At 42.7% G+C, this 71,247-nt stretch overlaps 2 protein-coding genes across 7 annotated transcripts; both read right to left on the bottom strand.

Annotated features, from left to right (window-relative positions):
• Positions 1-1,039: 1,039 nt before the first annotated feature.
• Positions 1,040-1,993, bottom strand: LOC132502879 (AP-3 complex subunit sigma-1-like). 5 transcript variants are annotated; one of them, XM_060119137.1, is made up of 2 exons: positions 1,649-1,993; positions 1,040-1,540 (listed from the first exon to the last, which is right to left on the bottom strand). In XM_060119137.1, the coding sequence occupies exons 1-2, from the start codon at positions 1,991-1,993 to the stop codon at positions 1,415-1,417; spliced, it is 471 nt and encodes a 156-aa protein (XP_059975120.1). In that variant the 3' UTR covers positions 1,040-1,414. The 5 variants fall into 5 exon arrangements, with proteins under 5 accessions (XP_059975120.1, XP_059975119.1, XP_059975121.1 ...); XM_060119136.1 differs by having other exon boundaries at positions 1,040-1,648; positions 1,721-1,993; XM_060119138.1 differs by having other exon boundaries at positions 1,721-1,993.
• A 49,677-nt stretch (positions 1,994-51,670) lies between these two features.
• SLC14A1 (solute carrier family 14 member 1 (Kidd blood group)) lies at positions 51,671-70,947 on the bottom strand. 2 transcript variants are annotated; one of them, XM_060118481.1, is made up of 9 exons: positions 70,828-70,947; positions 67,751-67,907; positions 66,542-66,731; positions 63,886-64,014; positions 61,956-62,148; positions 58,885-59,032; positions 58,545-58,679; positions 53,837-53,886; positions 51,671-51,844 (listed from the first exon to the last, which is right to left on the bottom strand). In XM_060118481.1, the coding sequence occupies exons 1-9, from the start codon at positions 70,945-70,947 to the stop codon at positions 51,671-51,673; spliced, it is 1,296 nt and encodes a 431-aa protein (XP_059974464.1). The 2 variants fall into 2 exon arrangements, with proteins under 2 accessions (XP_059974464.1, XP_059974465.1); XM_060118482.1 differs by lacking the exons at positions 66,542-66,731; positions 67,751-67,907 and having other exon boundaries at positions 70,828-70,844.
• Positions 70,948-71,247: the final 300 nt, after the last annotated feature.

The following is a 71,247-nucleotide window of genomic DNA, read 5'->3' as shown; positions in this document are numbered from 1 at the left end:
CTCTTCCTGGACTTTTGTTTGTTTGGGGAGTTTTTTTTTTTAAATTAGTGATTCAATTTCATTACTGGTAATTGTTCTGTTGATATTTCCTATTTCTTCCTGGTTCAGTCTTGGGAGATTGTAAGTTCTAGGAATTTGTCCATTTCTTCCAGGTTGTCCATTTTATTGGCATGTAGTTGTTTTTCATAGTCTCATGATTCTTTGTATTTCTGTGGTGTCAGTTGTAACTTCTCCTTTTTCATTTCTGATCTTATTGATTTGGGCCCTCTCTCTTTTTATCTTGATGAATCTGGCTAAAGGTTTATCAATTTTGTTTATCTTCTCAAAAATCAGCTCTTAGTGGGACTTCCCTGGTGGTGCAGTGGTTAAGACTGTGCACTCCCAATGCAGGGGACCCAGGTTCAATCCCTGGTCAGGGAACTAGAACCAACATGCATGCCACAACTAATAGTTCACATGCCACAACTAAGGAGCCTGCCTGCTGCAACTAAGACCTGGTGTAACCAAATAAATAAATAAATAAATAATATGTTTAAAAAATCAGCTCTTAGTTTTACTGATATTTTTGTTTTTTTAAAATCTCTATTCTATTTATTTCTGTTCTGATCCTTATGATTTCTTTCCTTCTACTAACTTTGGGTTTTGTTTGTTCTTTTTCTAGTTCCTTTAGTTTACCTTTATGTTGTTTATTTGATTTTTTTTTGTTTTCTGAGGTAGGCTTGTATCACTATAAAACTTCTCTCTTAGAACTGCTTTTGCTGAATCCCATAGATTTCTTTTTTAATATATAAATTTATTTATTTATGGCTGCATTGGGTCTTTTTTTTAACAGTGATAAAATATACTTTTATTTACTTGGTTGAGTCAGAGGGTCATAAAAAAAATTATTGCTAAAGTAGATACCAGGCAAACAGAATGGTGCTTTAGAAGTCCAGTTACCTTGGAGTTTATTTAAACTAAGAGAAAAAGGTCATAATGTTTTCATGTAATACATACTTCATTCTTTAAATAACAATTCTGACAAATAACAGAAAGAATTAAGGAATGCTGTATTTGTGATCCATACAAAACACCAACATTTTGGGTTATACATAATTTAAAGAAATGTCCCAAACACTTTTCAAAATACTGTAGTAGCCAATACATGGAGGCATGCCTTAGGTGGCCATAGGAATGCAGTTTAGAAAATAAAGAAAAAAATCACACTGTAACTACTCAATTTCTTCAAAATCACTGAGCAAGAAAAGCAACAATGAACTTCCATACTGATTTTACATAACTTCTATACAGTACCTTGACTTAAATCCAAGAACAAAAGTTAAGACTCTCCTCCTCTATTTTTAGTAAACAACTGCATGGTAAACTTAGATGACATTTCCCCTGGATTTTACCTGGGAGTGGCCTTTTAAATTTTTTATTTAAAAGAGGGAAGGTTTGGCACTTTTATACTGATGTCACCAATGTTAATATTTCTTGGGTTCTCAGGAAGATTCATATTCTTTACAGCTGATACAGCATGGGCTGGAGATCCCAAGCCAGCCTCAGATTTCTCCAGTTTATTTTGTGCATCAATTTGTGTAACAATCTCATTCATGTTGGTCTCCAATACCATTCCTCCCATCACCATTTCTGCAAGGATATTGTGAACCTCGTCTACATGGAAAATTAAATCCAGTTCACAGACGTTTTCAAAACACTTGTCTAATGTTTCCACAAATACTTGAATTAGATCTAAAATTCCAAGTTCACTTTCTGAAGAATCCACCCAGAAGACAAAATATAATGTTGCATAATGTCTATAAATCAGTTTGTTGTCAGATCCTCCAATTAATAATCCTCCTTCTAGGAAATTACAAACATTTTCATCTCTCTTAGATACCAAATGGAAAGTCTCCCTGATGGTTTGCTGTTGTGTATCTTCACTGTAGGGCTGGTAGAACTTGGAGAGCCATGGCTTCCCGTGGTGGTTAAAGATGAGGATCACCTTGATCATGGCTCAGCCGGGCCGACCAGGTGGGAACTGGGGGCCAGGGTGGGGGCGGGCACACGAGCCTCACCTCAGGATCTTGCTGGCGATCCTTCCCCACCCACCCCCTCCCACACACGCTGCATTGGGTCTTTGTTGCTGTGTGTGGGCTTTCTCTAATTGCACTGAGTGGGGGCTACTCTTTGCTGTGGTGTGTGGGCTTCTTATTGCAGTGGCTTCTTTTGTTGTGGAGCACAGGCTCCAGTAGTTGTGGCACGTGGACACAGTAGTTGTGGTACATGGGCTTCAGTAGTTGTGGCTTGCGGGCTCTAGAGCATAGGCTCAGTAGTTGTGGTGCACAGGCTTAGTTGCTCTGCGGCATGTGGGATCTTCCTGGACCAGGGCTGAAAACCTGTCCCCTGCATTGGCAGGCGGATTCTTAACCACTGAACCACCAGGGAAGTCCCTGAATCCCATAGATTTTTGGATTATTGTGTTTTCATTTCCATTTGTCTCTAGGTATTGTTAAAATATTGATTTCTTCAGTGATCCATTGGTTGTTCAGTAGCATATTGTTTAACTTCCACATGTTTCTGTTTTTTTGTAGTTTTCTTTTCCTTGTTAATTTCCAGTCTTTTGGTTGGAAAAGTTGATTGATATCATTTTAATTTTCTTAAGTTTAGGGTTTACTGAGACTTGTTTTGTGGCCTGTCATGTAATCTATCCTGGAGACTGTTCCATGTGCAGTGGAACATGGAAATGAAAGGAATATGTATTTTGCTGCTTTTCCATGGACTGTTCTATCATCTTTCATCTATCTATCTATCTATCTATCTATCTATCTATCAAGTCTATCTGGTCTAGTGTGTCATTTAAGGCCAGTGTTCTTATTGATTTTCTTTCTGGATGATCTATCCATTGATGTAAGTGGGGTGTTAAAGTCTCCTACTATTGCTGTGTTACCATCAATTTCTCCTTTTATGTCTGTTAATATTTGCTTTGTGTATTTAGGTGCTCCTATGTTGGGTACATATGTATTTATAATTGTTATATCTTCTTTTCAGATTGATCCCCTGATCAGTATGTAATGTCCTTCTTTGTCTCTTGTAATAGTCTTTGTTTTAAAGTCTGTTTTGTCACATATAAGAATTGCTAACCCTTTTTCTTTTGATTTCCATTTGCATGAAATACCTTTTTCCAGCCCCTCACTTTCAGTTGTATGTGTCTTTTAATCTGAAGTGAGTCTCTTATAGGCAGCATATATATAGGTCTTGTTTTTGTATCCATTCAGCCACTCTATGTCTTTTGATTGGAGCATTTAGTTCTTTTACATTTAAAGTAATTATTGATATTTATGTTCTTATTGTCACTTTGTTAATTTGTTTTTGATTATTTTTGTAGTTCTTTCATCTTCCTTTTTTCTTCTTCTGTTATCTTCCCTTGTGATTTGATGGCTATCTTTAGTGTTATGTTTGGATTCTTTTTGGGTTTTTTTCTGTGTGTATCTATTATAGATTTTTGTTTTGTGGTTACCATGACGTTTATATATAGCAATCTCTGTATATGTGTGATTGTTTTAAGTTGCTGATCTCTTAATTTCAATTGCATTTTAACAGCCCTGCATTTGTACTCTCTTGCTCTCATGATTACTGTTTTTGATGTCATGTTTTACATCTAATTGTTTTGTGTTTCAACTGTTTATTGTGGATAGAAGATTTTACTACTTTTTTCTTTTAACTTTTCTGCTAGCTTTGTGTGTGGATGATTTACTACCTTTACTGTATATTTGCCTTTACTGATGAGCTTTTTCCTTTTGCAATTTTCAAGTTTCTAATTGTGGGGTTTTTTCTTAGAGAAGTTCCTTTAACATATCTTGTTAAGCTGGTTTGGTGTTGCTAAATTCTTTTATCTTTTGCTTGTCTGTAAAACTTTTGAGCTCTCCCTCCAATCCAAATGAGAGCCTTGCTGTGTAGAGTATTCTTGGTTGTAGGTTTTTCCTTTCATCACTTTAAATATATTGTACCACTTCCTTCTTGCCTGCAGTTTCTGCTGAAAAGTCAGCTCATAGTTGTATGGGAGTTCCCTTGTATGTGACTTGTTGCTTTTCCCCTGCTGCTTTGAATATTCTTTCTTTATCTTTAATTTTTGCCATTTTAATTTACAGTGTGTCTTTGTGTGGTCCTCTTTGTGTTGATCCTCTTTGGGACTCTCTTTGCTTTCTGGATTTGGATGTCTCTTCCTTTCTCATATTAGGGAATTTTCCAGCTATTGTGTTTCCAAATATGTTCTCAGCACCTTTCTCTCTCTCTTCTCCTGGGATCCCTATAATGTGAATATTAATGTGCTAGAAGTTGTTCCAGACATCTCTTAAACTTTCCTTATTTCTTTCCAATTTTTTTTCTGTTCAACATCAGTGATTTCCACTACTCTGTCTTCCAGCTTGCTTGTGCATTTCTCTGTATCATTTAGTTTACTGCTGATTTCTTCTAGTGTAATTTTTATTTCAGTTATTGTATTCTTCATTTCTGTTTGGTTGTTCTATTTTCTAACTCTTTGTTAAAAACTTCTAACTTCTTACTCTGTGGTCCATTCTTCTCCTGAGTTCTTTGATCATCTTTACAATCATTACCCTGTACTCTTTCTTGGATAGATTGCCTATCTCTCCTTCACTTAGTTGTTCTTCTGTGGCTTTGTCTTGTTCTTTCATTTGGAACGTGTTCCTCTGTCACCTCATTTTGCCTAACTTGCTGTTTTTATTTTTATGTATCTGGAAGGTTGGTTATGTTTCCCAACCTTGTAGAAGTGGCCTTTTGTAGGGGACGTCTTATGCATCCCAGGAGTTCACTCCCTTCTCATCACCAGTTCTATATGCTCCCTATGTAGGCTGTGTGGGTCCTTTTTTTGTGGTGGGCTGACTACTGTGGGCAGTCTGGTAGGCTTAGTTAGCCCTCAGTCTATTTGATTCCATTTTCTTTTTCACTGTGAACAATGCTGCAACAAATGCCCTAGAATATATGTCCTTATGTACTAGTGATTTTATTTCTATAGGATGGATTTCCAGAAGTGGGATTGTTAGGTCAAAGAGCATAAGCGTTTTCAATTTCAGTGATAACACTAGATGGCTATCCAAAATTGTTGTGATACTTTACATTTCAACCAGCAATGTAGGAGAATACTGTTTCTCTATGTCCATATCAGGAGTAAGAGTTTCAGCTTTTGATTTTTTTGCTCATCAGAAAGGGATACAGTGATATTTAGTTATTATGTAACATTTATTTCCATGCCTGATAGTGAGTTTGAACATCTTATCACGTTGCTGGCCATTTGGATTTGCTCCTCTGTGGGTTTTTAAAATTAATTTGATTTGTCCACTTTTCTGTGATGACTGTCATTTTCTTACAACATTTGTGAGCTCTCTTTGCATATTTTAAATATTAATTTTATATCATCCACATTAGAAATATTTTTCCTTGGGCTATTGTTTACTATTGTTTTGTGGGATCTTTTACTGTTCAAATAGCTCTTTTTTTTTTTTTTTGCAATTTTCATGACCATATATATCTATTTTTTCTTTTATAGCTTCTATATCCTCAATCTTAGATAAGAATGTGTTCTTTGTCCTTATTCCATATATATTGTGTTTTAATCTGCTCAGGCTGCCACAACAAAATACCATAGACTGGATGGCTTAAACAACAGAAATTTATTTCTCATGGCTCTGGAAGCTAGGAAGTCCAAGATCAAGGTGCCAGCAAATTTAGTTTCTGGCTAGGGCTTTCTTCCTGGCTTGTAAACTTTATTATCCAATTAAAATTTTAATTATCTAATTAAATATTAATTATCCAATTAAAAAATAACCAGTGGTATTCAAAATGGAATTACATGAGCTTTATATATTGACTTTTAGAGAAGTGGTACTTTTATGAAATCAACCCTTTATTTATTTTATAGTTCCCTTCTTATTTCTTGTGCTTTCTTATGAAATGTACCTTTTAAAAACCTGTTAATCCTTAGATCCTCTGATATACTACTGCAGTCTCTTATCTGCAAAAATTCTTCTTATCCCTGCATCATAGAGACACCCTTATTATTATTATTATTATTATATTTTTTTGTTTTTGTTTTATTTTTATTTTTTTATTTTACAAATTTAATCAGTTATACATATACATATGTTCCCATATCCCCTCCCTTTTGCGTCTCCCTCTCACCCTCCCTATCCCACCCCTCCAGGCAGTCACAAAGAACCGAGCTGATCTCCCTGTGCTATGCGGCTGCTTCCCACTAGCTATCTACCTTACGTTTGGTAGTGTATATATGTCCATGCCGCTCTTTCACTTTGTCACAGCTTACCCTTCCCCCTCCCCATATCCTCAAGTCCATGCTCTAGTAGGTCTGTGTCTTTATTCCTGTCTTACTCCTAGGTTCTTGATGACATTTTTTTTCTTACATTCCATATATATGTGTCAGCATACAGTATTTGTCTTTCTCTTTCTGACTTACTTCACTCTGTATGACAGACTCTAGGTCCATCCACCTCATTACAAATAGCTCAATTTCATTTCTTTTTATGGTTGAGTAATATTCCATTGTGTATATGTGCCACATCTTCTTTACCCATTCATCCGATGATGGACACTTAGGTTGTTTCCATCTCCGGGCTATTGTAAATAGGGCTGCTATGAACATTTTGGTACATGTCTCTTTTTGAATTATGGTTTTCTCAGGGTATATGCCCAGTAGTGGGATTGCTGGGTCATATGGTAGTTCTATTTGTAGTTTTTTAAGGAACCTCCATACCGTTCTCCATAGTGGCTGTACCAATTCACATTCCCACCAGCAGTGCAAGAGTGTTCCCTTTTTTCCACACCCTCTCCAGCATTTATTGTTTCTAGATTTTTTGATGATGGCCATTCTGACTGGTGTGAGATGATATCTCATTGTAGTTTTGATTTGCATTTCTCTAATGAGTAAAGATGTTGAGCATCCTTTCATGTGTTTGTTGGCTGTCTGTATATCTTCTGTGGAGAAATGTCTATTTAGGTCTTCTGCCCATTTTTGGATTGGGTTGTTTGTTTTTTTGCTATTGAGCTGCATGAGCTGCTTATAAATTTTGGAGATTAATCCTTTGTCAGTTGCTTCATTTGCAAATATTTTCTCCCATTCTGAGGGTTGTCTTTTGGTCTTCTTTATGGTTTCCTTTGCTGTGCAAAAGCTTTGAAGTTTCATTAGGTCCCATGTGTTTATTTTTGTCTTTATTTCCATTTCTCTAGGAGGTGGGTCAAAAAGGATCTTGCTGTGATTTATGTCATAGAGTGTTCTGCCTATGTTTTCCTCTAGGAGTTTGATAGTGTCTGGCCTTACATTTAGGTCTTTAATCCATTTTGAGCTTATTTTTGTGTATGGTGTTAGGGAGTGATCTAATCTCATACTTTTACATGTCCCTGTCCAGTTTTCCCAGCACCACTTATTGAAGAGACTGTCCTTTCTCCACTGTACATTCCTGCCTCCTTTATCAAAGATAAGGTGACCATATGTCCGTGGGTTTATCTCTGGGCTTTCTATCCTGTTCCATTGATCTATCTTTCTGTTTTTGTGCCAGTACCATACTGTCTTGATTACTGTAGCTTTGTAGTATAGTCTGAAGTCAGGGAGCCTGATTCCTCCAGCTCCATTTTTCGTTCTCAAGATTGCTTTGGCTATTCGGGGTCTTTTGTGTTTCCATACAAATTGTGAAATTTTTTGTTCTAGTTCTGTGAAAAATGCCATTGGTAGTTTGATAGGGATTGCATTGAATCTGTAGATTGCTTTGGGTAGTAGAGTCATTTTCACAATGTTGATTCTTCCAATCCAAGAACATGGTACATCTCTCCATCTATTTGTATCATCTTTAATTTCTTTCATCAGTGTCTTATAATTTTCTGCATACAGGTCTTTTGTCTCCTTAGGTAGGTTTATTCCTAGATATTTTATTCTTTTTGTTGCAATGGTAAATGGGAGTGTTTCCTTGATTTCACTTTCAGATTTTTCATCATTAGTATATAGGAATGCCAGAGATTTCTGTGCATTAATTTTGTATCCTGCTACTTTACCAAATTCATTGATTAGCTCTAGTAGTTTTCTGGTAGCATCTTTAGGATTCTCTATGTATAGTATCATGTCATCTGCAAACAGTGACAGCTTTACTTCTTCTTTTCCAATTTGGATTCCTTTTATTTCCTTTTCTTCTCTGATTGCTGTGGCTAAAACTTCCAAAACTATGTTGAATAAGAGTGGTGAGAGTGGGCAACCTTGTCTTGTTCCTGATCTTAGTGGAAATGGTTTCAATTTTTCACCATTGAGGACGATGCTGGCTGTGGGTTTGTCATATATGGCCTTTATTATGTTGAGGAAAGTTCCCTCTATGCCTACTTTCTGGAGGGTTTTTATCATAAATGGGTGTTGAATTTTGTCAAAAGCTTTCTCTGCATCTATTGAGATGATCATATGGTTTTTCTCCTTCAGTTTGTTAATATGGTGTATTACGTTGATTGATTTGCGTATATTGAAGAATCCTTGCATTCCTGGAATAAACCCCACTTGATCATGGTGTATGATCCTTTTAATGTGCTGTTGGATTCTGTTTGCTAGTATTTTGTTGAGGATTTTTGCATCTATGTTCATCAGTGATATTGGCCTGTAGTTTTCTTTCTTTGTGACATCCTTGTCTGGTTTTGGTATCAAGGTGATGGTGGCCTCGTAGAATGAGTTTGGGAGTGTTCCTCCCTCTGCTATATTTTGGAAGAGTTTGAGAAGGATGGGTGTTAGCTCTTCTCTAAATGCTTGATAGAATTCGCCTGTGAAGCCATCTGGTCCTGGGCTTTTGTTTGTCGGAAGATTTTTGATCACAGTTTCAATTTCAGTGCTTGTGATTGGTCTGTTCATATTTTCTATTTCTTCCTGATTCAGTCTTGGCAGGTTGTGCATTTATAAGAATTTGTCCATTTCTTCCAGGTTGTCCATTTTATTGGCATAGAGTTGCTTATAGTAATCTCTCATGATCTTTTGTATTTCTGCAGTGTCAGTTGTTACTTCTCCTTTTTCATTTCTAATTCTATTGATTTGAGTCTTCTCCCTTTTTTTCTTGATGAGTCTGGCTAATGGTTTATCAATTTTGTTTATCTTCTCAAAGAACCAGCTTTTAGTTTTATTGATCTTAGCTATCGTTTCCTTCATTTCTTTTTCATTTATTTCTGATCTGATTTTTATGATTTCTTTCCTTCTGCTAACTTTGGGATGTTTTTGTTCTTCTTTCTCTAATTGCTTTAGGTGCAAGGTTAGGTTGTTTATTCGAGATGTTTCCTGTTTCTTAAGGTGGGATTGTATTGCCATAAACTTCCCTCTTAGAACTGCTTTTGTTGCATCCCATAGGTTTTGGGTCGTCGTGTCTCCATTGTCATTTGTTTCTAGGTATTTTTTAATTTCCGCTTTGATTTCTTCAGTGATCACTTCGTTATTAAGTAGTGTGTTGTTTAACCTCCATGTGTTTGTATGTTTTACAGCTCTTTTCCTGTAATTGATATCTAGTCTCATAGCATTGTGGTCAGAAAAGATACTTGATACAATTTCAATTTTCTTAAATTTACCAAGGCTTGATTTGTGACCCAAGATATGATCTATCCTGGAGAATGTTCCATGAGCACTTGAGAAAAATGTGTATTCTGTTGTTTTTGGATGGAATGTCCTATAAATATCAATTAAGTCCATCTTGTTTTATGTATCATTTAAAGCTTGTGTTTCCTTATTTATTTTCATTTTGGATGACCTGTCCATTGGTGAAAGTGGGGTGTTAAAGTCCCCTACTATGATTGTGTTACTGTCGATTTCTCCTTTTATGGCTGTTAATATTTCCCTTATGTATTGAGGTGCTCCTATGTTGGGTGCATAAATATTTACAATTGTTATATCTTCTTCTTGGATTGATCCCTTGATCATTATGTAGTGTCCTTCTTTGTCTCTTCTAGTAGTCTTTATTTTAAAGTCTATTTTGTCTGATATGAGAATTGCTACTCCAGCTTTCTTTTGGTTTCCATTTGCATGGAATATCTTTTTCCATCCCCTTACTTTCAGTCTGTATGTGTCTCTAGGTCTGAAGTGGGTCTCTTGTAGACAGCATATATATGGGTCTTGTTTTTGTATCCATTCAGCCAGTCTGTGTCTTTTGGTGGGAGCATTTAGTCCATTTACATTTAAGGTAATTATTGATATGTATGTTCCTAGTCCCATTTTCTTAATTGTTTTGGGTTCATTATTGTAGTTCTTCTCCTTCTGTTGTGTTTCTTGCCTAGAGAAGTTCCTTTAGCATTTGTTGTAAAGCTGGTTTGGTGGTGCTGAACTCTCTCAGCTTTTGCTTGTCTGTAAAGGTTTTAATTTCTCCATCAAATCTGAATGAGATCCTTGCTGGGTAGAGTAATCTTGGTTGCAGGTTTTTCTCCTTCATCACTTTAAGTATGTCCTGCCACTCCCTTCTGGCTTGTAGAGTTTCTGCTGAGAGATCAGCTGTTATCCTGATGGGGATTCCCTTGTGTGTTATTTGTTGTTTTTGCCTTGCTGCTTTTAATATGATTTCTTTGTGTTGAATTTTTGACAGTTTGATTAATATGTGTCTTGGTGTATTTCTCCTTGGATTTATTCTGTATGGGACTCTCTGTGCCTCCTGGACTTGATTAACTATTTCCTTTCCCATATTAGGGAAGTTTTCAACTATAATCTCTTCAAATATTTTCTCAGTCCCTTTCTTTTTCTCTTCTTCTTCTGGAACCCCTATAATTCGAATGTTGGTGCATTTCATGTTGTCCCAGAGGTCTCTGAGACTGTCCTCTGTTCTTTTCATTCTTTTTTCTTTATTTTGCTCTGCAGCAGTTATTTCCACTATTTTATCTTCCACCTCACTTATCCGTTCTTCTGCCTCAGTTATTCTGCTATTGATCCCATCTAGAGTATTTTTTATTTCATTTATTGTGTTTTTAATCGATGCTTGATTCATCTTTAGTTCTTCTAGGTCCTTGTTAACTGTTTCTTGCATTTTGTCTATTCTATTTCCAAGATTTTGGATCATCTTTACCATCATTATTCTGAATTCTTTTTCAGGTAGACTGCCTATTACCTCTTCATTTGTTAGGTCTGGTGGGTTTTTATCTTGCTCCTTCTCCTGCTGTGTGTTTTTCTGTCTTCTCATTTTGCTTATGTTACTGTGTTTGGGGTCTCCTTTTTGCAGGCTGCAGGTTCGTAGTTCCCGTTGTTTTTGGTGTCTGTCCCCAGTGGCTAAGGTTGGTTTAGTGGGTTGTGTAGGCTTCCTGGTGGAGGGGACTAGTGCCTGTGTTCTGGTGGATGAGGCTGGATCTTGTCTTTCTGGTGGGCAGGTCCACGTCTGGTGGTGTGTTTTGAGGTGTCTGCAGACTTTTTATGATTTTAGGCCACCTCTCTGCTAATGGGTGGCGTTGTGTTCCTGTCTTGCTAGTTGTTTGGCTTAGGGTGTCCAGCACTATAGCTTGCTGGTCGTTGAGTGAAGCTGGGTGCTGCTGTTGAGATGGAGATCTCTGGAAGATTTTCGCTGTTTGATATTGTGTGGAGCTGGGAGGTCTCTTGTGGACCAGTGTCCTGAAGTTGGCTCTCCCACCTCAGAGGCACAGCACTGACTCCTGGCTCCTCAATTTGGGATGATTTGTTGTCTATTCATGTATTCCACAGATGCAGGGTACATCAAGTTGATTGTGGAGCTTTAATCCGCTGCTTCTGAGGCTGCTGGGAGAGGCTTCCCTTTCTCTTCTTTGTTCTCACAGCTCCTGGGTCTCAGCTTTGGATTTGGCCCCACCTCTGCATGTAGGTCGCCGGAGGGCATCTGTTCTTCGCTCAGACAGGACAGGGTTAAAGGAGCAGCCTCTTTGGGGACTCTGGCTCACTCAGGCCAGGCGGTAGGGAGGGGGACGGAGTGCGGGGCGAGCCTGCAGCAGCAGAGGTCGTCGTGACGTTGCACGAGCCGGAGGCGTGCCGTGCGTTCTCCCAGGGAAGCCGCCCCTGGATCCCGGGACCCCGGCAGTGGCAGGCTGCACAGGCTCCCGGAAGGGCGGTGTGGACAGTGACCTGCGCTCGCACACAGGCTTCTTGGCGGCGGCAGCAGCAGCCCCAGAGTCCCACGCCCGTCTCTGGGCTCCGCGCTTTCAGCCGCGACTCGCGCCCGTCTCTGGAGCTCCTTTACGCGGCGCTCTTAATCCCCTCTCCTCGCGCACCAGGAAACCAAGAGGGAAGAAAAAGTCTCCTGCCTCTTCGGCAGCTCCAGAGTTTTCCCGGATTCCCTCCCGGCTAGCTGTGGCACATTAGCCCCCTTCAGGCTGAGTTCTCGCCGCCAGCCCCAGTCCTCTCCCTGCGCTCTGACCGAAGCCCGAGCCTCAGCTCCAGCGCCGCCCGCCCCGGCGGGGGAGCAGACAATCCTTTCGGGCTGGTGAGTGCCGCTCGGCACTGCTCCTCTGTGCGGGAATCTCTCCGCTTTGCCCTACCCAGGTATGTGGGGAGTTTCTTGCCTTTTGGGAGGTCTGGGGTCTTCTGCCAGCGTTCAGTAGGTGTTCTGTAGGAGTTGTTCCACGTGTAGCTGTATTTCTGGTGTATCCGTGGGGAGGAAGGTGATCTCCGCGTCTTACTCTTCCGCTATCTTACCCGGAAGTTTCCGATTTCCCCTGCAGTGCTCAGTTGGTTAAGGTCATTATCAGGGTTGGAACCCAGATCCATTTGGCTCCAAAAGCCATGCTCTTTCCTTCACAGCAGTGTGTTCCATTAGCCCGAGCCTGGGGCTGAGATACCTTTTTTCCTTTGTGCTTAGTCCAGTTTCACTCGCTTCTAGGGTGCTGCGTGCAGACGTCTCGTGCCCAGCGCCTCAAACCAGAGCTCGCAGTGTCGAGACACCCTTATTAAGAGATGGTATTGGTCTTATGGCTTGCATTTACCCATAGAATATGGTGGAAGTGACACACTGTGACTGCCAACCTTAAACTATAAGAGTCCTGTCAACTTCTGCTTTTGCTCCTTTGGGAGCCAGCTGCCATTTATAGGAGCTTGGGCTGGACCACAGAAGGGAAAGAGACCATGTAAACAGAGGAAGGCTTAGTCAGACCCCATCCTTGCCAGCTATTCCAGTTAGGGCACCGGGCATGTAAGTGAAGCTGTTTTAGATGTTCCCAGTCCAAGCCAATCTTTTAGCTAAACACAGACTCTTGAGTGACCCCAGCCAACTCCACAGAGAGCAGAAGAAGCTCCAGCTGAGCCCAGGCAACAAGCACAATCATAAGAAAATCTTAAACCTTGTTTTAAGACACTAACTTTTGGGTAGCTTATTATGAATCAATACATAACTGAAACACAGAAGACTGTCTGAATGTATATCACAGTTAAAAACATACTTACACACACAATGAAACAGACCCTTGGTACTACCATCTTGCTTAGCAATAAACATTATTAAGTAGTTACTTAATGCTCCTTGATCACATCCTCCTCCTTTCCTGCAAGAGATAGCCACAGTCCTGAATTTTCAGTTAATCCTTCCCTTGTTTTTGATTTTACCACCTATGTATGCACTCGAAAGTAAGATTTAGTTTTGATGTTTATATAAATGGAATTATACAGTATATATGCTTTGTCACTTTTTTTGCTTAATATTTTGTTTTTAAGATTTATCCAAATGGATGTATTAGCTGTAGTTCATTCATTTTCAGTGCTGTATTACATTCTGTTGGTAACATTTGGATTGTTCTAATATTTTGCTCCCATGCTATGAATATTTGTTTTAAATTATATTTCAATTTTTTAAATTTAGCTGTTGTTTTTATCAAGGTAAAAATATTGATAAATTTTATCAATTTTAAACATGCACATAGTTTAAAGGGTAAATAGATACACAAAGTTTTTTATAAAAAAGAGTGGTTTTTTCCTTTCCAGGTCCACCTTACCTTTTTTCTTAATCCTCAGAACCATCCACTTTCAAATTTTAACTGATTATTTTGTTCATTTTCTCCACAGGTCTAAATAACATGCATAGAGTGCTACTTGATTTTTGGAGAATTTAGTTCTTTTTCATGTGAACCCTCTCATCCCAACGCATGTCTTGTGTTCCCATTCCTCATCCTTCCACATCTTGTAATTTTTTCTAGATGAATATTATAATGACATAAGTACTTTCACAGTTGTTTATGTTGCCTTTCTTGTACTTTTTGTGTTCTGTATGGTTAAGATTATTTTTTCCTTTTTGTGTGCTTCATTTTTTATGTATTTGTCACTAATTGAAACCAAACCCACCCTGGCCCCCTTGGTGAATATCTGATCTCCATGTATTCAACCACATTCTTGTTCCAAAAATCCCATTATCTGGACAATATCTTTCCAGTTGTCTTCTGTCCTGCTCTAACTGGGACTGGTTGCTTGCCTAGCTGGGTCTACACCTGTTGTCTTGATAGCTTCCCTCCAGTTACCTAGCAGTTTCCCTTGACTTTTTGCCTGGGTCCCATGTCTTCTCTTTCTCCCATCAATCAATTCTTTGTGCTCTTGGCTCATATTTCTCAGCAATTATTGCAGAAAGGGTACACAAAGGGTAAATTATTTTTAGATTTTTGCATGTAAAATATCTTTGTTTTACTTTCACACTTAGTTAACATGACTTAAAAAAAGAGAATTTTAGGTTGAAGTCCTTTTCTTTCATAATTTTGAGGGAATTTCTCCATTGTCTTTAGCTTTTAGCTGAGAATCCCGATGGCATTCTGATTGTTATTACTTTGTAAGTAACTCGTTTCCCACCACCCCACCCGCACCCCAAGTATCTTCTCTTTGCCTTCAGTGTCTTGAATTTTGTGTCTTATTGTGGCTCTATTACCATGTATTACTCTGGGTGTTTGGTAGGCCCATTCAGTCTAGAAAATATGTTCTTCACTTCTGGGAAATTTTCTTGACTCTTTTCATTGATAATTTTCTGTTTATCAGAATAAACTGGAATTCCTTTCCATGGATATCAGCTTCCTAAACTCATCTTCTAATTTTATTATCTTTCTCTGCTGTTTTCCATCTTTGTCATTTTGCTTTACTTTCTGGAAGAGTTCTTCAACAATATCTTCCAAACTTAATATTCAAAATTTCAATTCTACAGTTATATTTTTAATACCCAGAAACATTTTATTGTTCCCCCCAAATTACTTTTTGTAGTTTCCTGTTCTTATTTCATGATTACTCTAACTTTAAAAAACCTCTTGGGACTTCCCTGGTAGCCCAGTGGGTAAGATTTTGTGCTCCCAATGCAGGGGACCCAGGTTTGATCTGTGGTTGGGGAACAGATCCCACATGCATGTCTCAACTAAAAGCCTGCATGCCACAACTAAGAAGCCCACATACTGCAACTAAAGATCCCACATGCCACAACAAAGATCCCATGTGCCGCAACTAAGACCCAGTGCAGCCGAAATAAATAAATAAATGTTAAAAAAAATTAAAAAATCTCTCTGAGGTTATCAATGATAGCATTATGTTTCAAGTGTTTTCCTCCCTGCATATCTTTCTGTTTCTTCCACATTGCTTTTTAAGGAAATCTGTTTGTTTTAGTCTGTCTTTCATAATAGATGATTTCCTTAAAAATCTAGTGATGCTTGGTTGTCTGCTGGATTAAAAAGGGAATTTAAAGCCCCACTGTGTGGGTGGGACTTGCTAACTTTGGTTTTCACTATAGGATAATATGAGTGGACTGTTGCACTGCCAGTGTCTTTAGATATGTCCTCTTGGGTTGAGGATATTCTTCAGAAAAATATCCTGTGGTCTCTTTCTTGGCAGTATAGGCCTGTATCCTAGTTTTCTTAATTCAGTGCTTCTCAACTTTTTTTAAGTCACAACATACATAATTTTCTATCATAAACTGGTGAAAAATCAATGAAGCTGTTGTACCTGGAGTGACTGCTCTGGGGGCTGTAGCTGCCCAGACCCCCTGTGGCCATTCCATGTGCCTATGAGCTTATTAAGAATTCTTTCTCTCTCTTTTTCAAAAAATGTATTTCCCCCCCTGCCCCGACTCCATCTAGAGCCAAGGCCCAAGCAGGCACATAACTGTCCTGGCTCATCCAGGAGGGTGTCATCCTTTTATGCAGGCATGTCTAATATGACCCCCCGACCCTGCTTTTCCCCCAGGCTTTCATTCCCCTCTTCCCCTCGACCCCCATGTGCCTTAGGCCCAAGGGATTGGCAGATATCTGGTAAACACCAGCTCCAGTGTTTTCTTAACCCTCTGTATATGCTTTTTCTAATCCTTCTAGTCTCTTGGGGATTCTCTTCCTTTCCTACCAGCTCGGATGCACCTTTTAAAAATCCACCCTTTTAATGATATGCTGTATGGAGATATTTTGCTGAGTATCTTGCTGGCCATGTGGCTGGAAAAAGAATTACTGACCACTGGTTGACATTGAGGTTTGGAGATGACAGGCACCTCTCTCAGGGTCACACAGTGGGATCCTGCAGGAAAAGGGCTGCTTATTTTGATGCGACCAACTTTTGTTCAGTTTCTCTAAGTGTGCTATACTCAACAGATTCTGTGGGACACAAAGGTAGATACAATCAGTCAGTCTCTTTTTTCAAGGAAGCTTGCACTCTAACAAGTGAGAAAACTGGGGTGCAAGAAGAGATGTGTAGAACGATGTGCTGAGTGGAAAAGGTTGGCTCTAAATTGCTCCAGCAAGTTGAGGTGTGGATGGCTGCCTCTCAGGAGGTGGCTTTGCCTGTGTCTGGGCAGTTCTCAGTGTGAGGGAGGCTTTCCTTTATCTGAGCTGTAATCTGCTTCCCCTGATCCCAGCTCTGCCCTCAGGGCCATGTTGAATAAACCTAGTCTTGCAGATTTTGAAGATATTTATAGTTAGCCTGTGGTGGTTTGTTTTTGGCTGTCTCTCAGTCTCTTCTCTGGGAGAATTCCCCAGGTTGTGGGACTTAGTGGGAGACTGGGGGTTAGGGGAAGTTTCTTTCTTTCCCAACATGGTATCTGAAATGTGCCAAGTCCTCTCCAGGACCTTGGCAGCTCTAGATCAGTCTGTGACCAAGGCTGGGTTAGTTAGAGGATCCCCCTCTGGACTGTGAACCTGGAGGGAATGCTGCGATATGCAGCAATGAGTCATTGCTGAGCAATGACTGAGCAATTGTAGTGGAGATAAGAGTTCAGAGAAGGCAGCAGTGGAACCAGCAGTGCCAACATTGCTGTCCCAACTAGACTGTCCCCTGGGGCTGCATTTGAGACAGGAAAGGGGTAGGGCACAACCTTTAAAAGAATGACATAGCCGTTGAGGACACAACATAAACTGGTTAGAACTAACTAGGTCCAACATGGCGGACGAATTGACTTCCACTAGACCTTGAGCCTCAGTGTACGCTCAAGCTAAGTGACATCCGCAAGCTCAATGACACACTTACTGGTGCTATGACAGTTCTGAGGACGATCATAAAAGGCCAAAAAGTGGGTGTGGGGCCCGATTCCTGGACATCACTGCCCCTTCCCCAAAATAGTTGGAATAATCCTCTCACTCATTAACCTATGAAATTACCCAACCCTATAAAAACTGACAATCCCATCCCCTGGGGCATCTTGCATTCCGAGATGGCCCACACTGTCTATGGAGTGTGCATTTCCCTGAATAAGCCTTTCACTTTACTATGGCTTGCTCTTGAATTCTTTCCTGCGTAAAGCCAAGAACAGACACTTGGTGGCAGTCCCAGGGACTCACCTGAGACCTGGAATGTGACCATCCTCTCCGGCCCCACTTTCTTTCCTGCAGCACATTGGCTGCCTCACTTGCTGCCCAGTCTTTCTGTTTCAGTCTCTTTTCCAAGCTTAGTTCCCAAGCCTTCCAGTCATTTCTGTTGTTTACCAACAGGTTCTCTCTTGCCTAAGTTAGCCAGAGTTGATTTTTATTATTGACAAGAACTAAGGCTGGTACAAAAACTGTCTTACTCCCCACCTCCTCCTTACCACCCCCAAGTCTTCTGTTTTCTAAACCCAACAGTCACTTTCTAGATCCTTCACTGTTTAAATGGTGTCCCTGTAAGCAGGGTTAGAGCTGAGCACTGCTCCAAATGGTGTCTTATCAGGAACTGGTACATGGGGGACTCTCAGTGACCTTGACCTTTGTACCATAGTGACATGGTCTACTCTACATCCTGAAATGTCACCAATAGGATTGCTCTTCCTTCTTCTTAGGGGAAGCATGAGAAAGGGTGGGCAGGGGGGTATGAAAGTGCTCTTCCTTCTGCATAATGGTATGGTTTGAATTTTCACAGCTGAAATGCAAGACTTCATATTAAATTTTCTCTTGTTCATTTCAGTCCATCGTTCCATCTGTGAAATAACTTGGAATATTGAATTGTCTTTCATCTTTACATCTCCCAAGTTCTGCACTGTGGCTGCCATGCAGTGGCAGGAATGAATGACTTGTTAGACATTAACTATTTGAGGAGAACATCTAGATTGTTTATGCCCACTCTGTCTTCCTTCCACAAGGTTCCTGAGAGAAATGTCCCTGCAAGGAACACTTGCAAATGACAATAAATGCACTTCATCACTGTCTGGGCCTGTGCCCAACACCAGCTACACTTTCTCCCTGAAGTGTGGCATTCTGATAAAGGAATATTGGATCATGAGTCTTAGGCAACAAATCATCCTATAATTTTGCAGGCAGTCAAATGAAACTAAAAGGTCTGTAGATTCGGGGATTTCCTTGTTTATGGGTCAGCCCAAACTGGGGAAGCCCTCCTAGGCAAACCCTCTTTTAATTCCTTGGTTGTAATGAATGGGAATTTTGAGAAACCAAGTATCTGAGGTTGGTCAAGGGGTTTCACTTACCTTTATTCCCTGTTAGTTTTAATGCCTGGTGTTGCTGCCCTGTCCTTCCACCATTCCCTGGGGCTTGCCAGCAATCAGAATGCGCTCTCAGGTTTAAAAAGAGCTCACTCCATAGTGAAGGAGAGGACAAAGTCTTGTCCAGGGCCTGCCCTGAAGCCAGTGTTGTCCCTTGACTGACTATTACTGGGGGAAGGGGTGAGAATGTTTTGAATTCTTTTATTATGGCCCTCAGGGCAGACGTTAGGGGTTGAAGATGACATCCAAACACAACCTTCTTTTATTTTTATTTGAAACACTGATAGACAAGTTTTCCATGATTTCTTTTTAGAAACATAGCCAGCATGACTTCTAAACAAAAGGGACACTGAGTGGTAGGTTTGCAGATGCTTCGTGTTCTCTGTCTCACTGCACATGTGCAACCGGTTTCTTGGAAGGGTCACAGTGGCCTTGGTGGACCTTATGGAAGAACAATAGACAATGACAACCATTGATCTAAATTTACTTCCCTGGAGAAGGAGAAGACTTTTGCATGGAAGTGTCAGGGGGAATCAGGCTCTGTGTTGGGGATTTTCCAGAGGGTCTTTCAAAATACAACTTGTTTCACTTAAGGAAATATGTCTCCGTTTGGCATGTGTTCTATTTTCTGCAATTTATCAATCATTATTGCTGGTGAATCTGATGACACTCTGGACATTTATTCTAAAATAATAAGGTGCAAAATATTTGATCCTAAAGAGAAACTCAGGTAGAGTAGTAGGAGCTTTCTGGCTCTCTTCTATTATGTGTTTATGGACCTAGGCTGTTTGTTGGCACTGGAGATATCATCCGGGTACCTGGCCACAGGCAAACGCTCATGATTTGGGCTAATTGTCATGACAAAGGCTAATTGTGGAACCCACATTCTTGGCAACAGTGATTGGTTTCATCTGTGAGTACTGAAATATGGTAAGAGCCTGGGATTTGTCTATGGACACTGGGAGAGAGAAACCTTCTCTCTCCTTGAGGTTGCTCGGCTGGGGGAAGGGAGGTGTGACAGAGCCTCTGGTGGTCACCTTCCTTGTCATGTGGAGAGGGCCTTTGTAGAATGAAGGCTAGAGGCTGTCTATTTTTTTTTAACATCTTTATTGGAGTATAATTGCTTTACATTGTTGTGTTAGTTTCTGCTGTATAACAAAGTGAATCAGCTATACATATATATATATCCCCATATCCTCTATCTCTTGTGTCTCCCTCTCACCCTCCCTATAGCACTCCTCTAGGTGGTCGCAAAGCACACAGCTGATCTCTCTGTGCTATGCAGCTGCTTCCCACTAGCTATCTCTTTTACATTTGGTAGTGTATATATGTCTATGCCACTCTCTCACTTCGTCCAAGCTTACCCTTCCCCCTCCCTGTGTCCTCAAGTCCATTCTCTACGTCTGCATCTTTATTCCTATCCTGACCCTAAGTTCTTCAGAACCATTTTTTTTTCTTTTTTAGATTCCATATATATATGTGTGTTATCATACGGTTTTTGTTTTTCTCTTTCTGACTTACTTCACTTTGTATGACAGACTCTAGGTCCATCCACCTCACTACAAATAATTCAATTTTGTTTCGTTTTATGGTTGAGTAATATTCCATTGTGTATATGTGCCACATCTTCTTTATCCATTCATCTGTCGACGGACATTTAGGTTGCTTCCATGTCTTGGCTGTTCTAAATAGAGCTCAATGAACATTGTGGTACATGACTCTTTTGAATTATGGTTTTCTCAGGGTATATGCCCAGTAATGAGATTGCTGGGTCGTATGGTAGTTCTATTTTTAGTTTTTTAAGTAATCTCCATACTGTTCTCCATAGTGGCTGTATCAATTTACATTCCCACCAACAGTGCAAGAGGGTTCCCTTTTCTCCACACCCTCTCCAGCATTTATGGTTTGTAGATTTTTTGATGATGGCCATTCTGACTGCTGTGAGGTGATACCTCATTGGAGATTTGATTTGCATTTCTATAATGATTAGTGATATTGAGCATTCTTTCATGTGTTTGTTGGCAATCTGTATATCTTCTCTGGAGAAATGTCTATTTAGGTCTTCTGTCCATTTTTGGATTGGGTTGTTTGTTTTTTTGATATTGAGCTGCATGAACTGCTTGTATATTTTGGAGATTAATCCTTTGTCAGTTGCTTTATTTGAAAATATTTTCTCCGATTCTGAGGGTTGTGTTTTTTTCTTGCTTATGGTTTCCTTTGCTGTGCAAAAACTTTTAAGTTTCATTAGGTCCCATTTTTTAATTTTTGTTTTTATTTCCATTTCTCTAGGATGTGGTTCAAAAAGGATCTTGCTGTGATTTATGTCAAAGAGTGTTCTGCCTATATTTTTCTCTAAGGGTTTTACAGTGTCTGGCCTTACATTTAGGTCTTTAATCCATTTTGAGTTTGTTTTTGTGTATCGTGTTAGGAGTGTTCTAATTTCATTCTTTTCCATTTAGCTGTCCAGTTTTCCCAGCACTGCTTATTGAAGAGGCTGTCTTTTCTCCATTGTATACTCTTGCCTCCTTTATCAAAGATAGGTGATCATATGTGCGTGGGTTTATCTCTGTGCTTTCTATCCTGTTCCACTGATCTATGTTTCTATTTTTGTGCCAGTACCATACTGTCTTGATTAGTGTAGCTTTGTAGTATAGTCTGAAGTCAGGGAGCCTGATTCATCCAGCTCCGTTTTTCTTCTCAAGATTGCTTGGCTATTCAGGGTGTTTTGTGTTTCCATACAGATTGTGAAATTTTGTGTTGTAATTCTGTGAAAAATGCCAGTGGTAGTTTGATAGGGATTGCACTGAATCTGTAGATTGCTTTGGGTAGTATAGTCATTTTCACAATGTTGATTCTTCCAGTTCAAGAACATGGTATATATCTCCATCTGTTGGTATCATCTTTAATTTCTCTCATCAGTGTCTTATAGTTTTCTGCATACAGGTTTTTTGTCTCCTTAGGTAGGTTTATTCCTAGGTACTTTATTCTTTTTGTTGCAATGGTAAATGTGAGTGTTTCCTTAATTTCTCTTTCAGATTTTTCATCATTAGTGTATAAGAGTGCAAGAGATTTCTGTGCATTACTTTTGTATCCTGCTACATTACCACATTCATTGTTTAGCTCTAGTAGTTTTCTGGTAACATCTTTAGGATTCTCTATGTATAGTTTTATGTCATCTGCAAACAGTGACAGTTTTACTTCTTCTTTTCTGATTTGGATTCCTTTTATTTCTTTTTCTTCTCTGATTGCTGTGGCTAAAACTTCCAAACTATGTTGAATAATAGCAATGAGAATGGACATCCTTGTCTTGTTTCTGATATTAGAGAGAATGGTTTCAGTTTTTCACCATTGACAATGATGTTGGCTGTGGGTTTGTCATATATGGTCTTTATTATGTTGAGGTAAGTTCCCTCTATGCCTACTTTCTGCAGGGTTTTTATCACAAATGGGTGTTGAATTTTGTCAGAAGATTTTTCTACATCTATCGAGATTATCATATGGTTTGTATCCTTCAGTTTGTTAATATGGTATATCATATTGATTGATTTGCATATATTGAAGAATCCTTGCATTCCTGGGATAAAACCCACTTCCTCATGATGTATTATCCATTTAATCTGCTGTTAGATTCTGTTTGTTAGTATTTTGTTGAGGATTTTTGCATCTATGTTCATCAGAGATATTGGCCTGTAGTTTTCTTTTTCTGTGACATCTTTGTAGGGTTTTGGTATCAGTGTGATGGTGGCCTTGTAGAATGAGTTTAAGAGTGTTCCTCCCTTTGCTATATTTTAGAAGAGTTTGAGAGGAATAGGTGTTAGCTCTTCTCTAAATATTTGATAGAATTCTTCTGTTAAGCCATCTGGTCCTGGGCTTTTGTTTGTTGGAAGTTGTTTAATCACAGTCTCAGTTTCAGTGTTTGTGATTGGTTTGTTTATATTTTCTATTTCTTCCAGGTTCAGTCTCAGAAGGTTGTGCTTTTCTAAGAATTTGTCCATTTCTTCCAGGTTGTCCATTTTATTGGCATAGAGTTGCTTGTAGTAATCCCTCATGATCCTTTTGTATTTCTGCAGTGTCAGTTGCTACTTCTCCTTTTTCATTTCTAATTCTATTGATTTGAGTCTTCTCCTTTTTATTCTTGATGAGTCTGGCTAATGGTTTGTCAATTTTGTTTACCTTCTGAAAGAACCAGCTTTTAGTTTTATTGACATTTGCTATTGCTTCCTTCATTTGTTTTTCATTTATTTCTGATCTGATCTTTATAATTGCTTTCCTTCTGCTAACTTTGGGGGGTTTTTGTTCTTTTTTCTCTAATTGCTTTAGGTTTAAAGCTAGGTTGTTTATTTGAGATGTTTCTTATTTCTTGAGGTAGGATTGTATTGCTATAAACTTCCCTCTTAGAACTGCTTTGGTGCATCCCATAGGTTTTGGGTCATCGCGTTTTCGTTGTCATTTGTTTCTACGTATTTTTTGATTTCCTCTTTCATTTCTTCAGTGATCTATTGGTTATTAAGTAGTGTATTGTTTAGGCTCCATGTGTTTGTATTTTGTACAGTTCTTTTCCTGTAATTGGTATCTAGTCTCATAATGTTGTGTTCAGAAAAGATACTTGATATGATTTCAATTTTCTTAAATTTACCAAGACTTGATTTGTGACCCAAGGTATGATGTATACTATAGAATGTTCCATGAGAACTTGAGAAGAAAGTGTATTCTGTTGTTTTGGATGGAATGCCCTATAAATATCAATTAAGTCCCTTATGTTTAATGTGTCATTTAAAGCTTGTGTTTCCTTATTTATTTTCAATTTGGGTGATCTGTCCATTGGTGAATGTGGGGTGTTAACATCCCCTACTATGATTGTGTTACTGTTGATTTCCCCTTTTATGGCTGTTAGCATTTGCCTTATGTATTGAGGTGCTCCTATGTTGGATGCATAAATACTTACAAGTGTTTTATCTTCTTCTTGGATTGATATCTTGATCATTATGTAATTTCCTTTTTGTCTCTTGTAACATTCTCTATTTTAAAGTCTATTTTTTCTGATATGAGAATTGCTACTCCAGCTTTCTTTTGTTTTCCATTTGCATGGAATATCTTTTTCCATCCTCTCACTTTCAGTCTGTATGTGTCCCTAGGTCTGAAGTGGGTCTCTTGTAGATAGCATATATACAGGTCTTGATTTTGTATCCCTTCAGCCAGTCTATGTCTTTTGGTTGGAGCATTTAATCCATTTACATTTAAGGTAGTTATCGATATGTATGTTCGTATTACCATTTTCTTAATTGATTTGTGTTTGTTATTGTAGGTCTTTTCCTTCTCTTGTGTTTTCTGCCTAGAAAAGTTCCTTTAGCATTTGTTGTAAAGCTGGTTTGGTGGCACTGAATTCTCTTAGCTTTTGCTTGTCTGTAAAGATTTACATTTCTCCATCGAATCTGAATGAGATCCCTGCTGGGTAGAGTAATCTTGGTTGTAGGTTTCAGAGTTTCTGCTGAAAGATCAGCTGTTAACCTTATGGGGATTCCCTTGTATGTTATTTATTGTTTTTCCCTTTCTGCTTTTAATATTTTCTCTTTGTATTTAATTTTTGATAGTTTGGTTAATATGTGTCTTGGCATGTTTCTCCTTGGATTTATCCTGTATGGGACTCTCTGAGCTTCCCGTACTTGATTGACTATTTCCTTTCCCATATTAGGGAAGTTTTCAACTATAATTTCTTCAAATATTTTCTCAGTCCCTTTCTTTTTCTCTTCTTTTTCTGGGACCCCCATAATTCAAATGTTGGTATGTTGAATGTTGTCCCAGGGATCTCTGAGACTCTCCTCAAGTCTTTTCATTCCTTTTTCTTTATTATGCTCTGCAGTAGTTATTTCCACTATTTTATCTTCCAGGTCACTTATCCGTTCTTCTCCCTCAATTATCCTGCTATTGATTCCTTCTAGAGAATATTAATTTCAATTATTGTGTTGTTCATCATTGTTTGTTTGCTCTTTAGTTCTTCTAGGTCCTTGTTAAATGTTTCCTGTATTTTCTCCATTCTGTTTCCAAGATTTTGGATCGTCTTTACTCTCATTACTCTGAATTGTTTTTCAGGTAGACTGCCTGTTTCCTCTCATTTGTTCGGTCTTGTGGGTTTTTACCTTGCTCTTTCATCTGCTGTGTATTTCTCTGTCTTCTCATTTTGCTTGATTTACTGTGTTTGGCGTCTCTTTTTCACAGGCTGCATGCTCGTAGTTACTGGTTTTTTGTGTGTCTGCCCCCAGTTGGTAAGGTTGGTTCAGTGGGTTGTGTAGGCTTCCGGTTGGAGGGGACTGATGCCTATATTCTGGTGGATGAGGCTGGATCTTGTCTTTCTGCTGGTCAGGACTGCGTCTGGTGGTGTGTTTTGTGGTGTCTGTGAACTTATTATGATTTTAATTAGCCTCTCTGCTAATGTGTCCTGTCTTGCTAGTTGTTTGGTATGGAGTGTGCAGCACTGGATCTTGGTGCTCGTTGGGTGGAGCTGCATCTTAGCGTTGAGAGGGAGATCTATGGGAGAGCTCTCGCTGATTAATATCATGTTGGTCTGGGAGGTCTCTGGTGGTCCAATGTCCTGAACTCCGCTCTCCCACCTCAGAGGCTCAGGCCTGACACCGGCTCGAGCACCAAGAACCTGTGAGCCACATGGCTTGTGGCAGGCAAATTAATGGTCCCCCAAAGACACGGACATCCAAATCCCTGGAACTGCCTGGCTGATGTGCAGTGATGGGGACCTGGAGCTGCTGGAGGCTCAGGGCAGTAGCCTGCAGTGCACAGGGCGGCCTGGTGTCCTCGGGGTCAGAGCCGGGCAGTCTGTGCCACCTGCTCTGCCTAGCACGCCAGGGACTCTGCCTCCTAGAGGTTGTCTTAATGAGACAGATCAAGAGACAGCAAATGTGAGGGAAGGGACAAAATGGAGGGAAGTAGTAAGATGGAGACAGATAGGCAAGTCCTGGCTGTTTATTATTGTTAATTTCAAAACATATATATATTTATATATTATATATATTACTATGAAAGTAATATTTGTTTAGTATAACAAACATGAAAATCCAGAAAATCCAAAAGAGAAAAATAACAAAATAATAAAACAATGTAATCCCTGTATCATAGAAAAATACTGTTAATGTTTTTTTATGTGGGCTTGTCATTTTTTCTATACATATTTATGTATCCACATATGTATCTTAAAATCCATCTATGTGTTTTTTTTTTTTTTTTTTTTTTTTTTTTTGTGGTACGTGGGCCTCTCACTGTTGTGGCCTATCCCGTTGTGGAGCACAGGCTCCGGACGCGCAGGTTCAGAGGCCATGGCTCTCGGGCCCAGCCGCTCCGCGGCATGTGGGATCTTCCCACACCAAGGCGCAAACCCGTGTCCCCTGTGTTGGCAGGCAGACTCTCAACCACTGCGCCACCAGGGAAGCCCCCATATATGTATTTTAAAGTCCACTGTCAACAGTAGGAGAGAAATCACCATCTCCCAAGTTTCCTGTCACTTCCATGGCCTCAGCTAGTTCTTTCTCTGTACTCAGACAGAAGTACTGAGAAGCCACACCACTTTTTTCTTTGTAATTAATTTTTATTGGAGAATAGTTGATTTACAATGTTGTGTTAGTTTCTGCTGCACAGCAAAGTGAATCAGTTATACACATACATACATATGAAACCGTGCACCTCAGATTGGGACTTGAACCCATGCGCCCGGGACTAAACCTGGCCAAAACCCAGATTGGGACTTGAATCCACGCAGCTGGGACTCGAATCCAGCCCAAACCCACGGTCTTCCAACTAAGATCACATACCTGAGTGGGAAAATCAGGAAGCAGACAGGTTGGAGGCAGGCAATAGACAGGGCCCTGGTTTCAGGACTTAACGAAGCTCAGGTTCTTGATGTCTCATCACAGAAAGAATTCAGTGAGACACAAAGTAACAGGTAAGAAGTGTACTTATTTAGAAAGAAACACACTCCACAGACAGAGTGTGGGCCATCTCAGAAGGTGAGAAAGGCACCAGGGTATGGGGTTGTCAGTTTTTATAGGGGCGGGTAATTGCATAGGCTAGTGAGTGGGAGGAGTATTCCAGCTATTTTAGGAAGGGGAGGGGATTTCCAGGAATTGGGCCACTGCCCACTTTTTGATCCTTATGGTTGGTCTTGGAACTGTCATGGCACATATGAGTGTGTCATTTAGCTTGCTGATGTGAGTGTATACTGAGGCTCAAGGTCTCTTTGAAGTGACTTGTCTGCCATCTTGGGACCCATTTGGTTCTATTCAGTTTATGTCATGTCCTTGGGCTACGTCATTCTTTCAAAGGTTGTGCCCAGCTTCCTTCCCTCCTGTTTCATAACCACTCTTTTTTATTTTATTTATTTTATTTATTTATTTTTGGCTGTGTTGGGTCTTTGTTGCTGCATGCAGGCTTTCTCTAGCTGCGGTGAGAGGGGGCTACTCTTCATTGCAGTGCGCGGGTTTCTCATTGCGGTGGTTTCTCTCATTGTGGAGCACAGGCTGTAGGTGCGCTGGCTTCAGTAGTTGCAGCACGTGGGCTCAATAGCTGTGGCTCATGGGCTTTAGAGCACAGGCTCTGTAGTTGTGGTGCATGGGCTTAGTTGCTCTGCAGCATGTGAGATCTTCCCGGACCAGGGATCAAATCTGTGTGCCCTGCATTGGCAGGCAGATTCTCAACCACTGCACCACCAGGGAAGCCCTCCACTCTTTTTTAGATTCTTTTACCATATAGGTCATTACAGAGTATGTTGGCACACCACTTCTACTTGTTAATATGTCTCTTTTCTAACTTAAAATTGTCAGAGAGATAAGGCAATACTTAGCAGCACATGATTGTTTATGGAGGCTCCTCCCGTATCCCCACCAGCCAGCTTGCTGCATCTAGCTCTATGATGTCTATTAGGGGAGGAAATACCAGGTCCTTCCCTTGATCTGGCCGTGTGCCTGCGTGTTTGCCTGCATGCGTGCGTGCGTGCGTGTGTGTATGAGTGCACCTCTGACACTCCATTTACCCTGCCTGAATTGCCAGGCCTGCTCAGGAGAATAGATTTCAATCTGTGTGCATACTTCTGTCCTCTGTGGTGCCACTTCCTGTTCCCCCTGCTTAGGAGTTATGGCTGCAGCCCTTGGGGTGGAACAGATCTGAATTTAAATACTGTTTTTGCCACTAAACTATGTGACTTGACCTTTGGAACTGATAGTGCTCATCTGAGGAATGAATTGATCTAGAAGAGTCAGAGTTGGGCTTCTGTGAAGGAGGTGATAATGCTGTTCCCTCAGGAATCCCAGGGAGGTCCCCCACCCAACCCCACACAAACACCATATAAAATCCCACATTCTCTGTGCCCCGGAGCCTGAAATAAATTTTGTGGAGGACAAACATTTTTTCTTCTATAACCAGAGATAAGAGACTCTAGCCCTCTGGAGCTACAGGATACACTAGCCTGAGGGTCGGTGACTGATAGCAAAACTCATGAAAGTGTGTTGAGAGAGAGAGAGAGAGACAGAGAGAGAGAGAGAAAGATCTTGAGGAGCAGGAGTGGGAAAATCAGGAAGCAGACAGATTGGAGGCAGGCAATAGACAGGGTCCTGGCTTTGCAAGTGCTGATGGGTGTTTCATCCTCTGCTGTTTCTCGGACTTGTTTACTGAGCCAGATGCCTTGAGGCATGGGCTTGCCCTGCCTACATTTGTTGTCCTGAGCAGTTTCACTGGCCACTCTTTGTACACATTAAAATGGGTGGTGTTAAGTTCTGTGAAGCAATTAGATTTTAAGGAGATGGCCCTGATTGGGATATGCATAAAAAGATGTTCAATGGATCTGGGCCCACAGGGCACCTATCATTTACTCAAAAGTCCTCCAGAAGAGTGTGGAATTCTCTGGGCCTGAGGCTCCACCCTGGTGACACACTGGGGGCTGGGAGGTCAGGCTGAGCTGCTGGGAGTCACAAAAGGCCTATAGTCGATGAAATGGATGGATACCGTTTCCCAGCACCTGCCACCTGCCTGCTCAGTGAGGGTTAAGGGCCGGCACCTCTCTTTCTTGAAACCTGCAGGATGACACCAGGCATCAGGTTTGATGAGTATTGAGAGTGGGCTGGGTGTGAGGAGATAAATGAATTGAGGAGGATGAGTAACTGGGTAAGAGAGGCAACCTTCCTTTTCTGAAGATTTGGGTTGAGGAAAAAAGCAGGGCTGGTGAAATCAGGAAAAGAACCATCAACCAGGCTGACTTCTTTCTTTATTCTGAGCAGAGAACTTTGCTGCCAAAGAGGTAGGATAGGATTCAAGGATGGCCAGTGTTCATTCATTTATCCAACAAATAATTACCCATCAGGCACATATTGATGTGTTGAGGATACAGAGAAGATACAGTCTCTGCTCTCAAGCAACTTGTAGCGCATTTCTACCTCTGTGCCTTTGCTCACACCATTTTCTCTGCCCGGCCTTCTCTCCCTCCTCTCTCCATCTTTTCCAGGGTTTCTCAACTTCATCACTGTTGACATTTGGGGCTGGGTAATTCTTTGTTGCAGGGGCTGTGTTGTGCACTGTAAAACTTTTTAGCAGCATCCTTGGCTTTTTCCCACTAGATGCCAGCCCCTGCCGTTGGTTGTGATATCCAGATTGTCTCTAGACATTGCCAAATATCCCTTGGGGGACAATGGAACCATGGATCCATTTGGGGTTTATTCATCTTTTGTGACCTCCCTCAAGTCCCACCTTCTCCCTGAACCTTGCTCTGGCTCTTGCTGCTTCTGAGGACTTCTCCCTTCTTTGGTCTCCTGTACCAGTGATTGGTGCTGCTGCGCAATTTAACACGTCATCTTCTACTCCTCTCTGGCCCTGGAGATGTAGAGGTCATTCAGGCACTGAGACAAACCTATTACATCTCCGAGAACGAGCTGCTTCAATTCTGCCAGGGAACCCCCAGTTTCCTCAATTGTCAAATCAAACTCGGTGAAAGACCAGAAGATGGGCTAACAGATGTGAAAGAACCTGGATTATAAATTTGCTATAAAGCATTGATTAAGCAATTATTGGAAATTTATAACATGAAGAACATTAAACTCTCAATAATTAGAGATGAATAAGAACCAAAAGTCATTCTCTGAGCCCTTGGGTAGCTGGTACCAGGATTCAAGTCATCCATTCCCTCATACATGCAATGTTTACTGAGATGTACTATGTGCCTGGCATTGGGTCAGGCACTGGGTGTGCAGAAATAAAGTTTCTGCCGACACCCAGCTCCGTTTGCTGGGGATGAGGAATGGAATATTGACTGCCATAGCATGAAATAAAGGATGTCATAGTCATCAACAGTTGCAGCCACAGCTTGTGGTGAGCTGGTGAGCCCTGAGGGAACTCAGGAAGGAAAAGAATACCTGCCATCTAGCAGCCATCAGACTGCAGCCACTACCCACAGCGAGCCCTGAGGAAACTCAGGACAGGAGAACACAGGATACTGGCCCCAGATAGCTGAGGTGCATATCAAAGGAATGATTTCAGTGAGCCCAGACTTTTGCCTCTTCCCATACATAGAAAAGCACTAAATTCCTTAACTTGAGCTATCTGGTTTTCTTTAATTAACAATAATCTTTTGCCATTCAGACTACCTGCCCTTTGTTGCAAAACTCCTATGTATCCTGGCTCCCCCCTCACCTCCTGGAGCAGTTCTCTCAGGGTTACTTGAGATGCAGCCTCCCAGGCTTGAAGACCTAAAAATTCCCGTCAAATAAAACATAACTCTCAACTTTTAGGTTGTGAATAATTTTTCAGTGACAGAGACCAGATAAAGGTGGCAAGTGATGTAACAGAGATATTTCTAAAGTGCTGAAAGAGCACAGAGGGGAGGCACCTGACCTGGAAAGGGAGGTATTAGGAGGCCTTGTTGTTGTTGTTGTTGTTTTTTTGCGGTACGCGGGCCTCTCACTGTTGTGGCCTCTCCCGTTGCGGAGCACAGGCTCCGGAGGCGCAGGCTCAGCGGCCATGGCTCACGGGCCCAGCCGCTCCGCGGCATGTGGGATCTTCCCGGACAGGGGCACGAACCCGTGTCCCCTGCATCGGCAGGCGGACTCTCAACCACTGCGCCACCAGGGAAGCCCAGGAGGCCTTCTTAGAAGAGGTGACCACTAAAACAGTCTTGAGAACAAATAGGAGATAGAAGAAAAAGGCTGTTTCAGAAGAAGGAAGGACACATGTAAAAGGCCCGGAGTTTGCAAGAGCAAGTGTGCTTAAGGACATTTTTAGCAGTTTTATGCGTCTGAGGAGGTCTGTTGACTTAAGGGACTGGGCAGTTTCGTGACTACCAGACTAGCGAGGGCCTTAAGTGGCCTTATTTCAGTTTTTAAAAAGGTCCCTAAAGAAGGCAACGTTTGAACCTAAGAAAATGCATTTAAGCCGTCGGGTTTTCAGCCAGCACGGCGGCAGGCGATTCCCGACACCGCCTGGAAAAGAGGTCTTTGCAGACGGTGACCACCCGGGCCGGCAGGACGGTCGAGACCCCCGCGCTCGAGGCCCCGCTGCCGCCCCGTCCGCCGCGGGCTCGCACCGCCGAGCGCCGGCTGCAGGCTCCGGGGGTCTTGAGTCCTTGGTCGCAAGAGCGACTTTGCAGAGGGGGTTGGGCATGGCGGGGACGGGCCTCAGCAGCCCGAGCGCCCTTCCTTCCCGCCCGCTGCCCGCCCCATGGTTCCGCCCCGCCGGGGTCCCCACCTGCCGGCCTCCCAGCCCCCAGCGAGGGCAGCATCCTTTCCCAGAGCGGTTTCTCAAGCTGGCGGAGTTCTCTGGAGTGTTACAGCTTGGAGCGCGGCTCCCGTGTCTGTCCGGATGTCCTCAGTCCACGACAGGCTTAAGCAACTAATATTATTGGTTATATTATGAACAAATGACTGAACGGTGTCATCCCCGTTCTCTTTAACCAGAAAGTACTTATCACGTGTCTGCCATTTACATTACCCTTTGCTAGGCATGTGGCAGTGCGCACTTCCTCTCCTCCGGGAACTTAATGTCGGGAGACAGTTACCGCTGGCAGAGTTCACCCTCCATTCTATTGCACCTTCTCGGAGGTGTCTCCAGGAGCTACACAAACCAAACACATGTTGCCATCTGCAGTGTGGGTGTTGGAAGGAAAGGTCACTTAAGTGCGCAACAGAGGCTTCAGAGAGGAGGTGGGGCTTGTAGCGGCCGTCGGAGGAACAGGCAGCCCTTAGCTGTGTGGACAGGAGGAGAGGGCTCTTCCAGGTTGGGAGTGGAGTAGGAGGCGAGCAAGGTGAGGGGTAATGAGGTATGACCAAGGCGGGGGTGGGGGGATTCTCTCGTTGGTGGGAAGTGTGTGCTGGCCTATGAGACCTCCCCTCCTCCAGCAGATACGGTGCTGCCTTTAAATTTCAAGTGACCTCGGTAAGACCACAGGGTGTGACGCCTGAGACCTAGAACAAAGACTGAGCCACTGGGGAAATGGCACCTGCCCTGGGTGGGCACAGGAGGTCCAAACTGGGAAGCAGGAAGCTGTCTGGGGTTTTATGGGCAGCTGCATAATAGAAGCGTGACATTTGTCTTCCAGGGTGATCCTTTTTATTAAGAAGGTCTGTTTAGACATCATTAATGGCTTATTCAAATGCCAGTTACGCAGGGCTGAAGGAAATCTCAGTTTCAATGGGTTCTTAGTTAATCATCAGAGCAGGGCTGGAAGAAAGAGGTTTCCCAGGGAAGGACTGATGTTTCAGAGACGCTTTGAAAAATACTTATATATACACTAATGTTTTATTTATCCTAACAGACTTTCTCCCTGAAAAGAACACCCCAACTTCAAAGGAAAGGAAGTGGCAAGTCATTTTTTAAAACATGTTATTTATTTATTTATTTAATTTTTAGCTGCGTTGGGTCTTCGTTGCTGTGCACAGGCTTTCTCTAGTTGTGGCGAGCAGGGGGCTACTCTGTGTTGCGGTGCGCGGGCTTCTCATTGTGGTGGCTTCTCTCGTTGCAGAGCACGGGCTCTAAGAGTGTGGGCTTCAGTAGTTGTGACACACAGGCTTAGTTGCTCGGTGGCATGTGGGATCTTCCCAGGCCAGGGCTCGAACCTGTGTCCCTTGCAGTGGCAGGAGGACTCTTAACCACTGCGCCACCAGGCAAGTCCCTGAGTCATTTTTAGATTTAGAAGGTAGCAAGTATTAATGAGAACCTACTGCTGGGGGTGGGGGGTGGGAGTAAGTATCTTCTCACAGATAGTGTAAAATTGATGGTCTTCTGGTTTGTGTAGGAGGCTATGGGCAGAAGATGGAGAAGACACACCAGGGAGACTGCTGATTGCTCAAGCGCTCTCCTCCCAAACCTCCCCAAAAGATGCCGTTTGAATTTACCTCTTTCTAGTCTCCAACTTGGAGTCTCTTTGGGGTTGCCAAAGTCTTCCTTTAAAGCACAAACACCTGGAACACTCCTTAAAGGAGAGAGGGAAAGGATGACAGGAGATTGGGAAAGGGAGGTAAGAGGGATGGAGATAAGAAGGATTCTGAGGAGTGGGGCATCTTGAAGGAGGGGGATCTGGGAGGGTGTCTGTAGGGAGATACTTGGCTGTGGCAGTAGAAGAGCACTGAATCTTGAGAAAGGGCATTGACAAGGAGCTGGGAGGGCACTAGACACAAACTTTGCCTAATGAGCAGTCAGTGATTATAAAAAAGTAGCATTAGTGCCACCTATGAGGAGGAGGCTTTTTCAGACCTCCTGAGGGTGTCCTAGATTTCTGTTGCTGCTGAACAAGCTACTCCAAAACTCAGTGGCTTAAATCAATAACCATTTATATCCGATGAATTTGTGGGTCGGAAATGGGGGTGGGGCTCTGCTGGGTGATTCTTCTGGTCCATGTGGAGTCTATGAAGGTCACTTGATGGTACTTGGTGCCTTTTTAAGAGGAAGAAGAAGAAAAAGAAAAAGTCAGCCAATAAATATTTATTGAGCACCTCCTTAGCGCAGTAGTTGAGAGCACAGACTCTGGAATGAGCGTGGTGCCGTCTCTTCCCACCCACGTTGTCTTGCCAGAATCACTTAGCCTCTCTAAGTGCCAGTTGTCGCATCTGTAGATGGGGTTATTATGAGTTTCAAATGAGATCACATATGAATTCTCAATAAAATCTAAGTTGGTGCTGCTCTTGTAGCTTCTATTTCTCTGGAAAGAAATCTTGCTCCACGTTTGGGGGCACAAAGATGTAAGCAGATGCCGTCCTTTACTCTCAAGCAGCTTAGTGAGACGAGTTGTACACCACAGATGGATAATGTGACAACCCAAAGCAGCTGTGACAAGTGCAGGTTTAGTACAGGAGCTCAGCAGAGGGGAGATACTGCGAGGGCTTCGTGGAAGGTGAGCCTGTTTCAAAAAAATGTTAGAGGAAGGAGGGCATTCCAGGGCTTCAGGGAAAACAGGAGTTGAAGGGGGACCAGTTGTTTTTCACAGTTTTCTTCTGAAATATTCTATACAGGAGCTGGTTGGAATCCAATGTGGCAACCGCAAGCAAGGCATTTCAGGTTTTATCTCAGAAATTCATGTGATTTTTGTGTTCTAGTTCACAATTTCTCCATTTTTATTTTTAATATAAAAACGATCTTTTAAATGACTTCTTATTTAGTAGGAAGGAAGGACTTAGTTACCCCTTATCTTCCCTTCTCCCAGGCACGTCAGCTCACTGTGCTGCTGGGCTGCTGCCCCTGGGTTAGACCTGGGGTCACATGGGTTTGAGTGAGCACAGACTGCGGTAAAATCAACACTTGTAAGCAAGCAGCCTGATGTGGAGGGCGTGGAGGCCAGGTCGAAGTTGCTGGAGGAGAGGCCTGGGGACCTGAGATAAAGGGCTCGCTGCAAGTGGTGAGAACACTGCAGGTCAATGTCTGCAGATCAAGTTCAATTCCAGATGCTGTCACTTACTGGCTGTGTGACCTGGTGAAGATATAACATTTCTCAGCCTCAGGGTTCTTTCTCATGGGTACCGTGAAACTGTAACTGTGCCGGCCTCAGAAGGTGGTGGGATTTTATTGAAGGGGATAAAGAACATAAACTGTCTACCAGTTCCCGCACCTAACAGAGACTTCAGGAGTATGAGTCTTCCTTCTCATCTTCCTCTCCTTCTTGCTCTCCACACTTCCTGCCTTGGCTTCCAGCGTGATGCAGAGGCAGCCGGAGTACAGGGAAGGAAGGACTGGCTGTGTCTTTTCCAAACCCTACCATTGATCTCCCTGTCCTTGTTATAGTCATTTAGCCTAAGTTCCAGATTCCACATCTGCAAAATGGGAAAACTTCTTCATGGGGTTATTACGAGGTTCAAACGAGATCATATATGAGTGCTCAATAAAATCTAAGTCAGTTTAAATTATCCCAAGTGTCTCCCATCTTTAAGATAATCACTCTCTCATCTCTCATCCAGCTTTAATTGCTACACGCTTCCTCTTTTAAAAAACTATTTACAGGGGCTTCCCTGGTGGCGCAGTGGTTGAGAGTCTGCCTGCCGATGCAGGGGACACGGGTTCGTGCCCCAGTCTGGGAAGATCCCACATGCCACGGAGCAGCTGGGCCCGTGAGCCATGGCCGCTGAGCCTGTGCGTCTGGAGCCTGTGCTCCGCAAAGGGAGAGGCCACAACACTCAGAGGCCCACATACCACACACACACACACACGCAAAAGTAACCTGTAAAAACTATTTACAGATTAGCAAACATTTTCCAACTCACTGTCTCTACTTCCTGTTCCCCACTCTCCCCTAAATTCAGGGCTCTCCAGCTTTTGCTCCCACCATGCCAAGCTCTTCCTCCCAAGGTCATCAGGGAACTCCTTGTTGTGGAATCTCATGGACAACCTCTCAGAAACAGAAGCCACTATTAGCACTCCCTTCTTTAAATCTGTTTTGCTTTGGATTCTGCGGTACCCACTCTCCTGGTTCTCCTCCCACCTCTCTGGTTACTCCTTCTTGGCCTCTCTAATGCCTTTTTTCTTCTGTTGCAGCTTAAAGGCTGGTTTTCTCTGGGGTCGCTTGTTCATCTTCTCACTCCTTGAGGTCATTTTATTGATTCATGGTTTGAATTATCACCTGCAGTCCAAATCACTTTCCTAAGGCCCAGACCACTGTGGCCAACCGCCTCCTGGAAGCCTCTACTAGGCTTTTGCTGCAACTTTGCTTCTTGTCTGTGTTTCGCTTTTCAGTGAGTGTCACCACCACCACAGTGGTCCAGGACAGTCATCCTTGACGACCTCCTTTGTCTTATTCCCCACATGAAATCGATCACTAAGTCTTAATTCTATCTCCCAAAGGGCTTTATTTTTAAAAATTTATTTATTTTTAATTAAGTTGAGGTTTACTCAGAATTATTTACCTGCTGTCTTCACTGATTCTTCTATCTCCCTCTATTCCGCAAACAGAAACAATCCCAGGGACTCGCCAGCTCCCTTTGTCCTCTCCACTCTCTCCATTTGGGTCATTTGCACTTTTTCAGCTTTTTTTGTTCTTTTCCATTATGGTTTGTTACAGGATATTGAATATAGTTCCCTGTGCTATACAGTAGGACCCTGTTGTTTATAATAATTTGCATCTGCTAATCCCAACTCCCAATCTACCCCTCCTGCCACTTAGCAACCACAAGTCTGTTCTGTACCTCTGTGAGTCCGTCTCTGTTTCATAAATAAGTTCATTTGTGTTATATTTTAGATTCCACATATAAGTGATATCATATGGTATTTGTCTTTCTCTTTCTGCCTTACTTCACTTAGTATGATATTCTCTAAGTCCAACAATGTTGCTACAAATAGCATTATTTCATTCTTTTTATGGCTGAGTAGTATTCCATCATATATATATATATATATATATATATATATATACACATGTATATATATACACACACAAGTATATATATATATATATATATACACACACACACGTATATATATATATATATATATATATATATATACATGTATATATATATGCCACATTTTCTTTATCTATTCATCTGTCCATGGACATTTAGTTTGCTTCTATGTCTTGGCTATTGTAAAAAGTGTTGCTATGAACATTGGGGTGCATGTGTCTTTTTGAATTATAGTTTTGTCTGGATATATGCCTAGGAGTGGGATTGCTGGATCATACGGTAGCTTTATTTTTAGTTTTTTGAGGGACCTCTGTACTGTTTTCCATAGTGGCTGCACCAATTTACATTCCCGCCAACAGTGTTGGATCACAGGTGTTATAGCTAGATTTAGACAAGGTTTCCCTGCCCTGACACTATTCACACTTTGGGCTTGTACGATTCTCCAGGGTGTGCTGTTGTACAACATTTGGCAGCATCCCTGGCCTGTACTCTCTAGATGCCAGTGGCACCCCTCCCCTCCCCCCAACCCGGGTGTGACAATCAAAATTGTCTCCACACATTGCCTATTGTTCTCAGGGGGGAAATGCCGTTCATTGAGAACCGCTGATCTAGAACAGTCACCCGAGACCGGGAGGTTCCCTTGGGAATGACAGAAGGGGCCTGGGTCCCCGAGCAGTTGGGGGCACACAACTGTGGACAGCCTACCTCTAGACTTATCCACGAGGAGACAGAAATATCCCTCCAGTCATACTTAATTCTAACTAAGTCAATTATCTATTTTCTTTTGAAATACAAACTATTGAAAATAAAGCTCAGTAAAATTTAATTGCTTGGCAAAGACAGACAAACAGAATGAAAAAGTATTGTAAAAGGTCATGGTTTAAGGAAGTTCAACTCAAATGTTTGGGGTTGGTTGATTAGCTGGGAGTCTTAGGTGAAAGAGACAGTTATACTTTTTACACGAGCTTAAGCAGAAAAGGTGAGGAAGCTCACAGAATCAAAAGGTGAGGCAGACACGCAGGCATCAGTGAATTTATAGGGACGTCAGGGACTTGAGCCTTCTAGAGCATACTCTCTGTCTCTCTCTACCTGTTCCTCATTCTCTCCTACTCCCAGGGGACTTTCTCCACACAGCAGGGAACGTGGCTACTGACAGCCTTGAACTCACATTTCAGCAGCTGCGTCATCGTGAAAGAAAGGAGTTCTTTCTCACCGGCTCCAGCAACTGCTGTCATATGACCTCCTGAATCAATCACTGTGGTAAAGTGCAATGATTGTCCTAACCTGGCTCATGGGCCTCCCTCAGCGGCCAGGGGTTCAAGGTCTGTAACCAGAGGGTCAGGGTTGGGAGGTGGGCACAGACTGGACAAAGACGACAGTCACTTTGCCACTCAGCTCACACACCCTCTTCTTCCCATATACACAATTCCAAAAATGTCCCTGCTTAAGAGAAAACTGCGTTGTTCAGACCTCCTTCCCATGGGAGACATCCAGAAGTCTATTGAATACCCTTCCCCCTCAGGTCTGGATGTACTCCTCATGACCTTGCGAAGGGATAAATGTGCCACCCACAACACAGCCAATATGTAGCCATTATGGGGAAGAGCAGGAGAACGATAAAAACGTCCACTTAAAAAAGGGGAAAGAGAACAGGAGATGGCTGCTGGCTGGTGAGTAAGTGGGTACACATGTTTGTTGACTCACTGCCCTGGCCACGGGTGAGTCCTCGGTCAGCCAGTGTGGTCTCCCTGCATTCTGCTTGCTGGACCCTCCATCCAGGGCTCACCTCGGCCACACCTGAGGGGCACTGGGCAGGTTTTGCTGCTGGGGCTAGCCTGCCTTTAGGCCCACTCCCTCCTGGCATGGGCTCTGGGGCCTGAGTTTGCCTTAAGGTTGGTAATCATAAGCTTCTGCTTGTCCAGTCTGTAGTGTCTCTGGCAATAAAGCTTAATAAAGGGCTTCCCTGGTGGCGCAGTGGTTGGGCGTCTGCTTGCCGATGCAGAGGACACGGGTTCGCGCCCTGGTCCGGGAGGATCCCACATGCCGCGGAGTGGCTGGGCTCCTGAGCTATGGCCGCTGAGCCCTGAGTCATGGCCGCTGAGCCTGCGCGTCCGGAGCCTGTGCTCCGCAGCGGGAGAGGCCACGGCAGTGAGAGGCCCGCGTGCCGCAAGAAAAAAAAAAAAAAAAAAAAAGCTTAATAAAACTCTCACTGGTTACAGTTAAGGGAGCATCATTGACTGGTGAGTCATGATGTTTGAGTCTGGCTCCAGCCTTGCATTACTGTCTCTTAGCCCATCCCCCCAGTCCTTTGCCTTGGATCCAGGGACAATTTACTTTCTGTCAGGCCCTCCCCTAACATTTGTGGGGCTGGAGCAAGAACACCATGGTCCCCCCGCTTTTTCTTTCCACTCAGCTCTCCTCTGCCTCATGCCCTCAGGTGGTCAACTCAGTGAACACATCCAAGCTCTATTTGCACCTACCCTCCATCAGCCATCTCTCAGCAGCAAAGGGTCAAGGGGTGTGTAACTTTGGAGTGTAGGATCTACTCAGAAGAATAACGTAGGGAAGTGGCCTTCACAGGCCCAGGAAGCAGGCTGTAGGACACTTGGGAAGGACATTCTGTGATCTGAGGTGCTTGAAGCGTGGTCTAGAAGAGGGTCCCAGGCTCCAGGTGGACATATCCCCTGGGCCAGAGTTATTAGTCCCATGGGGAAGGACGTGGCCAGAGGAAGGTCAGATTAGGACACTTTAAAGCATGGGGTGGGGTGGGGGAAATCAGGACAGGACCTTTCTTGCTCAGGTCTAAAGCCAGTACTGCTTCTGTCCCCAGGTGGCTCCCTAATAGTTGACACTTAATCATGGCTAGGCATTCCTAAGCTTTTTTGGCAAGGGATGAATTTATAATAGAAGGTATTTAGCCTGGGGATCAGACTTCCCCATTTCTCTTCATCCTCCCAGATAGCTGTTTCCTACTCAGGACATTAATTTCAGCACAGGGACAGAACTCAGCTAAGGAAGGGACCTCCCAGGGAGCCTGCTGGGTCAGAATTTGGGGAGTGATAAGAAACTGGAGACTGCTGATGAAAATAGCGAATCCCTCTCCCTTCATCTTGTCTCCCAGTCTCCCTCTGATCTACTTCATCGGTAGAAATCAACAGGCAAGGGAGAAATGGGGGTTGCAGAGTCCCAGCCCCGGCATCACAGAGCAGAGTGCAGAAGGGTGCATTTGGAACTGAGAACCAATAGCTCAATAAACGTGTACAGGAGGAGTGCACAGTCATTCAACCCCAGGGATCTGTTGCATTTGCTAAAGGCAGAAAGACAATCTCAACATGCCCGTGCATCCTGCTTTAATGTGAGCCCCCAAAAGTAGCCAGAGTACTCCAACGTGCTAACGTTTTTCTGCCAAAGCCTTTTCTAAAGCTTTCACCATGGGGACATATGGTTTGGGTCACAGCATACATCAGTTAATAGTTTAACCATGTATCAGGGATGATCAGATTCCCAGCCTGGGATGGGGATCTATGGGGGTGAGGGTCTTCCCTCAGCTCCCCACCCCATCTTAGCTTATTTCATCTTCTAGGTATTTCACTTGCAATATTCTGTATCAGTTTTGGTTGTTGGTTGCAACAACAGAAACAGATTCTGACTCACCTAAGTACCAAGTGAGTTTAATGGAAGGATATGGGGATAGTTCACTATGTGAAAGTAATAGTAACCTGGCCTCAGGGGGTTAGCTGTGGGGAGAAGCCATGGTGACTCTGAGTATTTTCAGAGCCTTTCTCCAGATCACTGTTGTCAGACCCAGCTCCAATTTCCTTCTATCCTGGATGTCTGCTCAGATTTCAAATTCCTGCAGTGCAGAATCTGATTGGCTCAGCTTGGGTCAGGTGGCTATTCCCTGGGCCAATCCCTGTGGCCAGGGGATTGGAGTATATGATAAACCAGGTCTGAGTCCTTTGACTTTCCTGTGCCTGGGAGCAGGGTGTCGAGGCTGGCAGCCCCAAGAGAATGGGGATGGGGAAGAAACCGATTTCCTAAAGAAAGGGAGGTGCTGTTACCAGAAGAAGGTGGGAAGTATGCTGGGGAGATGAAAACAACAAATGGCCTTTAGGGCAGGCAAGCTGGGATCTCAAGGAGATCCCTTGAAGCGGGAGTAGGAGAAGAGGAAGTAACCACGTTCTAAATGGCATGGAGGAGGAAAGCTGCTTCTTAACCCACGTGGACCCCATACACTGCCCTGCTGGCATAGACACACACCTGATTAAACTCCCTGGTCCTCGCCTACTGCCTCTTGTCTCTTTTGTTTTCTACTGCCTTTTCTCTTCATGGTGATGTGCTCAGTGGGGAATGTGTTTTAATCGTGCATTGTCCTTGCTTTCTTTTTATTTGTCTCTCCTCCTCTTTCCCTCCTTTTGAATGATCACCGTCTTAGTTCTGGATGACCACCTTCTTGGATTTCCCACCAAAACTAATCTGTCTAGAATCTCTTTCCTATAGGATTTGCTCTTACCAGCTATTAGGTGGGAAGAGACCAGATAAACTAATTCCACTAGGGCTTTAATATTTGAGATCTTAATGAGTTGCTGCCGTCACAGCGTAATGCTCTTTTACTGAGACTTCAATGGAGAAATTTCAGGCTTTATGGGAGGGGGCTGCTGGTGAAGGCATCTTAGGGTCTTGGTACCTCTTAGATCATGGAAGTGTTGGCCTGATCCAGTCCAGGTGTGACTGTGCTGATCCTGATACCAGGTGCATGCATGCCCCTCAGGCACCTAACACTGATCCTTAGACTTCACCTCACGGCCTGGAAAGAAATAATGCTTTGCATCAAATTATAACACAGCATTAAGCACACAAAGTCTGTCCGCATTGGACTGTTTGACCAAAGGTATTCCAGGGTGACAATCAAAAACGTTATCCATTGGTCTGGTAAGGGTATTGATCCATCAGATCCAGGATGCTGAGGAAGGGGCTCCTCAGGTTGCAGTGGGCCTGTGTCTTAGGGCCTTTGAGGGCCTTGTGATGAGCAGTGATGGGCGGGGCTGCAGGTGATTCGATGAGGAAAGGAAGGTCAGAGGCGGGACAAGTGGGATAGGTGTGGATGTTGAGGGAGGGCCCCAGTAGAAAGAAAGAGAAGCACAAGCCTTCCTCACACAATGAGTGGAGAGGTAGAGGCAGGGGGAGGGCCAGGACCTGGGGAATCACAATGTCAGCCTTCTTCTCTTGGCTTTCTTTGTGTCTATGTAAAATCTGCTTAGCTATTTCTAGCTCATTCTTACAGATGAAAAGCAGTAGCCCATTAGGGTGGGCAAGATGAACTCTGTGCCATCGCCTTGGCTAAGGGTAAGAGTGAGATGGGAATGACAGTCAATATGGGCTGACTTGGTGCATGTAAGTTTTATGCACCTAAAGGAAATAGATTCTCCACTACAGGCACTTCCTTTTGCCCCTGACCACCTTCTATATACACCACCTACACTGTCAATCTCAAGGCCCATCAAAACATGGCCCCTTGGTAAGAGCATCATTTTCTGGGACCCTAGCAGTTTTTCTGGAAAGGTTGGTAGTCAGGGGATCCAGGAGGAACCCAACTGAGCTTCCAAGACCAAGTCCAGGTGAGTCAGGGAGGGAATGTGTCAGAAAAATAGCAGAGTCACACCTCCTCCAGGAAGCCATCCTTAATGACTCCAGCTTCCATGGATCTCTGAGTTTTCTGAGTTTGCAGTCACTTTTACATAGGAAGGCACACTAGAAACATCTATAGCATCACTAAAGATTCAGTAGGTCCAGGATGGGATGGGAACAATTGCATTTTTCAAAGGCTAGTATGCATAATTCTGATAAATGCCCTTGGTTGAGAAGCATTGTGGAGCATTTATAAGAGGTGCCTAGGAACAGAACTTGCAAAATGGAGCCCACTGAAGAAATTTAGCTGCCAAATGAGCTTTGTTTGGCTATCATAGTGTTAAAAAAATCTGAATGTGAATGCTTTTAGGTGGGGGTGTGCAATCTTCAATTTGCCAGTCTCCCACTATTCCCTAGTGTTCCACTCTTTTCATTGCCTGTGACTGATGGGCACTAGTACATCTGGGTGACGGCATCCCTTACATGGGCACATTGGGAGGCACCCCACTTCTTCCAGTGGTGCTGCCTTAGCTCTGAGTGTTTCGGAGGGTCCTTTTCAGGTACTAACTTCAGAATAACTTCATACCACACACAAGAAAATCAGTCTCCTCATTCTGTAGCTATATAATAATTATTTTAAAAAATGACACACTTGCTGTGCACAGGGTAGTCCTGGAAATGTATAAAATTTTACCTGAAATTGACATTTACAGTCTTTGAACTCACAGATTTGAGATAAAGACTCCAGAATTAGCTAGCAATGTAATAGAGGAAAGGCTTTTTACCCATTCGTTCTTTCAAAGGGAAGAATGAATTCTCCGGAAGTGAACTCTGACAACTCAGTGCCATTTGAGTTGCCATGGAGGCTTTATAAACCATTAAGAGCCCAGGGCTTGGGCATGGTCTAGCCCGGCATTGCCCAATAGAAATATAATGTGAGTCACAAATGCAAGTCATATATATAATTTAAAATTTTCTAGTGGCCACATTAAAATTTTTTTAAGGTAAAATTAATTTAATAATATATTTTATTTAACCCATTGTATCCAAAATATTGTCATCTCAAATTTTAATCAATATAAAAAATTATTGAGGGACTTCTCTGGTGGTCCAGTGGTAAAGAATCACCTTACAATGCAGGGGACACTTTTTAAAAAAATAATTATTTATTATTTACGGTTATAGGAAACAAATTTTAAACAAATTTGCATACATGTTTTGTTGCTGTGATATATGAGAGAATGATCAATAAAAGACTGTCAAGCATAAAAATATCAATGTATTACATCAGGATAAAATTCTGTGGGAGAAGTGAAATGGAAATATAATTTCAAGGAGTAAAAGGAATGATGCAATGAAGCTGATTGTTAAAGAGCTTGTCTTGTACTTTTAAAATGGATGATGGTGTCTGTCACATCACAATGATTTTTTTTCAACATCTTTATTGGAGTATAATTGCTCTACAATAGTGCGTTACCTTCTGCTGTATAACAAAGTGAATCAGCCATAACTATACACATATCTCCATATCCCTTCCCTCTTGCGTCTCCCTCCCACCCTCCCTATCCCACCCCTCTAGGTGGTCACAAAGCACCGAGCTGATCTTCATGTGCTATGCAGCTGCTTCCCACCAGCTATATATTTTACATTTGGTAGTGTATATATGTCCATGCCACTCTCTCACCTCGTCCCAGCCCACCCCTCCCCCTCCCCATGTCTTCAAGTCCACTCTCCACGTCTGCGTCTTTATCCTTGTCCTGCCCCTAGGTTCTTCAGAACCATTTTTTTTTTTTTAGATTCCATATATATGTGTTAGCATACGGTATTTGTTTTTTGGGGATGCGGGTTTGATCCCTGGTCAGGAAACTAAGATCCCACATGCTGCAGGGTGACTAAGCCTGCGTGCCACAACTACTGAGCTTGCGAGCCTCAGCTAAAGCCCGTGAGCCACAAACTACAGAGCCCATGTGCTCTGGAACCCACACGCCACAGCTACAGAGCCCACGTGCCCTGGAGTCTGCGCGCCACAACTAGAGAAGAGAAAACCCACACGCCGCAACTGGAGAGAAGCCTGCGGACCACAGCAAAGAGCTTGTGCGCTGCAACGAAAGATCCTGCATGGCTCAATGAAGATCCTGTGTGCCGCAACTAAGACCCGACACAGCCAAAAATAAATATAAGTAAATAATAAATCTTAAAAAAAATTATCGAGATATTTTACATGTTTTTTGTCCTTCATGTTTGAATCCAGTGTGTATTTTATACTTAAAGCCCACCTCAATTTGGGCTAGCTTTATTTCAAGTGCTGTGTGTGGCTAGTTGCTATTACAGATCTAGCCTCTTGCTGAGAGGACAACCTAGGGTCTCAGAATGTAGAAAGTCCTCCTTGTTGGATTGGCTCCTCCTGTGGCCGGCCCGTGTTGGTGCCCTAAGATGTGCTTGCTCTTGGGTCACTAACTCATGTCCTGGCTGCTATTGTTTCCTTGATCTGATGGACTTAATTTTAACCAGGTTTCCTGGTATTGTGCCAACTTTCCTCTGTGCTTCATTTCTATCCCTTCAAGTCCTTGCATGTCACTGTGCTATAATTCAAAGCTTCTATGGGCTAGGATCCCACGGATCCAACCCAAACAGGAAAAAACTGGCTTTCTCACTGTTTATTTGGAACCAAGAAGTAGAAAATGTAGGACATTTGTTTTCAGTGTTTCATTGAGTTGGAACTGAACTGAAACTCAGTTGTTTCCAAAAGGGCCTTCCAACGTGGGATGATTTAGAGGATTCAATTGTTGGATTGAGAGGGCTGATTAGAACATGAATGGACCCTAAGCTTTCCTGCTTTGATCATTATCACTGGTTGTCTCACCCTTTGTTTAGAATCCTATTAGTCAGAGGCTATAAAACCTTGTATGAGGCTGGGGTATCTAAAGTACTGTGGGAATATTTCAGTAAGTATTCAACAAAGTATCACTGTGTAAAAGGTATTAGTTTAGGTGTCTGTCCCAAATCTTTGTGAATCCCAAAATAGACAGTCTTATCTGTCACCATGGCCTCTCTCCAGTGTGGTCTGGGCACAAAGGTGTATGTATGTATGTATGTATGCTGTATAGTGGTACCATATACCACTGAGGCAGGCATGTTGGCACCTGTCCAGTAGCCATTCCTCTTGCTTTTGCTGCAACATGGCAGAGCTCACTTGCAATAATAGAGGCTGACAAGTGTCCTGCAAATAATAGAAGTGTGCCAGATAGATGCTTTCCCAGACTCCTTTGTAGCCAGGAATGGCCATATGACCCAGTTCTGCCAAAAGGACTCAAGGGAAAGTTTTTAATTTTTTTAACAAACTATTTTATTTATTTTTGGCTGCGTTGGGTCTTAGTTGCTGCACATGGGCTTTTGTTGCTGCATGTGGCGAGTGGGTGTGCGGGCTTCTCATTGTGGTGGCTTCTCTTGTTGCAGGGCACAGGCTCTAGGCAAGTGGGCTTCAGTAGTTGCCCACTGAATGGGGGCTGTCCAGGAGGTAGCTCATGGGCTCTAGAGCGCAGGCTCAGTAGTTGTGGTGCACGGGCTTAGTTGCTCCTCAGCATGTGGGATCTTCCTGGACTAGAGATCAAACCTGTGTCCCCTGCATTGGCAGGCAGATTCTTAACCACTGCGCCACCAGGGAAGTCCCAAGGGAAAGTATTTTTGGAGAGCTTCTGGGAAAGATTTTTCTCCCTGATAAGAAGAGAGAAATGTGAGAGAATGACTCTCTTGCAGCTCTGGTTTCCTCCTTCTTCCTGATGTGGTTGTGATGTTTACAAATAAGGCAGCTGTTTTGGAACCATGAGATAACAAACCTGAGGATGAAAGTGAAGCCATCTGAGGATGCTGAGAATGATGATGGGTGGAAAGAGGTCACATCCTTGATGACATCGTTGAGCAGTCACATCAAACTTGGAACAGAACTTCCTACTTTTAGGATGCTGTGTAAACCACTTTTTGTCAGGTATTCTGTTGCTGGCAGCCAAAAACATCCTGACTGGTATGCATGCCTGATATTTAATGATATGTTCCTGCTTTCTGTTTCTTGGAAAGAAGAGGTTAGTGGAATACTCTTCCCTCAAACTTGTCACTTGGTATCTCTCATCCTCATCACCACACTCTTCCATCTACTCATTTACTTGTCAGCTCACCTCATAAGGCTCTTGTTGAGGGAAGAAATTATGACTGTCTGGTTCACTGTTGTAGTCCTGGTTACTATTATGTAATAAATAGTCATTCAGTAAATATTTGCCGGGCTTCCCTGGTGGTGTAGTGGTTGAGAGTCTGCCTGTCGATGCAGGGCACATGGGTTCGTGGCCCGGTCCGGGAAGATCCCACATGCCGCGGAGCGGCTGGGCCCATGAGCTATGGCCACTGAGCCTGCGTGTCCGGAGCCTGTGCTCTGCAACGGGAGAGGCCACAACAGTGAGAGGCCCGCGTACCGAAAAAAAAAAAAAAAATTTGCCAATTGATGAATGAATGGGTCTGTCCAGGAGGTAGAATCCCTAGAATGTGGCTGTCGCCTAGAGGTGAGGGAATGAGTCAGGGCTGGCACAGTGTTTCTGGCTTGTGCGGTTGGCTGGAGGGTGCTATCTCCACCATGAGCCACCATGGGAGGGAGCAGAATAGTTGAAGGAGTTGAGTTTTGTCCTAGATGTGTTGAAACTGAGGGGATATTTTTGGCATGGTCCCTGTAGACAGTTGGACATAGGGTCTGGGTTGGAGCTTGAGAAAGATGGGCTTGTGGAGCATGGGAAGAGAATGACCCTCCATCCCCATGGACTCCTCTCCATCCCCCCTGCCACCACTGGAGTCCAATCCAGCCTCCTCTCTTCTGCACTATTGCAGTGGCCTTCTAACTGGTTTTCTGAGTTCACTCTGATGCTTTTCCCCTTCATCATGCTCTAGCCACACTGATCTTCTTTCCCTCCTTGAGAGCACCAATCTCCTTCCCATCTCAAGGCTTAAAGGCCACGAGGACTTCTTCCACCAAGAACTCTGCTCCCTCCATCCTCTACCTTCCACCACCTGCACGACTCCAGTCTATTTTTTAGGTCTCAGCCTAAATGTCATGTCCTCAGGGAGGCCTTCCCTGACTACCCCCAACCCCACCCACCTTTGTAGCCTCAGAAATTTAACTTTGTTGGAACACCATGGGTGATTTGCTTTTTGGTGACATATACTGTCAAATAAAACTTTAAAAGACTTATGTATCTGAATTAAATTATTAATTAGAATGAGAAATGTAACTATCGAGGATCAGAAACTCATGAGTGTGGACAAGTACATTTTTCCTCTGGAAGACAAATCTACACAGGAAGCCAGATAGCTTGTGCATACAGGATTATATAAGAGGCATTTGTTGCTTAATTAAATGATCATTAGCTAAACCATGATACCCCAGTGCATCCTTTTCCACCACAGAGATCTCCCTTGACACCTGTTCTTGGACCACCACCCCCTGTGCTGAAGACCCCTGCGTATGTTTGCCTCCAAATCCTAAGTTTCAGTGGTTGACCTGCTATGCATGAGATGTAAGCTTGCTTCAGCTACGTTAACACCTACCTCGTTAATACTTAATAAGGTTAAGGTCAGATCTGGAAGTATTCTTTTCTTTTAGATGACTTTGCATATGTCTGCTCTGACCTGTTATATGTATTTCATAGTTCAATTTTAAGAGCTGTGAAAGCAGACTATTATAGGACTTATATTCACTTCTTTAAAATCTTTCATTCACTATATTTGTTTAGATTCCTTCAAGATCTGCATTGCAGATTGTTTTAGCAAATGGAACTCTGTAGCTGTGAATCTACAAGCCTTCTAATAGTCTGGGGGGTTGTCAATGCATGTTCAAGAAGGATATTTAACTCTAAAGATTAAAGCTTTTTGGAAGGAAGCTGTTAGATAAGGGGGAGGCTGAACACAGTCACATATATAAAACCTCGTTCTATACTTAACAAGCTTGAAAATATTCTTGCAAGCTTGTTTGTAAGAATCCTCCTTGGAAATTCCTGATCTCCTGGAACTTAACCTTCCAATCTCAACATATTCCACAGTAATCAAGTGTCTGGGTAGCAAGAAAATTGGCACCTGTAACTCAGAAATGTATATAGTGTCTGGAGTCTTTAGCAAAAGAGGCTCAAAACCTTCTCTCTGTTTTCTACCTCATACCAAAGGAGGCAGATCACTCTTGTAAAATTTATTATCTTGAAACGATAGGTGGAAGTGGTTTTGTTTTGACAGAGAGCACTCCAAGGGTCCAAGTCATTGTGGCTTCCTTTTGCTTCCTGTTTGGGCAGCTTTTTGAAACTGGTTGGACTAATTGTCCATTTTTAGTGTGTTTTCTTTCAAGTATGCTAACCATGGGTGAAAGGAGGCAGAGACAAGCACTGGCCTTCACCCTCGGGGGATGACATTCTGAACAGTAGTTTGTCCTAGAACACTGACCCCCGAGGCAGGTCATGGCCCAGGGTCAGTCCTGATGGGTACCCAGGGCCTGTCTGGGAATGCATGGAAGCTGGCTCTCAGGATATTCTTCTCCAAGTGTTAGGAGAGTGCCCTGAACATATTTAAATGTCCTCAGTAATGCATTTTAATTCTTGAGTGAGGAGGTCAGTGGATAGTTGAAGGGATAACCAAGGGGATGGGCTCATAAATCTGAAATTAAACAGGGTTTTCTCAACTACGCATCTGGTGTGACTACGAAGTATAGGAAAGGAATAAGGATTCTAGTACATTGAAATATAAGCCATACATACCTATGCGTGTGATTGTTAATATACACAATGGCTATAAAAAGCATATATGACTTCTAAACAAAATTTACACAAAACTGAGCTGTGTGTATAATTTATTCATAGTCTTACATAGAAATTTGTCATACAGGCAATAGAAAAGAATACAAGCGTTCCCTAGGAAAATCAATAAAATATTCACTAAAATTATTAGGATAATACTTAGCAACAAAAATAGCTTGAGAAAATGAATACTATTTAAATTAGACAATGTACAAGGTTTTAACATGTTCCTATTTACAAGTCTGTGTGAACGCATGGGAAAAGGGCGTGTGGTCAGCCCGCTAGGGCTTCCCTGTGAACAGGGACTTGGAGACACTGAGAGGCTCTGGTTCCCTCAACCATGCCCCAGGGTTTCCAGTCCTGGTGATCTTTGGTCAGCTTGCATTTTTGTCCCCCCCCCCAACTCTTGTTTTACAAATTCCCTAACAAGGGAGATTTCAGTTCCAACACTGAAAATTTAGTTTTTCCACAGGAATATACGTGACTCTATGACAGCTGCAAAGTCATGGTTTCAAAAGGCTTTGGTCACAGGGTTTTTAAATTGGAACAGTGTTTCCCTGAGAAAATGAAGTGAAATTCTCCCTAAAATATTTGTAGGTTTACTTCCCTTCTTCTGTTTGTTCATTCAGCAAACTGTATAGTTTGCACTGAGTACTTCAAACCCAAAGAGGAAAACACCTTTAGGATTCCAGTGTCATTTTCCAATTCTCCAAAATTTCGGAGCTTCCCACTGCCATCTTCAGCATGTTTGGTTATAAAATCTTTATAGGACTGATAACTTAAACAAAGCAAAACACGAGACTCCTTTACCTGTATTTCTCTTTTTTAAAAAAAAATAAATGTATTTATTTTATTTTTATTTATTTTTGGCTGTGTTGGGTCTTTGTTGCTGCACACGGGCTTTCTCTGGTTGCAGTCAGCGGGGGCTACTCTTCGTTTTAGTGCGTGGGCTTATTGTGGTGGCTTCTCTTGTTGTGGAGCATGGGCTCTAGGTGTGCAGGCTTTAGTAGTTGTGGCACATGGGCTCAGTAGTTATGGCACACAGGCTTAGTTGCTTCACGGCATGTGGGATCTTCCCGGGTCAATGCTTGAACCCGTGTCCCCTGCACTGGCAGGTGGATTCTTAACCACTGTGCCACCAGGGAAGCCCCCACCTGTATTTCTTTTTGATGGTTCAAATACCATTGGTTTCTGAGTGAGAATATTGTAAGTGTGCAGAAAATAGTGATTTTTTTAAAAAAGAATTAAACAACTTCTAAACACCCAAAAGCAATCTGGCATTAACTTTCAGTCTTTATAATATATGACATCCTTAAATGAACTGAAAATGTGACTTTAAAGAGCCCTTGGATGTTGATGATTTGGTATTCGATTCTCTGCTTTTGTGGCATTTACAAAGTCAGTTTTGGTGGATTAAAGTAAAAATAGCTATGCTGAGTATTTTAGAAAAATATAACTTTTTTTTTTTTTTTTTTTTTTTTTTTTTTTTTTTTGCGGTACGCAGGCCTCTCACTGTTGTGGCTTCTCCCATTGCGCAGCACAGGCTCTGGACACGCAGGCTCAGCAGCCATGGCTCATGGGCCCAGCCACTCCGTGGCATGTGGGATCTTCCCGGACCGGGGCACGAACCCGCGTCCCCTGCATTGGCAGGTGGCCTCTCAACCACTGCGCCACCAGGGAAGCCCATAACTTTTTTTAATACCTAGGAACTGGTAAAGCCAGGAACTTCTCTTTTTACCTCATTGAAAACAAATATATTCTCCTAAAAAAAAGATAATAAACTACCTAAAAAATCCTTTGCCATACCCAAGAAAAGTGACAATACAGAATAATTTTGAAGGATGGGATCCCATTCTCCCTCCTGCAGCTCTGCCAGCCTGAAACAAACCGACCATCTCCTGTAAGAGAATGTCACACACATGGGACAGCATGGAGGCGGTTCTGCTGAGGAGCTGGGGAAAGAGCTCAGTGACGGGCCCTGCGATGTTGACCACTGCCATAATGTGTAACTTGCATTGATTTTAAATAAGCCAAATGGCTTATCTGAGAATTCTGGGTTGACTTTGATTTTGTGACTCTGAATTCCATTCACTTAAGGGTTAGTTGGTTTATAGAGATTAATTTTTTAATACTGTTAACATCATGTGCAACCAAACACCAAGAATATCAATAAATATCAATAATTAGCTTTGGTCTTACTTCTTCTTTCTGGTGGACCATTCTGACTTTATAAATAGAGTACAGTCTCAGTGCCAATGCCCCACTGGGGTTTAAAATTCCATAGTCAGAACACATCACCTTAATGTGTCTTGTCACTTGTTTGGGCAAGTTTTGGAGTCTGAAAGAAAAATACAAAATGAGCAAAAGAACAGATCGCTGATGGCTTAGTATAAAATTTGTTACTAGGAAAAACAACAGTTTTGAGACCCTTGAAGTCAACTGGGGCAGTTAGTCAGAAATGACTTGTGACCATGGCTGTGGATGGGGGTTGCATTCACAAAGGGCTTTCGACCATCCTTTTCTTGGCTTGTAGGTAGAAGATGCGGTTTTCTTCAGGATAAGTGACTTTACTGAGGGGCATCTTATAAATGTTGGGGTTTTTCGTGGTCAGCAGGAGGAACAGTAGTGTCGCCAAACAGAAGGGCCAGGTACAAGATGGCAATCCGACCTGGGAGCAAAAGAGACAAGCCACATGTTCCTTTGAGATCCTGTCGAAGGATCTCAAAGGAACCACGCTTCACTCCACTGTCATTCAGCTCAGGGGATGACTCGCTGGGGGCACTGCTCTGGACTCTGCTTGTCCCTGTAGAGACTGAGTCTAAGATCTCAGGGCATTCTGCAGCTGAAATGTCAGCATGCATTCCTTAGGGTTGATGCATGTCTTTCCCTCCCTCTCATACAGTCAGACTTCCTACACCAGATGTGCAAACATGACACCTTGCTCCCAGAGATGACACTTCTCCAACCACCAATGGCTCCTGACCACTCATTAGGTTCACAAAGCCATTTTTGATTAGTTCAGCCCTCTCTCCCCTTGACCTCTACCCAGACTAGGTCTTGGTCTCTACTTGCTTTACTTCTTTTTGTTCCATCTCTCAAAAAGACTGTAAGCTCCTTGATGGTAGCTCTTCCTTCTGTGCGTCCATGGCAATTCACACAATTCTGAGCACACCATGTACTTGGTTGGGTTTGGCCCTATACTTGGACCCCCAGGGTATCATGGTACACAAATCTGACTTCACATCACATCTGGAAGAGTTTAAAAAAAACACAGATGCCTAGGCATCATACAAGATCTACTCTACCAGAAATGCCAAAGGGACAGGGCCTGAGGATCTGCATTTTTCAAAATCTCCCTAACTGACTCTGTTTCACAGCCTGCCTAATTCTGGCCCACAGGCCAAGGTCTGTGAACCTTTGTTGGGATGTGAAGGGCCCCACAAGCTCTAAGGCATGCCATCATGCCTGTAACAGGGCTTTGACATTCCACCATAAAGATACTGTGTCTCCAGAAGGACCCTCCCAGGTAAGCTCTCGAAGCTGCTGTTGAGAGGGCTAGATGCTGTCCTAACCCAGTGGCATCCATGACCACATCTACATGGATAGAGTTATCATGAACCAGTCCTGCATCACCTGCAGAGGTCGGTGAGGAACAGCACTGAGAGGTGGGGGACCCCAGAATACTCTGGGGATACTGGGCTCCTCAGGGTAGGGGAAGGACAAAGTCAAAGGAAGGAGAGAGTAGCAGGAGGCTCTTAATGGGCAACCATTTTGGCTACTAAATAATTCAGCCAGGGACTTCTCTGGTGGTGCAGTGGTTAAGAATCCATCTGCCAATGCAGGGGACACAGGTTTGAGTCCTGGTCCGGGAAGATCCCACATGCTGTGGAGCAACTAAGCCCATGCACCATAACTATTGAGCCTGTGCTCTAGAGCCCACGAGCCACAACTACTGAGCCCATATGCCACAACTACCAAAGCCTGCGCACCTAGACCCCATGCTCTGCAACAAGAGAAGCCACCACAATGAAAAGCCTGCACGCTGCAACTAGAGAAAGCCCGCACACAGCAACGAAGACCCAATGAAGCCAAAAATAAATAAATAAATAAATAAATAAATAAATAAATAAATAAATAAATAAATTTATTTATTTTAAAAAAATTCAGCCAGGACATGGGTCTAAAAAAGTCTTACTGATGACTGACTGGGGATTAAAAACAGATAAGGGGCATGAAAAACTGTTGGCTTAATTAAAAAAAAATCTGGGTCTTTAACCAACTATCCTTTTCCTCCCTTTTCTTACTTATCAACTAATACACAGTCCCGGTTTTCTGTTTAAGTGAAAGATATTCTAAAGTCAACTTCTTGATACTCAGAGTTAAAGTATGAACTTGATAATATACTATACACCCTAAGTTTCACTTCTTTAAATCAAACAATCTGATATTTTTAGCAAGCCCGGTGATTGTACTTTGGACTAAGGTTTACTGTGATGCTGGAGGGTAAGTGAGGACAGGTGGGTCTGGCAGATAGACAGTAGTGGCTGTCTGTCATGGAACCTGCCCCGGGATGCCACCGAGGTGGACTTCAGGAGGACTTCCATATCATTGAAAACTGATCGATCACACTGATGAGAAAATGAGATGAAAGCAAACTCACCACAGCCATCAGGTTGGACATGCTGGCTCCAACGTAGGCAGTGAACAGGGCTACAAAAAAAGAAAAAAGAAAAAAAAAAGGAAAGAAGAATGCTTGGTAGGTGCACTTTTCATTACAGGAAAGACTGCCTTTAGGTATAAATCCCTGGAATGTAAACTTGTGCGTTTCACCAGTGAGCCCAGCATCCTGGTTACAAGTATGAGCTTAGAGTCAGTGGCTCTGGGTTCAAATCCAGCCTCCACCCTGTAGGAGCTTGGTGCCTCCTCTCAAAGTCCCCATTTCCTCACCTGTACAAGGAGGTAATAGGAATCTCTCCCTCACGGGCTGGTGTGAGTGTGAAGAAGATAATGCTTGGACTTAGCACACAGTAAGTACTCAATAAAGGTAGCTTTTCTGTGGTACTATTTTGTTGTTATTATTGATAATACTTAAGGAAAAGCCTTCCACAGTAAATAAACTTCCCCATTATTTTATCCAAGCATAATAATTAAAATTAAACTTATGAATGTTCCTTCAGACAGCATACTATCTCATGGCATCTGGGATTCTCAGATCACTGGTTAGAATTCACAGTTCCAAAAAATCATAGTATACATATATATATATATATGTAGTAACTCAGGATTCCTCCCCATAATAACATTTTCCCAAATACCATTAAGGTGGGCATACAGGTCAATGAATTAATTAACATCCTGTTTTTATTTACTTTGAGCACAAATTAGAATAGGTAATTTGAGTTATATGTATGACTTTCAATGTAAAACAACAAAAACAAAGATCTCAACTAGCTAACTCAATTCCTGGCCCCAAGGGGGCTCGCGGAAGCCCTTAGGTTTCACAGAGGCGGCCTAAAGAATAGCCTTCTTATGATGGCCACATGGTCACTTGGGTCAGCAACACTCAGTGTTAGACACACTCATCAGCTGGTCCTCAAGTCCATCGAGAAATCACATCTGCTACTCTGGGGAGTTGGGCAGCAGTGGCGGGAGGGACCTTATGACCCTCCTTTACTTTACTATAGACTTCCATCCTTTTATTGATATTTTATATTTTTATCCTGATATTTTTTGTTCAACAGTATACCTAATTCTTTCACATCTGAATTGTCTCATGCTAATGGGAAAGACTCATCTGTGGAAATGATCTGGGCTTCAAATCCCAGTTCTGCAATTTTGTTTGCTGTGCAACACATCACTGAACTAGGAATCTAGTTTCATCATCTGTAAAAAGGCAACTTGAAGAGGTGTCTTACAGGGAGGTAATGAATCTCAAATGAAATCATATATTTTCACAAACAGCAGCTGTAAACTCATCTCTGTCACCATGGGTTGGAAGTACTGCTCTGAGCAGAAGGGTTGGAAGATTTTCTCTGCTTGGCTTTGATAATTTCATTCTTTTCCCCCCATTTAGTTCATTCATTCATTCACTCATTCAAGAAATATTCACTGGCCATTGGCTAAGCACAGGGGACACTCTGTCCCTTCTCTCCTGAGTACCAGCTTTTCTATGACACTCCCTTGAGCACATGAGACCTTATTTCTCTCCTAGAAGCGCAATAGCTTACTACCTATTAACGCACTTTTGGTGCGTTTGGTGTAATGCTCTTTCAATTCCCTGTTGCTTTTCTTTCTATAGTAAGAGCATCAGATTGTCTAACAGTTGCTGCCCACCACTTAACACTAGCTGGGTTGGGCTGGGAAAGCCTTACATTAGAGGTGAAGTTCTGTACACCATGGTTTGGAGGTGATGACCCTGACAGCGTTCTGAGTAGCTGAGGGAGAGAAAAGGCCTTTGAGTGTGGAAGGGAGGACTGGATCCTAGGTCTTCATAGACAACTTCCCTCCCCACAGACCACCATGTGTGAGTCCTACTATGATAACCCAACCTGTAAGAAGAGATACAAAATGTGTTTACAGTTTGCACTGATAACATAACAAAATTGAGGAGTCCCCTGGCCATGCAGTTTCTGGCTTAGGGACACAGGGAAGGCAGCTTTACCAGGCTCTATCAGTGACTCCGAAGTCCTCTTTCCGATAAAGCCATAGGAGCTAATAAAAGAGCACCTCTGTGATAAATGTCTGCTATTTATTTACCTTGGCTGACAAGGTTGATCTTTTGTTTGGCAGTATCGGGGTGATATGGGCAAGCATAAACTTGCTGTGTGAGTTTACAGTGAGATTTGCTTTATAAGAGGGACTAGAGGTCTGTCTCAAAACTTTATGTCCAAAGATGAAAAAGACTGACAGTGCCCAGTGTGGATGAAACAGGCACTCTCATATACTGTCAGGGGCAAGGGAAATTGGTATGGCCTTTGTGGGGTGCATTCGGCATCTATTGAAATTAAAATAGGCAGAGCTGGGATTTGGGCACCAGGGAGGGTCTGGGCTCTTAACTAATTCAATATACTGACTTGACCAGTATGCTCTACTAATAATGAAAATCTGATCTATCCAAAGGAAGGGAGATGTGATAGGCAGAATAAAGGCCCCCAAAGACGTCCATGTCCTGATTCCCAGAACTTGTGAATATGTTACCTTACATGGCAAAAGGGACTTTGCACTTGTGATTAAGTTAAAGATCTTGAGATGGAGGATTATCCTGGGTTAGCCAGGTTGACCCAATGTGATCACAGGGTCCTTATAAGAAGGAGGCAAGAAAGTTCCATCTAGGGAGTAGGATGGAGTGTTTTCATTTTCTGCTTTATACTCTTCTGTATTGATTGAATTTTTGTTTGTTTTGTTTGGAACAATAGGCCTATACAGCTATAGAAGTATAGAAAGAAAATAATGATAATATCACAGCTTTGGGAAACACACATCTGTAAACATCTTTGGCTTTTCCTTTCCCATAGTCTGTGAAGAGACCTTCACAGACCTTATCAACAACTCCTGTGACCAAAACAGTTTCTGCTTATCTTTAAGGATGTGCTCAGACTGTCCCTATGCTGGCCCAGACCATGCTTTCTACCAACTGGAATTCCTCCTCTTACTTTTTAGGACTTACAGAAAAGCCACCCTTTCTAGGAGGTGCTTTTTAGTGATTCTGAACTATAATGTTCCCCCAGGGACTCACTCTGCACTGTAGGTGTTTCCTGGCTCTTCATCTTGTGGCCTCTGTGGGCTTCTCTCTCTTACTCACCTGGCTTCTGTTCTCTGTACAGAAAACCACCTAGGATCTAAAGCTTCTGAACCTCTAGCTCTTCCTTGTAGTGTCTGGGTTGTACCATGAGTGTTTAATACATATTTGCTGCTACTGCCAATACAGAAAAAATAAAGGTTTGAAACCTCAAACCAACCTCAGAATAAAGAGTCTAACCCAGGTGAGCTCAGGAGGCCACATAATCTGTTTCTACCCTTCTCCTTTGCCCTAAGCTTTAAACAAGTATGGGAAAATGAGCAAAAATTTTGACAGGACTATTAGGTGAAATAGTTATGTAACTATAAAGAAATTGACAAAATGACATGTGAATGGCAACACCACAGCAACCTGAGTTTTGTTAATCTTCCTACAGCATCAGACAGTCAAAATTGGATTAGGCCTTAGAAATCCTTGGTTCCATCCCATGTCCTGCCCAACGCAGGAACTCACTCTAAATCCTGCCTGACATGTAGCCCACCACTTTAATAATGGCTGGATTGATTAATCTGGTGATAAAATGACTCTAGACAAATATTCCCATGAGATTACAAAAGTTTCTGCATGTTCCAATATCCCTCCACCCCTTTGTCCCCAAGGAAGTGTCATTTCCTTCATTCTAGAACATTATCTTACACACTTTTATTTGTGTTGAATTAGGGATGCCAGAAGCTATAAGTGAATAAGCTCCCCTTCCAATGGCCAGAGAAATCCATGGTAGCTTTTCAAATCCAAAACACTTGAGGTCTGTTTTCACCTAAATGCCTAAAGGGAAGCAGAGTAGTGTAGTGGGTGTCACTCTGGAAGTTGTTAGCAAATGTGGATTCTGGACTTATATTTACCCCTAATGGATGCCTTTCAGTGTGTCACTTTCTCTCTCTGCCCTTATGTAGAACCCCAACAGTAAAATGAGAAGGATGGAGTGGAGATCTCCAGAACCCTTTCTAGCTCCCAGAGGCTGAGTCTGGCTAGAAAACAGAGGTTAGAAAGGATTAATATAGCAGTTCTCAAAATACGGTCCCCAGAGCTACAGCATCAGCACCACCTGGCACCTTGTTAAAAATGCAAACTCCTCCCCCTACCTCTAACAATGAGTCAGTGACTGGGGGTGAGACCCAGTAATCTGGGTTTTAACAAGGTTTCCAGGTGATTCTGATGTTTGCTTCATTTTTGAGAACAGCCAGATTAAGGTGATTCTCTAAGGGCCCTTTAATACCACCTGATTCACCAGGGGAACCGACTCTATACTTAGCTTGTTTCTTTTTAGTTTCTTGGGTCAAACAATTAGTATGAAGAACATAGGACAAGTCAAGTTTCTATCCCTCAACATACACATATTGTAAAATGGTTCTCTCATCTTCAAAATGAGTAACGAGGTAGACAGAGCAGACCCAAATCCTCCCAGAGAGGGGAGGCCAGTTGCCCTGGTCCCACCCTCAGCAGATAGATAGCAGGGGACTCAAACTAGAACTCCTGCTCTAGTTTCTCACACTGTCCTTTCTGACTGTTTGTCGTTGATGTTGATCCCATAATCATAAGCAACCATTCCCCAGATGCACAGGATACTCACCGCAGGCAAGAGCCAGGAGGTGGGTTTGCCAGGTGAGCGCCATGAACATTCCTCCAATTGCAATGCAGGTTAGAGAGCTGTTGAAACCCCAGAGTCCAAAGTAGATGTTCTCAAATGGAGCTGAAAGACTGAGTCCTATTAGGCAAGACAGGAGGAGTCAGAACTTTGGACTAAATGCAGGATGCTCTGGAAGGAGGCTGGGGGTGGGGAAGTCATCCGAGAACTCCCACTGGTCCCTTGGAAGCAGACCTTCAAGAAAAGTCTGGGGTATAGAAGATGCCTGAGACAATGGATGAAGCAGAGGAGGTGCTCAGTATCTGGTAACAAGTCTTACACTCACCTGCTGCCATCCCCAGCAACGACCCGATCGCAGCATGTAGGCACATGAGTGGAGAGGAGAGGAGGATGGCGCCTAGGAAGATGCCCCCTGTCCACGGATTATCACAGCCATATATCTGACCAACACCCACGGGCAGGGACCTCAGTAACTGCAGAAACAATTTAGAAAATGCGATCATTAAAACTACTGTACAGAAACTCATAGGGCACCCACAAACACAATGCGATGTCATTTTAGATTTAGCGTATCTTATCTTTCAAGATCAGTGCTACTAATTTTTAAAATTCTCTCTCTCTCTATGGAAAAATCTCAGTCATTCTTCTGCTTTATCCCCAGAGATACACCAGCCCTTCCCTGCTGCGTGCTGAGCATGCCTTTCCCAGACCCTTCGCTCACTGGCTCTACTGCTTGCACTGATACCTGGCTTTGGTCACCGATAAGCCCCCAGTGCTGTGTCACCGCTCCTCACTGATCCTGTGAGGATCGGCCATGCCTCCCAGTGAGGATGGCGGGGACCACAGCTTACACTTCTATTGCTTTCAACTCTCCATCAGTTCCGAGGCCAATAAATCAATGCATCTCTATGGTCAATAGAAGTATTATTACTCCCACGTAATTTAGTTATTAGTACTAAGGCCAGAGACCCAAAGTCGGGTTATCCTATCCACAACTCAGAAGCAATTATTGGCAGGTTCATGAGTCAGGATCATATTTACACTTCTATTGTTAATAAGAACATGTATTAGTTAATTAATTTTACTTTATTTTTTGTTTTTTAAAACTTATATTTATTTATTTACTCTTAATGTTTTTTATTTTTATTAAAATTTTTTTAAATTAAAAATTCTTTTTATTTCTTTTTATTTTTCATTATATATACATTTTTAGAGAGCTTGTATTAATTTAAACCAAGATAACCTTAGCTTATTCCAGTTATCAACAACTGCCAGTCCTCAGAACACAAAAATACATGTAAATATCACAATTCTAGCTCTCTGGCTGAGTTCTGAATTCAGGTAATGTGTTCACAGAGTGGCAGTTCTTAGGAACAAGGCATAGGGTTTGATTCAAGCTAACAAATGATAATTCCTTATAACAACACTTCTGGTAGGGCTAGGATAAGCATAATTAGTTGTGTTAGTTCTGTTTTGACCAAGGCTATCACTGAAAGGGGCCCTCCCCACCTCCCATCTCACTCCTTCCACCTTTTGGCAAGGACCTTTGGGAGGCAGTGACTTTGATGCAGGGAGGCCAGCTTTGGCACGAGGAAGTGTCCACTCCTTCCATGAATTAGGCTGGATCCAATGCTGGTTTCTGATGCTAGTCTGGTCCTTGCTCAGGGCACAGGATCATAATGTGAGCTTAATTCTAACCTAAGATGGGCCTAAATTCTTCCAGCCCATGCTGGATCTTCACATCTACACAGGATCACTTCCTGTTTCTTGTAGACCAGGGAACTTGACACAGGAAAAGACCGTGTGGTCTTTTATCGCAGAACTGGACAGCAGAACTATCCCTCAGGTAGCCAGGGAAATGGGGAGTTGATGAGATGGGAAATAAGTATGCTGACGTTGGAGAGGTAGTTCAGAGTGAGGAGAAGGACAAAACCCCCCTTCCCCATGTCAGCACTGTCCACTAGCACTTTCTGTGGTGATGGAATATTCTGTATCTCTGCTGTCCAATACGTGCAATTATTCAGCACCTGAAATGTGGCTAGTGAGGCTAAAGAAGTAAATTTTAAATTTTATTTAATGTTAATTATGTTTACATTTAAAATAAAATAGCTACTGTATTAGATAGGGCAGTTTTAGATAGTTTAACTAATGCTATTTTTTCATGGGCAGTTCTGATACATTTTTAAAATTTTCCTTCTGAGTTATTTCCAAATGCTCCCATTCATTTTCTGGGCAAGAAGCTAAATAAAAGGCTGCTTGAACTCCTCACATGTTTTGACTGCTCAGCAAAGAGGACAACAAAAGGTATTTTACAACCTGATAGCGGAAAAACCAGTCTCTTGCACCCTAAAAAAGGTAAGGTTGGTTTTCTTCTGATTTCAAGTGTTTTCTTTTTCTTTTTTTAAATAATCAAGAAACCTTAAACAGATTTATTAAATAAACACCAATACAAAGAGCTGGAATTTGATTTGGGTTAACCAGGCTTTTAAAAATAGTGCTCTCTCTATGCACAACTGTAATGAAATACACAGCACACATCCTAGGATAGTGGTTCTCAAACTCCGGCCCTCGTCACTATTATTTGGGGAGTTTGTTAATACAGGCTCCTAGGCTCCACCCCGATGATTATGATTTAGGGAGTCGAGATGGAGCTTGTATTAAGTATTTAAAAAACAGTGATTCTTATGCCTCCAAAGCCTGAGAAATCTGAATTACTGTACATATTCTATGAGATCCACCATAAGAAAAAGCAGAATAGAGAGGTTCTGCCACAGGATCTAACAGTAAGCAGCCAGTTCTTTTGATTGGAGGAGGCAGGTCAGGGGCCACTTAACACCAGGCTGGAGGCCCCTGCCTCAAGGGCTGGCCTCCACCATACCCCACAAATAAGGGCCAAGTTTGAAACAGAGTGTCTGAATTTCAGTGGGGATATATTCTGGAGTTAGCACTGCAGATTTTAGGAAAAGAGGAAGAAAAGTTAGCTTTGACCAAATAGTCATTTAAAAAATCCCTTAGAGCCCAAAGCTTTGGAGGAGAACAAATAAGCATTTAGACAGCAAGACGAAGGCGTTAAAGGACTTCCTGGTGGTCCAGTGGTTAAGACTCTGCTCTCCCAGTGCAGGCGGCCTGGGTGTGATCCCTGGTAAGGGAACTAGATGCCGCATGCAGCAACGAAGATCCCGCGTGCGGCAACTAAGACCTGGCGCAGCCAAATACGTATTTTAAAAAAAAATTCTTAAAAAAAAAAGAGGAAGGTGGCAAGGTCCCCCCAGTGCTGAGTCTCTATAAGCTTCTGATGCCCATGAATAATTAACCAGGAGGACACGGGGTGTCTTCCAGAGCCAGTGGCGGGGGTGGGGTTGGGGGGAGGGGGTGTAAGAAGATAGTGTATCTTACCTGCAGGGCACTGAGGTCAGACCAGGTGACATTGGGAACTGAGGTTACAGGTGTGAACAATTTGCTTGGGAAAAATGGATTGTAATGTCCCGTGGCAGAAAGGTACATTGACAACGCCATGTTGAAGGGCAGAGTGAAGACAGGGAGGTCCCATTTGCAGAACACGGAGTTCAACGCACTTGAGAAAATTGGACTGAAAACAACAACAGAACAGAATGGAAGAATATGCATGTGAAGCCTTCCAAACTCCCAATGCCCTGGAATGGAAGCCAGGTTGATGAACTGAATCTCTATACTATGGAGGGGCTTTGTTTCATTGGCAAATATGTCCCTAAAATGTTGTATGGCCAAACTTTTCCCAGGGAAAAAAAAAAAAACCCAAACCCAAACACACCTGGAATAAATCCTGTCATAGAATAATTCTTACATTCAGTCAAAAATAAACTCTCAGCTTATTTGGCTTGTGGAAAATTATGCTCTGGGTTTGCTCACAGTGAGTCATAAATCTAGGTTTTAAAAATATTTTTGAAGTATTTAAGACATCTGAAAAAAATATTGTCTAAACAGTTAAAGCCCCTTCTGTAACCTACTTGATCATATGCACCTCCCTCCCCACCAGAGGCAAACTTGATCTTGAACTTGTATACCATCTCCACGAGTCTTAGTATATTTAGTCTTGAAAAAGAAAAACAATGGTCCCAGGAAGGATGCAGGTGGTGTGGACTGGAGGAAAGAGATCTTAAACTCAGCAGGGCAGAGTTCTAAGTCCTTGAGCAGTTGAACTGTGTGGTCGAGGGCAGGGATGTACTTTCAGTTCCCTCATCTGGGAGATTGGATTATATGGTCTCTGGGCCCATTTTGTTCCCTCACTTGTTGATCCAATCAAGGAGCCTTCACTTTAAGGTCAGAATCCCAGGTTTCCGGAATTGGGGGAGAGGGTGAGTGACCATGCGCAGGTGATTCCTCTTGCCCTTGAGCCTTATCTTAAGAATAGGTGGGAAGTCCCTCCTGAGCAGGTTGGCCGTGCCGGCAGGTTCTCCTCCACACATCTGTGCTGCAGCCAGAGTGGGCACACTGTCCATAGTGGGCTACATGTATCATTTGTATGGATACTAGTATTTTATATTCTGAATATACCATGGTAAGAAGGAAATGTTTGTTTTCAAAAAAGAAAAAAAAGGATTTAAGACAGTGTCAACGTAGAAACTAGTTTGAAGGATTTAGGGTTAAAAAAGGAATCAAATTTAGTAAAGAATTATTTTGAAGGGGACAGGGACAGGTGTTAAGGGGAGTTCACACAGGCACAGGGGTTCTCAGTGAGGTCCCTGGATCAGCCACATCAGCATCATCTGGGAAGTTGTTAGAGATTCAGATTCTGAGGCCCTGCCCCAGATGGACTGAATCAGGAAGCCTGTGGGGGGGGAGCAGCAGTCCGTGTTTTAACAGGTGAGCCTGATAGTGTGCATGTTTGAGGACCACTGATGTGGGGAGTGGTTCTCAACTTTGGTTGTACTTTAGAACCTCCTGGGAGCCTTCAAACTCCCAATGCCCTGGAAACACCCCAGACCAATTATATCAGAATCTTGTGTGTGGGTGGGTGGCTGTGAGGTGTGTGTGGAGGCCACACGCATCGGTGTGTTTGAATGTTTCCAATAGACATATCCTGAATCTAAATTTTAAAATATATTTTTCTAAAAATTGTTTTATATACATAACATAAAATTTACCATTTAAACCATTTTAAAGCATTCAGTTTAGCAGCATTAAGTACATTCACATTTTTGTACAACTATTACCGCCATCCATTCACAGAACATTTTTCATTTTGCAAAACAGAAACTCTATACTCCCTAAATAATAACTTCCCCCCTTGCCTCCTCCCCCTATACATTTTTTCAAAAAGGCATTTCGAAAACCAGGTACAACTTACCAAGTCATGGACATAGCAGACACAGGGAATAATAGCCACCAGAAATAGTCTCCCTTGTCTGAAAAGACAGCCATAAGGATTCCCACCAGGGTGGCATTGTAGCCCTGGAGCCCTGCTGCAATGGCGGACCTGTGGGCAAAAGGCACAGCTTGGACAGCTTCCAGGAGGATGTTGGCTGGATGTGCACATAAATGACACTTATAACTTCCAGATAATATTTACATTTGAAAATGAGATTATATTTAGGATTTTATTGCAAAGTCTGTAGAAGCCAAATACAAATAAAAGCATGAAAAAGTAAAATATACATAGATAAAATGCAAATGTGCACATAGAACAACCCCTATTGAGGTGTCATAGCTAAAGATAGAATTCCAGCATCTAGAGGAGGAAAGGGAAATCAGCAATCCAACCTATTCTGCTTCCTTTTACCCTTTTGTTCCAAAAGTTATTATTTCTTTTAAGTCATTAGGACCTCTGACTTGAATAGAGCTTTGATGTGAAACTGTTTCCTAAGTCTGATTTTCTTGGTGAGAGATGTAAGATTCTTAAAATGTAAATTTACTTCCATGGTGTCTTTGATCTTATAAACACAGATCTTCCAACTTAGCGTATATTTTCATTTGCCTGTGCTTCCATTTTGTTGTCTCCAGATATACATTTCCAAGTTATTGCAAAGAAAAACAACTACTTTTACTTGGCAAATTACTCCATTTAATTATGTGCATATTTAGCACCTAATTCTTTCTTGGGTCCTTTTTGCTTCCCAGCATTTAACCTCACTTCTAAATGTTGTCCTGGGTAAGTTTCTACTCCTGGCCAAAATGGTTCCCATTTCATATTTGGGGACAAGACGCTCCAAGTGAGAAATGGAATGATTTCTATAGAATAAGCCCCGGGGCTGACAAGCCAGACCCTCCAGGGCTCTGAGAATTGGCACCTTGAAGGTACCCAGCATTCAAGGATGAAGTCTGTAGGAGTCACAGGTTTGCAGATGGTGAAGTGGATGGGCGAGGTTGAACACAGGGCCTGAGGGGGAGGTGATGTAGCAATGAGTCACACTACAGGGCAGTACAGGATGGTGTGAAAGCTTCTCCTGGCCTGTTTGTCACTTTAGCAGGAGGCACCAGTTCAACAGCAGGGTGATATTCATCTGGGCAAGAGTATTAGAGGTGAGACTTCGTGCTCAAAAGCCCTTTGTCTCCCTTAAATAATCCTTCAGGATATGTGGCAGGTGATGCGACTTGTATTGGTTTAACCCAGGAAATGATAATTGAGGCCATACCTGATGGCAGTGGGAAGCTCTCAGCAACTGACTTTCAGATTTAAGGCTTGAGTTTGATCAACAAAAAATTAACTGCAATGCCTACATGTTGTGGAATGCCATAGTTTCAGCAAGAGGAAGATGTGTATTCATTTAAAGCAGAGGATTACCTTTTCCATGTGCCCTTTAGGACTGAGGGGAGTAAAAGAGATCTGAAAACTAACACATGTAAAGATGGCTGGTCTTTTAAACCATTGGTCCCCAACGTTTTTGGCACCAGGGACCGGTTTCATGGAAGACAATTTTTCCACGGGCTGGGTTGGGGGGGGATGCTTCAGGCGACGGGGAGCGGCAGATGAAGCTTTGCTTGCTAGCCCGCTACCCACCTCCTGCTGTGTGGTCCGGTTCCTAACAGGGGGTGTTGGGGACCCCTGTTTTAAACCATACTTGATAAGGACAATGGGTCAACTTCTACTGGGGCAAAACAATGAAGAAGATTTGATATGATACAATCCTGGACCACACTTCCAAACTGGACAGATTGTTTCTTGATGTGCATTAGAACAGAATTTGACCTAAAGTACAAAATCACCCTCCATAGAGAACAAGTCAGGCTCCTTGGACCTGATAGGAAAGTGGAGCATTTTCGGACTCTCTCCCTGAGAAGCCCCTTAGGCAGTTTACAGGAGCTTAGCTGTATAATTACCATCCACTGGGGATGATGCATGGATCCGGGACAGCTAGAAGACCAGCAACCTCCCTGAAGGAACTGGTCAGGCAGGAGCCATCTCCTCCCATGGTAGGAATCAGCTCATCAATTCTTCAGTGGCAGATAGTTTATGAAGTACACACTATTTTTAGCCTAACACATAGTTCAGAAGACACACTAACATTACTTAAGTCAGAACTTGCTTACTTGGAATTTATGTCCGTTTGTCTCTCTGGAAGCTGAGCTAATCTTTGCACTGTCCATGAAGAATGAATTTACTAAGCTAAGCATGGAAATAAGATATAATGGGATTAGTGGGATTTTTAAGCCACTAAAACTTTTCTTGAGCCCATATTCATTTTTTGCAAATAAAAAAATGCTGATGATAAATAATTGATCAATCATTAAAGCAGATCCCTTTGGACCCTACCCTGGGAATTACTTATAGCTTTGTTCTGGTTACCATGTAGTGCCAGGAGGATCTGGCATCATTCAGAGTGGCCGCTTATTCAGGTACCACAAATAAGAGGCTATAAATGATTTCCTGACCTCTGACTAAAGGCACATATAAAGCATTCTGTGGAATAAAGGTTGTTTCTCCTGGGGAGGGTGCGGCCCAGAGTAACTGGTTGGCTCCTGTGCTCTAAGAAGCAAGAAGCGGAGGCTTGGAGGGATGCGCCTACCTGTCCTGACCGAGTAACAGGGCTGTCAGGGTGGAGACCACAGTTCCCACACAGCCACTGAGCGCCCACCAGGGGTTCTGGACCAGGAGTCCCACCAGAAACAGGATTCCGCTGATGGGGTTGCTGACAAACACCACTTGGGATATGCCCCGAAGGACCCAGTCGACAAACTGGAGCGCCTGGGGTTTGTCTGGAAGAGATGAGATGGGCAGAGCTAAGGAAACAGTGAGGCAAATGGGGCTCCTTCCCAAGTCCAGGGCCCACCCTGAGCAAAATCCCCTCTCATGAAGGTGAAGCTAATTTTTGATATTCCTTTAAGCTTTTTCTCTGAACCCTTTCCCCTTAGTGACCTTCAGATCCCTGAAAGCAACCAGTTTCTTTCCTCTCAATCCAACTGCCCCTACTAGAATCTCAGTTCCAGAAAGCATCGAATGAACTTATTTACCACGCTTAGAGGTTCAGATTCATACGCCAAAGGAATGAATTACCAATAGTAAAATTTCAGGGTTTTTTTTTTTTTTTTTTTTGCGGTACGCGGACCTCTCACTGTTGTGGCCTCTCCCCCTGTGGAGCACAGGCTCCGAATGCGCAGGCTCAGTGGCCATGGCTCGTGGGCCCAGCCCCTCCACGGCATGTGGGATCTTCCCGGACCGGGGCACGAACCCGCGTCCCCTGCAACGGCAGCGGACTCTCAACCATTGCACCACCAGGGAAGCCCTTTTTAGTTTTTATTAGTTTTTTTTTTTTTTTTTTTTTTTTTTGTGGTATGCGGGCCTCTCACCGCTGTGGCCTCTCCCATTGCGGAGCACGGGCTCCGGACACACAGGTCCAGCGGCCACGGCTCACGGGCCCAGCCGCTCCGTGGCATGCGGGATCCTCCCGGACCGGGGCACGATCTCGCGCCCCCCGCATTGGCAGGTGGACTCCCAACCACTGTGCCACCAGGGAAGCCCAAAATTTCAGTTTTTAAGTACCGAAATTATAAGGAGGAACCAGGTGCCTTCCTCTGATATCAACCGGACTGCGGCCCTGACCACTATCTCCATTAAAAAAAATTTGAAGAAGTTTGCTGGTTAGAAGATAAAAAGTTAAAAAGGGAGAGGAAAGAGATAGATAGAAGGTAGGGGAGTATAACTAAAGATATGACTAGAAGAACCAGCAAACCATTTCCCCCAAAGCCACTGTTCCAATGGATGGAAGCGTAAATACCTTTAAGCCAGTTGGCAAATTCTTTCATATCACCAGTTATGTAGCCAAGTGCCTTGGGGAGGCTTCTTCTCTTGCGAACTGGTGGACCCTGATTTCCACCCTGGTCCAGTTTAACCACAGTGGGGCTGTCCTCCATGGATAGCTCTTCCTCTGGCTCCTTAAGGAAAGAACAGAGCTCATAAACATCCTAATGCAGAACACTTCGGACGGGCCAGTGTGGGACCTGGTCACAGTAGCCACAGAGGGTGAGTTTAAAGGCACTTCATCTGTACCATGACATCCCATGGAACTAAGAAAGCACCATTTTCCTCTTGAAATGTTGTCACGGAGATTATTACCAAGACCCAAACCCCATACTACTTTTGTCATCACTGTTTTCAATGCCACCACAAAAAAAGGCTCTGGTCTTTAATTTCATAAGGTTCAGTTTCTAACTCAACAAATATTTATTGAGCACCTATATCCTACACTTAAAGAGCTCAGTCTAGTGGGAAAGACTGAAAAATAGTTAATTTCAACATAAGGAGTCAAATAATGATATAGAAATAGCTAAGATAAGTACTTAAGCTTCTTGCTGCCAATGAAAGAAGCAGACCAATCAGCTACTTTCCAAGACAAGCAGCCACTTTAAATTAAATTTTTATTTTACAAAAAAGAGTTTTGTTTTTAAAAGTTTGAAAGAGAAGGAATGTTTACAAAACAGTGTGTGTGTGTGTTAACACAGCCTAAGAAAACTGCCTCTTACTCACTCTCCAAATCAAAGATTGCTTGACTATGTCGTCACATCAGGCAACTGCCTCTGATATTCTTTATTTTTGGAATTTGTTATTTAAATGTTTAAAGACTGGAAAAATAATATTCCACAAAGGTGTAGAAAATGGGAAAGGTGGAGGCGGACCAAGCTGTTGAAAACCAAAGAGTTACAATTTAAGAATTGTATGCTATAAGAATGTACAGGGCATACTTATAGTAAGCATGCCTCGGGGAAATACTAACAGTATAACCGTGACTGGAGCTCACTATGAGACTCTTCACTTCTCATGATAAGTGTTAATAGGAAAGCACCAGCATCAACAGAATATGGTACCCTGTAGACAAAAATGAAGGTTTTATGGTGCCGATGGTAGATATAAAAGAATACCAATGATGTCATCCCAGAAGCAGGCAAAGGGAGAAGGACAATAGAAAAACTACCTTGAGTTTGCAAGGAAAGCAAGGAGCACAGCCAGGCCAGTGTGAAGTAGGGGAACACCAAAACCATCAGACCCCAGAAGGCACAAGTGTGGAATGTGGAAGCCACAGGCACGTAAGACATGACCAAGGAAATACCCCAAACTCGTGCAGTTAAACCAGCTCTTCTCTCTGTGGCCAGGCTGTGAATAAGGGGTTCTCGTGGCTATTTTTGGTCCCATCGTTGTTCCATTTACCATAGCCAACAAATGGCTATTAACAGATAATAAAAGTTATGGCTTTTTAAATTTTATTTTTTGCAGTCCAGATTTTAGTTTTGGTTTCTATTAATCCCAGTACAGAAATCAATGTAACATTTTTTATTGAGTCACAATTTCACTTCAACTGTATTATTTCATTGCCCAACTAACCATTCTGCTTTTGAACAATGGCCAACCATTCCACAAAGTAGAAGCTGTTTATGCAATGCATTCTAGACCAAGGTCATTTTGTCTTGGCAAAATAGTGATAGAAACCAGCATTTGTGAGACTTCCAATGAACATTTTCATTAAGAAATTCTTAAACTGAAAACTGCTGGAGGTCAGGAACCAAAACTAAGTCTATATGGAGCTCAGCTGGCCCCAAAGTTAAACAAGGAAAACTGTTTGAATTATTAAGCAATTGTGAAAAATTGGATTTTATTTCATAATCTAAGTGATGACTATCATTTATTTTTATTTATCTCCCTCTTTAAACATCATAACTGAAAATATTGCTTTGAAAGCCCTTTCCTCAGCTACAGTGACCCCATTCTCAAAGCCATGCATCTTATGAGAGGCATCAGGCTCCAGGCCAGGCAATGACAAGAAATTGCCTTGAGTTTCTGTAACTGAGTAGATCTGGCCCTACAGAGGCAGCACCGAATGAAAACATTAAAGTGGACATTTTCCATCGAGTACAGAAACAATTAGGTATACGGGTTATTCCAGGGTGAACAAATTCATGTTTTCAAAATTTCCGGCATTTATTTATTTATTTTAGAGGGTTTTAAATACATCATCACCTCAGAGATTTTGGAGATACAGATATGAAACCTGATATTCTAACTGGCCAGACATGACTGAGAACCTGACTGGCCAGAGTTCCCTGCCTAGCCACGTGAAGTTGGATGAAGATTGAATCATTTATCTGAATCCACAGCCCAACATATAGAAGGCTTTCTGTGCTTTGTCTTTCCAGTATCCACATATTGGGGTAGGTTGTGCGGTTGCCATGTCCTAGAGAGAGGGCTCTTCTCATGAGTTGAGCAGACAGTTGCTGCTGTGGCCGAACCCCCCAGGAACTATTTATTCTGAACTCCTGAATACTCTAGAGCCCTGGGAACCCTGACTACTTGCTCCAGAACTTAGGCATGAGAATTGGTTATGAGAAACCAGTAACTTAAAGGTTGTGGTTTACCCTAGAATTTTATCATGCTAGACTGTTTGCATTTCTTTAGGGAAATTTAAGAATCCACACATCGTAATTGGAAAAGCAATGCAAGGTGATAAAGCAGGAACTTAAACTGATGCTCAAACTTCTCAAATCTAAGAAGGTCATTAAATTTCAACTAAAAAGACAGGACCAGAAAATAAAAGGAAGAAACTCTATAAAATAGGAGGAGCATAAGTTAAAAATCCCAGACTACTTTTTCCTAGCTTTTCCATGGTTGTCAAAACTCTGCAGCACAAAGGTCCATCATCCAACCCCAGATGAGTGTCTTGTGACTTTCTTGGCCAAGACCCCTGTGCATCTGGCTCAGCCCAAGCTGCACTGCTCAGCAGAGCATGAGGACCCACTTCCCAGGCTCTGTTCAGAAAAGACACAGCAGAGTCACAGAGACAGAAGCTGCACAAAGGTAGCATACCTGTTTTGGTGGCCCATGGGCCATGCGCGCTGCCTCACCAGCTTTTTTTCCAAAAGGGTCCCTCCAAAGAGGACCAGGAGGGGCGTCACCAGCGGCGCCAATCAAAGACCGTCCATTCATCCTTCCTTTCTTTCCATACATGACAAAGGGCAAAAATAGATGAATCAGCAGGATTCGTGCCCTGGTTGTGGTGTGAAATGCAAGGTAGAGAGAAGCAGGAGCTCTCCCAGGGAGTTCCTGGGGAGAGGAGACCTTAACAGAGAAGACCAACTTCTCCATAAACAAGAGCTCCATCAGCAAAGAGAGATGATGAGCTGACTGCAGACATTGAATGTTCATTTTACTTCACTTAGAACAAAAGAAAAATATGGCAAATCATCCTGCACAGAGACCTATGCATAGATTTTGTTCTGCTGTGTT

The sequence above is a fragment of the Mesoplodon densirostris genome, chromosome 15 (genome assembly GCF_025265405.1).
Source record: "Mesoplodon densirostris isolate mMesDen1 chromosome 15, mMesDen1 primary haplotype, whole genome shotgun sequence".
NCBI classification, from domain to species: Eukaryota; Metazoa; Chordata; class Mammalia; order Artiodactyla; family Ziphiidae; genus Mesoplodon; species Mesoplodon densirostris.
The sequence above is the reverse complement of the archived record's forward strand: the minus strand, read 5'-3'. Positions and strand labels throughout refer to the sequence as shown.

Excerpts from the sequence above, each read along its gene's own strand:
- LOC132502879 (XM_060119135.1), bottom strand. The coding sequence starts at position 1,993 with ATGATCAAGGTGATCCTCATCTTTAACCACCACGGGAAGCCATGGCTC.
- SLC14A1 (XM_060118481.1), bottom strand. The coding sequence starts at position 70,947 with ATGAATGGACGGTCTTTGATTGGCGCCGCTGGTGACGCCCCTCCTGGT. Across the intron at positions 59,033-61,955 it reads CTGACCTCAGTGCCCTGCAG|TTACTGAGGTCCCTGCCCGT; the intron begins GTAAGATACACT and ends TTGTTTCTGCAG. Across the intron at positions 51,845-53,836 it reads TGTCCAACCTGATGGCTGTG|GTCGGATTGCCATCTTGTAC; the intron begins GTGAGTTTGCTT and ends TTTTGCTCCCAG.